We start from the raw sequence: 56,619 nt of genomic DNA, 5'->3' as shown, positions 1-56,619 counted from the left end.
GACTATTTACTTATTTATATTATTTTTAATTAAATATTTAAAAGTATTTTAAGATTATTTTTCATTTTTTAATGATGAACTTCTATAAAGAAAATTATTTTTGCTTAAACTTCTTTTTTTTTAGAATGAGTTTTATAAAATTTGAATTTTTTAATCAGCTAATTTATTTTTTTTTTAAAAAGAATTTGAATTTTTTTCTTTTGAATTTCTTAATTTTTTTTATTTTTTTTCAATTGATCTCTCTTCATCAATATATTTTCTTGATAAAATTGTAATATCATCTTCATCTTGTAAACTTTAATTATATAAATTATTTTTTTAAATCTAGATTTTTTTCTAATTAATGAAAACACCTTTGTCGAAATCTTTATTATTAATACTTTCTATAGTTTTCTCCAAATTAATTATTTTATTTTATAATTCTTACAGATCAGAACTTATTCGTATATTGGAATTTAAATCTATATATTAAATTAAATTATATATATATACACTTAAATAGATATATATATATATATATAATATATATATATATATAATATAAATATATAATATATAATATAAATATATAATATAAATATATAATATTTATAATATAAAATCTAATTTATTTATACATTTTATACAAATATATTTACATTTTTATATATTTATAAAATTTATACATTTTTTATTTACTTGTATATATTTTTTCATTTTACTAATTTTAATTTTATTTTTATGATTTTTAATCTGTTTTATCAATTTCTGTGTTAGACAATTAATCTTTTTAATTTTAAAGAACATTATTTTTATTATATTGATTTTATGAATTAAATAGATTTTAATCGTTTTCATTTTAATTAGAAATAAAGTTATTTGATTATAATGAACTTTATTGTAATACGCTTAGCTCTTTATCTAATAATTAATGAAGAAAATTAAGTTTTTCAAAATTAAAATTTTATTCCATTATTTTAAATAAATATTTTTTTATATAATTTAATTTTTTTTTTTTAATTTTTTTTTTTTAGTTATATATAATTTTTTTTTTATTTCTATATAATTTTTATTAAATTTATAAATAATATTTTTTTGTTATATATCAAGATTTTTATTTTTCAATAATTAAAAAAACATTATAAATTTATTCTTATAAAAATTGTCAGAAATAATAAAGTTATATATATATTTATATAAATATTATAAAAAAATTAAATCAATAAAAATTTTATATAAAAAAAATCAAAAATATATATATTTTTATGAATTTAACAATCTGAAAAAACTCCTTCAAATAAAAAATAAAAAAATTAATTTTAAATATTTTAAATTTCAAAAATTAAAATAAAAACAAAAATGTAAAAATTATTTACAATTCCTTCCGAAAATGAAAAAGAAAACGAAATCCCTTAATTTTTTAGCAACTAAAAAAAATATGACGACCTCCTTTAGTCATATAATAAAAAACTAGCCTAAATACGTACCACTCCATTAGAAGAAAGACCATAGAATGGTTTGTACACCCCATCAAATAGTAAATTATTCACTCCAAACAATAATGTACTTAATAATGATTAATTTTCTAACGAATCCTTCGGAATAACCCCAAAAAAGATTGATTTTTTAGAATAAGAATAATAAATACCAAATACCACTTCTCATTAAAAAATATAAAATTCAACATGCATATAAATATCTAAAAAGTACGAAAACATGCCTTCATTATCAAGTTTAAACAATAGTGTATTTGAAATAGATGAAGAAAAAAAGCAAGAATAAAAAACTAAATAATAAAATTATAATAATATAGAAGAAATGGAAAAAACAATATTAACAGAAGACTTATAAATAAAAAAATTAAGTAAAAACCAAAAATTAATAATAGAATAATTCTATTTAAACTAAAATAATATAATAAGCTATATGCCAAATTAAAGCGGAAAAACAACTCTTTATTAAATCATGGCTTTAATTTCTTAAAAAAATACATAATTTTCATTACTAATGGTAATAACAAATAATACTTATTCCCATAAAAATATAAATTCTAATGTAAAATATTATATATATATATATATATATAATATAATATATATATTATATATTTATATATATTAAGGTAAGCTGGGCATATCTAAATAAATAAATTGATGATGAAAATATGAAAACAATACTTGAATATTTAAATGAATTTAAAATTAGACTTTTATTAATTAATTGGGATTTTGTTTATGATGAAAAGCTTTATTTTTTAAAAAATATTGTTGATAAAATTATCATTGAAGATCCAAAAAATGAAAGATAATATTAACAATTAAAAAAAGCCTTCCCAAAAGTCACAAAATGGGCAATATTGTATACTCAAACAGTAAAAACTTAAAAAGAAATGTCAGAATTAGCCTAAAAATGTGCATTAAAATAAATTGAGAGCCCCTAAAAAAGCCTCAAAGCAATCGATTTTGGAAAAATATACTGGATATAGACCTAAAAATAGGAAAAAGAGAAAAACCTATTTAACTTTTTACATAAAAACCAACTAAAAAAAGTCATCCTTTTCCTCCCTTAAACAGAGAAAAAACAATTGGAAAACACTCATTCTTATTTTGCACAAAAAGGGTTGAAATTCTAGTATTTTTAGCCAAAAAACATCCTATAATAGACCTAATAATTTTAAAAAGAAAACTTCGATATTTTAACAGTTTTCTCAGGAACAACTTTGCCTTCTAAAATAAAAGAAATTTGTCAATATTATATTCATTTTTCACTCCCTTTAAATATAAAAGACTATCTTTCAGATTTGAATGGATTCTAGAGATTTTTTTTTTAAGAAAATTAGGTTTTTTATCAAAAACTAGCATGTGGTTTTTTAGTTGAAAACGAGTTTTTTTTATAAAGGAGAAATTTAATTTCATCTTTTATAACCGAAAACGAATTCTTAATATTCCAAAAGGCCTCTGAAATTCAAAAAAAAAAAGAAAAAAATGTCTATTTTAATATAGTTTAGACCCAAAAAGAACAAGAAATTGAAGATTTTTATAAAGAAAAAACCAATTTTCAAAAACAGATTTAACTATAAAAATTCTGTAAAGATAATAAAATCTCAAAGGAAAATTTATTAAAAATCCTCAATTTTTTCTATACTTAAGAAGAATTCGAAATACTTCCTTTTTTAGGAAAAATTAACCTTTTATAAAAACCTTCCTCTAATATTTTCTAATAAATTAAAACCTAAACTTTTTCTTTTTTTGATTTATCTTAAAAAACTAATCTTCCGATTTCCCATTTAAATGCTTTATTTAAAAAAGAAGCATCTAAAAATACTATTAAATATGTAGTTTTGGAAGAAATTCTTCTTTTTAAAGTTTAGAAAAAGATTCTGTTTTCCTAAATTAAAGAATTTGAGCTTTTAAATGTCAAAAATTTAGATTTTATGTACTTTTTGGCAAAAAATTCCTCTTTTTCTTCCTTAGAGTAGATTTTTAAATTGCATAATGACAATTCATAAATGTCCTAAAATTTAGAAGACTACATAAATAATGAATGGGAAAATATTCAATATTAAAAATAATTACCATTCACATCTTTAAAAACCTAAAGAGAGAAAAGTAATCTATTAAAAGATATAGAAAGTATTGTTTTAAAATACAAAAATATATTTAATGAAAAAACTGAAATTTAAATAGAGAAAAGGGAACTTTGTTTAGCATTATAAGGCTTTTCTATATAAAAATATAATACAATTAACTCTTTTGGAAAATATTTTACATATGACTTTTTCGAAATGGAATTGATAATATGTGAATATTTAGAAAATTTTTTATATTAATAATAATAATAATAATTAAAAAAAAAAATTAAAATATGAAAAAAAGCTATAAAAAATAATAATTTATATACATATATATATAACAAACAAATAGAAATTAATTTTTTTATAAATTATATATCATTAAATTTTTTTATTTAAGCTAAGAATCGTCCTAATTTGTTAAAGTATAAAATTATTTAATAACTCCTCTTTATAAATCAATATTTATTCACTTTTTGTCCTCTGTTCAATGAATATACAATGAAATTCGAATTTTCCAAACTAAAAATTTTAAAAATTATTAGTATTATACATTATTTAACATTTCATAATCGAATTCTTTAATAATTTAAATTTTTTTCTATATATATTAAATAAGCATTTTTTACATGATTTAATGATTTAACCGATTATTATTCAACCCGTACCACATTTAATATTATAAACTACAGCTCAAACAGTCCACCCTATAATGTTCATATAAAATAATAATAATAGTTAGCTTTAGAAAATATACGAAAACAAAGCAGCTATTTAGTAGTTTAAATATAAATTTAGAATTAAATTTGTGATATTTAAATTTGAAAAATCACAACACCATTTAAAATACATTTAAAATATGAGCTAAAGAACAGATATCTAAATAACTACCGTAAAATATAAAAATAAAATGAAAAAAAATTATATGAGAAAAAAAAATTCTATTATTTTATAAGCTAATTGTTAAAAAGAAAAAAAATTTTAAGTATATATATATTTTAAGAAAATCCATTAAATAATAAATAAAAGTTAAACAAAAAAAATAAAATATTATTTGATTTACGCAATAATAATATAAGATATTTTAAAAATAACAAATAGAAAAATTTTTAGAAAAATATATAGTTTTTTATATTTAATTTTATTATAAATAAAATTTTGATAAGATTCAAACTTTTTTTATTTTATAATATTAAAAAAAAAAAATATAAAAATATAATAAATAAATAAAATAATTAAAAGATACATTATTAAAATTATTATTATAATTATTATTATAATTATTATTATTATTATTATTATTATTATTATTATTTTTATTAATATTATTATTATAATTAGACTTAGTTTTATCATTAACAGATATATTTATAATCAAATAAATTTTATAAAATTTTCATACTTACTATTTAAATGTAATTAATTAATTTATTTTTTTATTATATTCATTTTAATTATATAATACAAAATCATTTATATTCTTATTATTAAATATATTAAATTTTTTTTTTTTTATATAAAATAATTTTATATTTATACAATTTTTTTTTTTTCAAAAAATTAACATTTTTTTTATTTACAATATATTTTTATTTTTTATAATTATTATCTTAAACTATATTATAATAATTAAAAATTTCAAGTTTTTTTTTTTTATTTTAAAAGATAATTTTTTTTTACTATTATTTATCTTTTAAATAAGAAAATTTATTTTATTTTTTATTTTCAAATAAATTTTTAGAAACAATATAAATTTTAAATTTATTGCTTTTTATAAAATATTATATATATTAATATATTTGTTAATATTTATTATTAGTATAGAAATATCATAATAAAGCTATTTTTTTAACTTATAATAATTTTGTAAATTTGATTTTTAAATTTTTTTACTCTATTTTTTAAAGCAAAATTCTATCATATTTTAAAAAAGAAGCTTTTATTAATTTTTAAGTTATTTTATTATACATATATAAAGTATATGCATCAGAATTAAATTTATAAAAATAAAACAAATAAGCATTTGCTTTTATTTAAAAATTATATGGGATTCATTAATAATATTTTTAATCTTATAATTAAATTATTCATGTTATGTTTTAAATATGCTTTCAATATTAAAAAATTTGTATTAAATACAAAAATTAAAAAAATCTTATAATTTATATTATACTTTTTTGAAACAACTAAATAAAAATAATGTAATTTCATAATAATATAATATAAAATGAAAAACAATAAAGATAATAAAATTAATAATATATTGATTATTAAAATCGTTTAGCATTAGAAAATTAAGTCTTAAGAAAAGATATAGAAATACTAGATTAAAACTTCAATTAAATAATATCTGAAAATAAAATATTGTATTTACAAGTAAAAGAATTAGAACAATTAATAGAAAAAAACAACATAGATTTTTAAAGAAATTTTGATGCAATAATAGATGAAAACCGAGAACTTTAGATATAAAATAATTAATTAAAAGATAGGGTATCTTCCCAATTAAGAACTATTGATGTGATGTAAAAATCCCAATATTTAAATCCTTATCCTGCAGTATAAAATCTTGTATCATATCCTTAAATAAGAGATATAAATTAATCTATAATTAGATCTAATGAAGAACATAATAAATAAATATTAAATAGATGTAGATCAATTGTAGATTATCATACTTATTAATGATTTTTATATATAAGAAAAAAAAAAAAAAGCATAATATATATATTTATAACAATATTTTTTTTTAAAAAAAAATATAATAACTAAAACTAATTAAAATATGTTTTATTTAATTTAAATTACAGGTAATGTTCTTTCTATATTTTTTTGTTTTATAAATGTATTGAATTATTTGCTTTTTTCTAAAAATAAGAATTTAAATAATTTTCCGATAATAATAATTTAGTTTTTTTTAATAATACAGCATTCTTGCAATTTTTTTATTTCTTAAAAAGACTTAATAAATATTATTCCTTCAAATTTTTTATTATTTGGCCATTTAATTTCTTTATATACAATATAAATTTCCTAATTTTTTACTGCTTTTTTCTACTAATAATCCTTTAAAGTTATTCTTGACAATATACTTTTATTTTAACTATAAGAAAATATAAAATAAACCTATTATTTTGCATTTTTAGCCATTAATATATTATGTTTATAGTAAATATAAAAAAAAAAAAAAAATAAAAAAAAAATAGTCCTTTATATATGAATGAAGAAACATACATATAATAATTTTTTGATTATAAAGAGAATATTTAGATATTATTTTTATGTATCTTTCCATTTTTATTATGGTTTTTTGCCATATATTAAATAATAATATGCCATATATTAAGATGTAAAAACAATACAGATATAAAAATTCATTTATTAAATAACAATACTTTATCTTTTGGTTTAAAAATAATCTAAATCTTGACTTTTGGTTATTTATTTAGAAACTATTATATATACTTGAAGAAATAAGAATCATTAATAATTGAAATTATTAATACTTTATATTGTTTTACTGGTTCTTTATAAGCAATTTATTATATATTTTTTAGTGGATAATATAGATAATTACGAATAGAAAGATTTTTCAAATAAAAACATGAAAAAGCAAAGAAATAAATAAATATATATAATAATTTATAGATATAATTATAAAAGTGAAAATAAATAAATATAAAAAAATTATAAAAAAAAATAATGGAAAAAAAATTTAAATAAAAAATAAGATCTTATCATTAAAAACTTTAAAACTAAACTTAAAAAACATTCAATTTTTTTAAAGAACATAATATTCCTTTAAATTGGGCATTAATTTTGACATTTTCTATTTCTACAAAACTTTTATATGCCCCTTTTATTCATTTGAATCGATTAAACTTTCGCAAACTAAAATTAATATAGCCCCAAATAGAAAATTTAGATGCTTAATTGATCAAAGCTTCTGAAAGCAGGGACTATAATTTATGCAATAAGCTTCATTATCAAAAAAAAGATTTAAAAAAATAAAATGGTATAAGTTCTTATATTTTCGCTATTAATTTAACTTATATACCTATTTCTTTAATTTGGCTCACTTAATTAAACGAAGCTCTTTGTAATCCTATAATATATCCTGAATTTACAACTTCAGGCGTTTTATGGTTCAAAAACTTATCTTAATTAGATTCTTTTTTGATTCTTCCATTTGCTTGCTTAAGTTTATCTTGTTTGAATTTGTCAAAATTTATAAGTGAAGAAAATAATGACCCTGGCTTTAAATATTCGTTTCTTTTACCTTTAACCACTTTTCCTTTTATAATTACTGCACCAAGTGGAATTTTATTACACTGGTTTTCGGCTTCTTTATTTAGATTATTGATTGGAATTTATTCTAAAAGAACTGAAAATAAATGAAAAAATAAAAACAAAAAATCCATTTTTTATTAATATTATTTTATATAATTAAATATATGTTTATAATAATTAAATAAAAATAATCATTTTGGTTTTAATAATTTTTTTTCTTTTTATCATTTTCTATTAAATTTGCTTAATTTTAGTCATACAATTTGATTACTTCTGAATTTGGCATAGTAATTACATTTTCTAATTCCCTTTGAACTGAAAGTTATATATTTTAAGAATTTTATAACTTTTTCAAAAGTAATTTTTCTTAATTTTCTAGTTATTCAAGTAAAGTTTCTTTGTTTTTTTTTCCATAATAGATTAATCCCTTCTAATCTTAGATTATTATTATAAATACTCTATATGATTATTCCAATAATTAACAATTTTTTATCTCGATTCTTCCTTTAAACTTTTAATTTTATTATGTTAAAGTTATTTTTCTAAATGAATTTTTGCCTTAAAATTATGCACTCTATCATGTATTTAATCTTTTTAAATTTCAATCCCATTATAATCACCTTTTTTAAGTTAATTAATTAATTATCTCATTTCTTTCTATTATAATTTCTACTACTAATGTTATTCATAATTTCTTTTTATAATAATTTCAAAAAAGCTTCTTCATTTTTAATAGAAGCAGATTTATAAAGACTAATTTCTTAATTTCTTTTCTTCATTTCTAATATTTTCATTGTCTTTACTTTGGTATAACCAATTCTTTTAGCAGCTCTTTCTTCTTCAATTTTTAATAGATTAATTCGATTAACTAAAAGGTTTATTTATTTTTAAGCATGCAATTTGGAACGATTAGCTGACCATTCAGATTCTTAATTAATTATGGAATCTAATAAATTATCATCTTATTATTGAAATTTAGTTATTGTTTATTTTTATTAATACATTTAATTATATTAAAAAATGTTTTATAAATAATAATAAAAAAAAAAATGAAAAATTTATATAATAAATTATTATAGTTATAAATTTTATAATATTAAATTTTTATAATAATAATATAAATAAAAAATAAAAAATAAATAAAAAATAAAAAATAAAAAAAATAAATATATAAATAAATAAATATATTTATTTATAATTTATAAATATAATTTATTTACCATAATTATTTATTTTGAGATTTTTACTTTTCTTTTTGAAATTAAAATACATTGTTTCAGTTTTTTCATTATATTTAATTTATTTTATTATCTAAATATTAATTTATTCAATTTATTCAATTTTTTTTTTTTTTTCATTTTACAAAATTTTATAATTTTTTTTTTTCATTTAATTTTAGTATCTATTTTATATCAATTTAAATTGAGATATTTTCAATAATTTTTATATTTACATTTAATAATTTCTTATTAATTCATATATTATATTTTAGATTATATTTTTACCATCATATAAAATAATTTTTAAATTTCAATATTTACATTTTTTAATAGTTTTTTAAATTAATTTTTATATTTATTTAGAATAAAGTAATATAATATTTATAGTAAATGAATTTAATTTTATATTCAAAATATTAATTTTTTTAGTCATTATTATTATTTTTATTTTGAAAAATAAATAAATTATAATGTTTAAAGAATATAAATTCTATATTAAATTTTAAATATTTCTTAGACTTAAATATTTTAGATTTAAACTTGTAATAAAAAACAGTATTAAAAAATAAAAAAATAAATAATAAATATATTATTAAAGGAAAACTATTAAACCAAAAAGAATATTCAGAAATGTATTATTTATATATTTTTAAAAATTAAAAATTTTAAAAATTATTAAAAAAAAATATATAAAATATTATATTTAATTTATAAAAATTAAAATAACTTTTAAATATAAATAAATATATAAATATTTATAAACAAATATATATATATATAAATATATATATATATATATATTTAACATATTTTTATTTCACTTCTTTATTAATTCTTTTATGTATTTTTTTTTTATTTCTTTTTTTTTATTTTCTTTTTGTTTAAAATTATATATATTTTTATAATAAATTCTAATTATTAAAATTTTTTTAAATCCACTGAAAGATGTTTATTAATATGCTATTTAAAAGTATTTTATAGAGTTTACAAAATAATTTTTTACTGTATCTATTTTTGATATTTTTTATTATATATATATTTTCTTTATTAGTTAATATTCTTCCTTAATTTATTTTATACCTATCTATTTTTTTAACTACTCACACATTTTTTCTATAGGATTTAATTTTGTAGTGTTTTTTTTCTGTACAAATGCACGATATTTTATTATTTTACTACTTAAAAACTTTTTTGTATATATGGAGCTTAATCAAAAATAAATATTTTTTTTTATAGTTTTTTAAACTAAAATAATGTTTTAATACTTCTGAAATAAACCTCATCAAGGCAAATTAGCAAGTCCAATCTTTCAATAGCATTTAACCAGTTTCACCTTCATTTGTCATAAATCCAATAATAGTGAAATGTTTAGAAGTTTTATTTTTTTTTCATTATAAGCTACTAACCTTTCGGAATCCATGCATAATTATTTTTATTTTTTATTCAAATTCCACATTCGTCAATATATATAGCTTTATAATCATTAATTAATACAGGAATAATTTCCATAATAAAAGAAGATCATTGTTATTTAGTAATATAATCATCAATTTTAGGCTTACAATATCCTATTCTTTTGTAGCTTAGTCTACATTTTTTATTTAAATTAACTGTAAACTAGCTTAGTGTTTAAAAGTTTTTACAAATTATTAGTTGTTAAGAAACTTTATTCATTATTTGCTAAGCTGTGCAATTTATTGCCTACTCTTTATATTTATTTTCATCAATCCATTATTTAATTTCTTCAGAAAATTTTAAATTATTGTTTTTTGTACCTTTTATTTCTATATCCTCATTTAATTTCAATTTTTTATTTATTGAATTAATTTAGTTTCTAGTGAGTAAGGTTTTATGAAGAATAAATTCTGTTTTACAGCCCTGCCTTATCATTTTTGCTGCAATTAATCTTTTTTTATTTTTAGTTTCAATTTTTTATTACTTTTTCGTAATATTTGGATTTTCTTTTTATTTTTTAGTTATATCATAAAATTAATGAATTATACTTAAGTATTTTAAGACTGAACCTTTATTTAATTTTTTAAAATCTGGATAGCAAGCATTATATATAAATTTTTAATCAAATTAATAATGTTATTATATGCTTAAGTTGATTTCTTCATAACTATATTATTATGCACTCATAATAAGCTTACTAATTTATTTCTGTACATCCCATTCTATTTTTTAGTTGTTGTTTAGTTATTGCAATTATTTTATAATACCTTAATTTATGTATTTTTTCATTTTATTTTTTCCCTATATTTTAATTTAATTTTAAATTTAACCTATTAAAAATTAAATTTGTCCACTGAAAAAAAAAATCTTTAATAAAAAATAAAAAACTTTGTTTGAGATTCTATTTTTTTAATTTATATTTTAGTTTTTAATGGTTAAATTCAATTTTTTTTTATTTTAAAAATTGATGCATTTTAGCATTTATTTTATTTAATTAAAAAAAAAAAATTGCCTAAAACTTTTATTTTGTATTTGTCAAAAGAAAAAATATTTTAATTATATTAGTTAATTTCATTTTTTAATTATTATTAATTTATATTAATTTTTTATATTAATACTAATTATAAATAAAAAATAAAAAATTAATTAAGAAAAGCCTTTGCTTAAGTAAATATCTATTAATGAAATTAATAAATTATTTGGAACCTTATAAAACTTTTATCTGTCAGTATAATAATTAGGGTATTATTTACCAGATTTAGAAAACCCTTGTATAACCGCTGAATATCTACTTGGAGTAAGCAAGTAAACATATTGATGTCCTAAAAAATGTTAGTTATCACCAGGGGGAGCAAATATGATTAAAAAAAAATATATATATATAACTATACGAAACAATTGTGTAAATTAATTAAGAAAAAAATGGTGGAAATTTCGGATTCGGTATGACAAAGCTGCCTAATAAATAATATATTAGTAATATTATTCATTAATTAAATCCTGGTCATCATATTTTTTCATATTAAAATGTGATAGATGACGATTAGTAACTTATAGATTTTCCTACTGAGTACTATTTATTAAATATTTAATTATTAATTATTTTTTTAGTTTATTTAAGGAAATTAATACTCGCGTTATGCCAGCAAGAGCACAAGTTATTTTCAAAAGATTTAAATAAAAGATGAAATAATAAAGAAGGAAAAGAGGGATATTAAAACAGTTAGAAGAATAAATATGCTTAAGTATGAATAATGATCTGCAGAAAAAAAAATTGAAAAATTGAATGGTGAAATAAAAGAGCTTATTAAAAATAAAGATGATTGAATAAATAATCTAATTTAATTATATAAAAAGAAAATTATTATATATAATATTAATAATTATATATTTCTTTTATTTCTATTGTACTTTAAGTAAATATTTTTTTTGTTAATTAATATTTTAATGTATATATTTTTTATTATACACATATATACATATTAGATTTAAAAGTTTTAGTGTGTAAATTTGCTTATAAATAGATGTATTTATTATTATTTTTAATTATACTTATTTTTTTTGTAAATAATTTGTATAGGCATTAAAATTATTTATTAATTTATTTTATTTTTTTATTATATTTTAATATTTTAGTAAAATTTTATATTTATGATTATAACTTTAAATTTTTATAAATAAAAATTATTTATTTATAATATTAAAAAGCCATTTTTATTATTAAATATTTTATTTATGTTTTACATTTATATGATTAAAGTAATGTCTATTTTTTTATTTTTTTGAGCAATAGAAAAAAACAAAAATCTATATTTTACTAAAAAAAAATCATAAATATATTTTTAATATAATTAACAAAAACAAATAATTTATTTATATATATATTGTATATGTTTTTTATATTTTGATAAATTTTTCATTATTTTTATAAATTAAATATATTATAAAATTAAACTGAAAAATATTATATTTGACTTTTAAAATATAGAATTTAAATAAAGTTTATTTTTCTTTAAAAATTAAAGATATGTAAATGAATTTTATATCCCTTACTATAATAGTAAATATATTAAAATAAAAAAATAAAAAAAATGTAAGAAACAAAAGAAAAGGATAGTGTTATATTATGTACTTAATATTGTACAAATAGAAGACAATTAACATAAAAAGACAATAAATATAAATATATATATATATATATATATATATATATATATATATATATATATATTTTTTTCTTTTTCTAATTAGATATTTTTATTTTATAATTTTTTTTATAATGATGAAGAGTAATTTTTTATTATATAATTAAACACATTAATTAGTAAGCATTATATGGAAAATAAATCTATTTATTTTTATTTTTTAATTATTTTTGTTTCCTCTTTATTTAATATTTATTAATTTTTATTTTTATTTTTGTTTTTCTTATTTTTTTGTAATATTATTATTATTATAAAATTTAAAATTTCTACTAATAAATATTTTCTAACTTCTAAAATTACCTGAATTTTAAAAAAATCCTTTCATTTAAATGCTTATAAAAAATTTCTATCATAAGCATGAAAAATTTTATAAAAAACCACTTTTAGAAATTTACATACAATCAAATTCATTAAAATATGAAACACTTCAAAATCCTTCAAAAACTTTTAAAATAATTTAATTATAATTATTGTATTTTATATCTAAATTTTTCTTCATTTAAATATTAATTAGATTTTTTTACATCAAAACAATATAGATTAATATTTTTTAATTTTTGTTCAAATATCTATTAAAAAAATTCGAGTACTTTTTTTTGTTATTTTTTTTTAGAAATTATAAAAATATATTTTTTTTGATTTCTTCTTAATTTTTTGTTCAAAAGAATTTGCTAATTTTATAATTCATATAATAAAAAGTAAATTTTTCTTGTCTATTTTTGTTTTAAATTCTACTCCTATATTTTATTATGCATAGAAATCTAAGAATAAATTATAAAACATTTATTATGTAGTTTTTTAGGAATAGATATTGTTTGTAAAATATAAATAAAATTAAAAATCTAAAAAAGCTAATTTTTATAGAATATATTAAAATGTTTAATTAATTGTTTATAAATTTTATTTAGAATATTATGAATAATTTTTTTTATTTATTTAAACATTTCTACTTTTTTTTCAAATTTATTTATTTACTATTTTAAAAATATAATATTAATATAATTTTATTAATAAATTTTAATATTTTTTAAAAATTTCATTTTTTTTATTTAGATTTAATTTTTAAAATTATTTTAGATTCATTTCACTGCAAAATATAGTTATTTGAAATATATATTTAATAAAAAAGTAATAAATATAAATTTTAAATCTATTTGTTTTTTATAATATCTTATATATCAAATAAATAATAAAAAATATAATTAATAATTAAAAATTAATTGATAAATGAATATTAATAAAAATATAAAATTATTTTTTTATATATAAATAATAAATATGATGAATAATATAAATATTTTATTACATAAATTTATAAATAAAATATATTAATAATATTTTTAAAATCAATGAGGAGATAACTTATTTAAGTTAGATGTATCTTAAACTAGGCTTTTTCCCGAAAAACTCTTTTAATAATAATGCTCTTATTAGGAACTTTTATCTAAATTACTACAAGAATTATTTTTTGGCATACATTAAAATAGAAATTACCTTTAATCCATATTAGCTTCAATTAAATAATTTTTTAATAATTTCTGTTCTTTGGTATACGTTTTAAAACTCTAAAAGCAAGTATAAAGATAAGATTTTTCATATTTTTATTTATTTATAATTCTTTTTTAACAAATAAGTTTAAATTAAATAAAAGCTCTTTTCATATTTTAATAGTCCATAAGCTATTATATTAATAATTACTACTATAGTTTTTATTATCTTTATTTTATTATTAAAATTTAAGATAATAAAATTAATATGTAATTATTACCTTTAACTAATATATTTTTTCCAATATTAAAATACCTTATTTAATATTAAATATTATTTGCTTTATTATAATACATTAATCAAATCAAATTACTTCTAATTAATATTACCTTTTTTTTTTAAATATAATAAAAATGATTTATTTACTTATTGATAAATTATCAAAAGAATCTTAATTTAAAGCATCATAAAAAGTATCTGATTAACTTAATTATATATCTTTTATTAAAAATAATAAATAAAAAATATATTATAATACCTTAATGAATATTTAATTTATTATTGGATTAATTATTTGAATGAATTTATAAAGATTATTTGAACTCTACAATATTTTAATCTAAGTTCATTATAATTATTATTATTATTATTATTATTATTATTATTATTATTATTATTATTATTATTATCTTTAATATTATTATTATCTTTAATATTATTAAGTTTAGAATTTTGATTAGTTTTTACCTTATTTTTTAATGGGTTCTTAATATTTAAAAGACTAAAAGTTTGTAAAAACTAGATTTTAATAATTATCTTATAATTAATATTATTAATCAGCTATATCAGAAAAAAATTATGATTATTATTAATTTTAATTTATTTCTTGAATATCTTATTTATTATCATCTTAAATTATATCATTATAAATGTTCATTTAACTTTATTAGTAGCTATTTAGTTAATTTTGTGAAATATTAGATAAATTTTCTTTTTACATTTGATCATAAGAATTATTTATTATTTCCAATTAAGAATTATATATAAATTAATTTTAAGATATTTTTTCAAATTCATTTTATGAATAAATCTAGGATTTTTTTTACGAATTATTTTATAGTTGTTCATTTTGACTAAAATGTTAAAAAATATTCAATTATTCATTATTATTTAAGTTTTAATATTAATTTTAAGAGTCATTTTAATTTTGAAATTATTCATTTTAATCTTCTTAATTTTGATATAATATATTTTAATATTCTTAATTTTAATCTTCGTCTTTTTAATCTTCTTCATTTTAATATTATTCATTTTAATCTTCTTGCTGTAAATATTATTCATTATAATATTAGTTTTATGAATCGTTTTAAGGATTTTTTCATATTAATAATATTCTTTTTAGAAATTTTCTTCATTTAGTATATCTATATCTTAATATTTTTATTTATAATTTGTTTATTATTAATTTATTTATTATTGTTATTAATTCATAAACATTTATTATTATTAAGCTCTAATAATTTCTTATTGCTATTATTATTACTTTTATTATTAGTTATAATACTAATATTATTCCTCTTCTAATTACTTTCCTTTTGGTTTTAATAAAATAAATAAACAAAATATAATATTTACTTTAATTAAATATTCCAATCCATATATAAAGTATTTTCTACTTTTGTTTCATATTTCTTATTAGTTTTTTTTTAATGTATATTAAATAATTTTTTTTTTATAGAAAATTTACGTTATTTATTCTTTGTATTCTTGAGATTTTTAATTTCTATTTTTTTTAACTTTCCTTTATTCAGCTTTTAATTTTAAAACATATAGACTTAGATTTTTTTTAAAAAAAATAAACAAATGTTTAAAAAGAAATAATAAAAAATTACCATTTTCTTTTAATATTATTAATTTTTTAATTTAAAAAATTATTGAATTGTTATTAGAAATTTTAATTAATAAATTTTAATTTTTAAATAAATTAGTATTATTAAATTTTCAAGTAATCTTAATAAAAACTTTAAATAGTATTTTCAATAAAACCTACAAATTTTCTTTAAATATAGATCTATTTTAAAATGTTAAAGTTTTTTTTTTTAAGTTAAAACAATTTAATTTATTTTTAAAAATCCTTTATGAACTTTATTTTTCTATATTTTACATTTATTTATTTTATTTAAAAATAAAGCTTTTATTTATTTTGTTTAATTATTTTATATTTCATATAAAACATTTATTAATTTTTTAATTTTTAAATTAAAATCTTTCATTTAAAGCCATTAATGTAAATATTTTAAAACTATTTTTTACTTATAAAAATTTTAGCTATTTAAAAATTAACTTCTTTATTTTTAATATTCATTTTTTAAGATTTAAAAAGATTTTTTTAATAACTTTTAGTTATTTTTTTCCAAAACTAAACTTACAAAAATATTTTTTTATTACTTTTAACCAACTTTCTTAAATATTCTAATTATATTGTAATATATAAAATATATTTAAAATTATAAAAAGTTTACATAAAAATTTTCTATTTAATTTTTTATTATTAATAGGATTAAAATTATTAAACTTTTTATTACTAAATTAATTTTTATTCTTCAATTAAGCAATTATATTCCGATTTTTTCCATTAAACAAATTTTTTTTTGATGAAAATCTTTAAATGATAACAGAAAATATTTAAAAAAACACTTTTTAATTTTGATTATTATTTCCATTTTTTAAAAAATAATGTTTTAAAATTTTTAATTGATTAATTTTTTATTAATTGTATTTTATTTTCTTCTTAATAGATTTATTTTTTTATATTTCTCATTTAATTAAAATAAAATTTTATTTTGAAAATTCTCATTTTTTAGTAAATTCCTTCACATTTTTTTTTATTTTAATTTACTTATTATTTCCAAAAAGCCATCAATTTTTTTTATAATTTGTGTTGTTTTTCATCTTAAAATTCTTTAGAAATTCTTTTATTTTTCCATTGTTTTTTTAAAGTTATAAAACATTTATTCTTCAAATATTAAAAATATAGATTTTCACTTCTTAATTTTACCATCCTTTATTTTTTTAAATTTTAAATGCGAAAATACTTTTAGCTAAAATATTTATTTAATTAAACTTAATAGATTTTATCTTTTACTATTTTATTTTCAAATATGATTTCATTTTTTAGAAATAAATTCTCTTTTAATAATTTTTCACATGCTTTAAAATTTTCACAAAATTGTTAAAATAACCAAAGACCCTTTTTTAAATACAAAAATTGATTATTTTTGAATATATGGCTTCTTTTAATTTCCCAAATACTCTTTTCTTTTATTTATTTTATAATTTTTCAATAAGTAAATTTTATCTTATTTTAAAATAGCTTTTGTATTTCAAATACTAATATAATTTATTAAAAAAGAAGAGCATTTTTTCATTATTTTTTTTCTTTTTAAAAATTTAAATTAAGGTTTCATATATTTTCTAAATATTCTGAATTTTTCCAAAAGCTTATTTTAATTAAAAATTTTCAATTAAATTTACCAAAAACTAAATTTATTTATATTTTTGAATTTTCGAAAAAGATTTTTAAATCCATATTTTAACACAATTAAATAAAATTTTTCTCTTTTTTTCACAAAAATTATTTCTTAAATTTTATTCTCTTTTTATTTTTTAATAACGAATTCTTTTATTTTCCTAAAACATTTCTTTTAGATAATAAAGTTCTTTTATTCATAATAATTCTAAATATTTTTATTTTCTTCTCTTTTATTTTTTATAAGTATTTTATTAATATTTAACAAATTAAAATTATATATCCAAAAATCAAAAATTTCTTATTTTTTTCTTTTCAAATAACCTTAATTTAATATTATATATTTTTAAATCTAAACATGTTTATTCAACCAAATTTAAAAAATGATTTTTTTAAATTTTTTGTTCTTTTTTTATTAAAAAAGTATAATTTTATTCACATTTTTCTCTCTTTTTAACGAGGTTTTACAAAGCAAAAAAAATTTATTTTTTAAAATTATACTTATTACTTAAAATATACTGCTTTTCTCTTGAATGAAGTATCCATTTTTTTTATAAAACTAAAAAATATTTTTTCAAAAAATTATTTTTTATCATAATAATAGCTTTTGCACTTAAAAAAGTAATATTTTTAACGAAAATGTATTACCTTTTCCAATTTTAAAATTAATCTCTAATTTTATTTTATTATGCAATTATTTTTATATAGTTTAAGCATTTTTTCTCATATTTTCTTTACTTTTTAAATTTATTTAACGCATTAAAAATAATCTTTTTTAAAAAAAGTAAATGCTCACTTTTTATTATTTTCTCTTTTTGAAAATCTCTCTTTTTTATAAGCTTTAAAAGGACAAAAAGTTTCCTTTGTTAAATATTTTTAATCAATTCAATAAAATGTTTAAATGATTAATTTCTGTTTTCAAGCTTTCTCCATTTTTAGAAATATCTTTTAGCAAATATTTTTTAAACTTTTAAAGAATCTTTTGCATATTTTAATATTTTTGGCTATCTTATTTATTTGTAAGTAAATAATTTATATAAAAAATTTTGTTAAAGCTTCAATTAGTAAGACATTATAACTTTATGTTTTAGTTCGTTTTTTACTATTCTTATTTTTCTATAGGCTTTTAGTTTTTCATAATATTACTTTAAATACTTATTGTATAAATACAATCGTAATTTCTTTTTATTTCTATTATATATAAATATTTAAAATAAATTAAATTTGTATTTTATATATTTGATACCTTAATTATTATTAACTTTAACTCTTATATTATAATAATATTTAAAATATTTTGTAATAAATCTTCTATTTAGGTAATTATAAAATAAGGTTTTAAACTTATTTTTTCTTTTTTTTTCTTCTTGATATTTTTTCCAAAAACCAAAGAATATTTCAAAGCATTCTAATTTATGTTTAAACAAAGCTGCTTTTAAAATTTTTTGCTTTTGGTTTTGTATTAGCAATATTATTTAAGTAAATTAAAGACTTTATTTAGTTTCAAATTTTTATAAAAGCTTAAAGCAAGTTTATTTTTTTATTTTTTATTTTTAATAATTTCGAAAACGAAGATAATATATCAAAATATTTTTATTATAAATTTTTCTTTTTTTTATTGTTATTTAGATTATTAAATTATTAGTTCTTTTTTTTTGTTTATATATTTTTTTTAATCCAAAAAATATATTCTTTATTTATTTATTTTTTGAAAAAAAAATATTATTATAAAAAAATGAAATTAAAGATTACTTAATAAGTTCTTTTGTTTTATTTGTTTCTTATTTTTTAAATACAATATTTATCGCATAATTACTAATTTGCAAACATTTTCAAAACTGTAAAATATTTGCTAAGAACTTTATTAGTTATTTTTTTTTAAACATTTTTGCTTTACTAATTAAAATAAATATTTTATTATTATTTTAAAAGAAGTTATATATTTTATTAATAATACTTTATAGAATGTCTCCAATTTTTAAAAGCTTTTTAAATAATGTATTGATTTAATAAGATATGAGAATTAAATACTATTTTATTATTATTCTAAACATTATTAAACTTCAAATAACAAGGGAAGAAAAACTAAAGAATTATTCCTTACTTTTAGACAATAGAATTTTCTATTTGAATATAAGAAGGAGAAAAAGATCCAACAGTATTCAAATTCTAAATTTCTATTTATCTACTTTAATTAAACGAATTCATAGCCTAAGTACTTTTAGAACCATTATTTTTCTATATTATTTGAATATTTCCTTTATAATATTCAGATGTAATGTTTAAAATAAACTATTTGTATTCATTTTCATTTAAAAATAAAAGCATAAATTTATAAATAAAAAATATTGAAGAAGGTTATTAGTATTTCTAAATTTTTTACTTTTTTTAAATTAATACATTTTTCCAGAGACTAAAAATTTAAGAATTTAATTTTAATAAAGAATATTTCTATTTTTTTTTTAATATAAAATTATATATAAATTTTTAATTAAAAATATACATAAAACTCCACTTCAAAATTTAATTAATACTGTTTAAAATTTTTTAAATAATTAAAATGCTTTAATACTAAAACTTTTTAATAATGTATTGTTGCAAGTTTGCTTTTTTATTTTAAATATATTTTTAATTAAATTATTTAAATAAAATTCACAAAGCTATTTTATTTTCTTTAAATTTAGATAGCTTAGTATAGAATTTCTTATTTTTTTTTTAATTCTAAGTTTTCTCTCAAAATTATAAAAAGTTTTTTAAACATTATTTTTTTCTTTAATAAACTTTCCTTTTTTTCGATTTCTTATTTAATAATTTTTAATTAATTTTAATTATTTTTATTCAGTTTTAATAATTCGAAAAATTATTTTATTTTCTTTCCTTAATTCTGATAAGAAATAATATTGCATTTATTTTTTATAACTTTCTATTTTTTTTAACAAAAAATTATTTTAATTTTATTAATTAAAAATACTTCACTTTTTGTAAATTAATTTAATATTTCAAAATATTTTTATTTTAAATATTTTTCTAATTTAAATTAAGCTGCATATTAAATGTATTTTTAATTTTTATTTTCGATAAATTAAACAAAACATTTTTATAATATTTTAACTCTTTTATTTATAATAAATAAATTTTTGCTATTCTTCCATACTGTCTTTTTTAAACTATATTTTTTCTATTTTTTTCAAATAAAATAAGTAAATAATTATATTATTCTAAATAAAAAAAATACCCAATTAATAAATATCTTTTTTAGAATTCTCTAATGATTTCTTTTCTTAAACTAATCTTCTTCATTAATTAGTTAAACAGCATTTTTCCAAATATTAACATATTTTTTCCAACTTTTGAAATGATAATAAAGAAGCCATTTTCTCTAATAAAAAAATATTTTAATTTTTTTTTAATAATTACTTAAAGTCCTTAAGCTAACTCTTCTTTTAAATAAACTATTTTGTCAAGTAGTTAGTTAAGGTTTTAATTATTTTGATTATTCTTCTAATTATTTTAATTGTTAGTTTAATTATAATTTTATTTATTATTTTATATACAAATTTAATTATTATCATAATTATTATTTTTATTATTATTTTAATTGTTTTTTTATTAAGTATAATTAATGTTTTCTTTATCCTCTTAAAACTTTAACATATTTTCATTAATTTCTCTTTATTGATTCAAATTTTTCAAATTGTTACTAGAATTAGATTTATTTAATTGCATATTTTGAGTCGAATATATGTTATCAAAAGATCTATTATTTAAAGAATTATCAGACCCAAAAGCATTTTTTTAATTAGAAAAAATACCAACTTAATTTTTTCCTACGGAAGATTATATTGGACTTTATAATTACTTTTTCTCATTGTATTATTAATTATTAAAATTATTAATTTGCGCATAATCCATTTGTTATTAAAAAGTATTACTTGAATTACTATTACAGGAAGTGTAATTAATGTTTAAATTATTATTTAGATTATCATTTATATTATTATTTTAATTTAATGGATTATCATTTATATTATTATATTATTTACTTTGTGCTTATTTTTCTTTTTAATTATATTTAAGTAAATTATTTTCTTAACTTATTAAAGGAGAATATGATTCTATAAATAAAACACCATTATTTCTTTCTTTTACTGTCATATAATTTTCATCTTTTACCTCTTCTTCTTAACTTTCTAAACTATCATCATCAAACTCTATATTAAAACATTGTTTTGTTGAGTATTTATTTATATTCCACTTTTTTTGTTAATTTTGGATGTTTTGTAGTTTTTTAGAATTTGTTAATAAATCAGTAAAATTATCTTATAACCTAGAAGCATGAATAATTATTTCATATAACTATAATGCAAAAGGATCATTATAATTTATTTTTTTAATTTCTTTTTATAATGTAAATAATTAATATATATATAATGTGTTTTTTACTGATATATTTATCATATGCTGTCAATATTTTGAAAACTGTTAAATTTGAATCTTTATTTTATACTAAATTGATTATTTCATGAAGTGCAAATTAAATATTGTTTTAAAAATTCATATTTAATTTTTTATTTAAAATTATAAAGAATATATAAAAAATATGATTAATAAAAATCAAATAAATTAATTTAAATTTTTTTAAAAATAAAAAAATAAATAATAAATAAAATTATTTATTAATTTTAAATATAGATTATTAATATAAAATAAATTAGCAAACTAATAGATTTTTATTTGTTAATATAAAAAACAATAATTTATTAAAAAAAATAAAAACAACAACAATAAATATGAACATTCAAAAAGTGAATTAAAATAAATAACTTAATACAAACAAAACCTTATTAGAAATAATATAAATATACCAATCTGACCCATTAGAGTAATAATTATTAGAATATTTAAAATAATAAACTTTGAAAGAAATAGAATTTAAATATAGTTAATCATAAATAAACAAAGGATATGTTTTTCCAATAACTATAAAATAAAAAAATAAGAAAACTTAACAATTAAATTTAAACAATGAATCAGATTAAGAAGAGGAATATAGTTTCTAATTTCATGAAAATTAATTTTATGATCTTAATGAATAAAATAAAGTTGGGAAATAATAAAGAGAATATTTAACAGAAAAATAATTAAAATAAAATAATAATGATATAGAAAAACAATAAAAACTTATAATATAAAACATTTAATAATAATCGAAAACAATTTAAAAAAGTAATATATAAAAATAAAGTTTATAATAGAAAGTATTTTATGAAAATTTAAATTTAATTTAACAAAAATAAAACAACTAGAATTACTATAATAATCTTTCTTTATATTAAAATAGTTATTAATAATAGAAAAATAATTCAGCTCCGAAATAAAACAAATAATTAAACTATTCCTAATAAAATATGAAAACACTTAATTATAAATAAAAAGTAAATATTTTAAATAAAAACTAACTTTCTTATTAAAATAATTTATAAAATTAATAAATTCAATAGTCTAATATTCTTATTGAAAATAAAGCTAAATTAAATACAAATTCTAAAAAAAATGAAAAATACCTAAACTTATAATAAAAAAATATTTAAATAGAACTTAAATTAAGTAATAGTAAAAAAACAAATTAAAAAAACTCTGAATAATCGCTTAATTAATAATATATCATAAAATAAAATAAAAAATATTAAGATTTATTACAAACATAATCAACTAAAAATTAATTACCCGAATCTGAATATGTAAATACCTAAAAAATAATAAGAATTAACAGGTAAATTTCAAAGAATTCATTTTATTAATTAAATTAAAAAAAGAGCTTTAACAGAATAAATTGAAGATTTATAATACAAAAAATAAAATATGAGCACAAAAAATGAAAGTTCAATGATTTATTAAAATAGAAATAAATTAAAAACCGGTTTTCTTTAAAAAACTAATACTACTACTTCTAAGAAAAAAGAATAATAACTTAAATTATCTGATAATATTAAAGTAATTTAAAAAAATTCTAATAATTTATTATTAATGTAAAATTAATTAAATAAAAATAATATACAAAATTTATAAATTAATTCGATAAAATCAATTAATGACTTAAAGTATCATAATTTTTAGTAATAAGTATAAAATACTTACATTTTAATAAATAATTTGTAAAAATAAGAAAACTTTAAATAAAATAACGATTTAAGTTGTGAAAAATATATAAAAACTGGTGAAAGTGAAAATTTGTATTGTAACTTATATGAAAAGGGCAAGTATAAAAACAAGGCAATATAATAATGTTTAATATTAGATAATTCAGCTACAAATTATCAAAACAACTCTTTAAATAATTATAAAAAAAAAAAAAAAATATAATGTTAAAATAATTAAAATAATTCTAATATTGATTTTATAAAATTCGACAACTTTTATAGTGTTAATTCAAAAAAGTAAAATCTATAAAAGAATAAAATTAACTCTTAATATCAAATTAATATGGAAGATAATACGTAAAAATCATTTTAAAAAACTAATTATTAATAAAAAAAAGTTAAAAAAATTTTTTAAAATAAAATATCTTTAATTAATTCATTTTAATATTGAAAATAAATAAAAAAAATAATATTTATCAAATAAAAATTAAAAATATTATATGTGCCTTTATTATTATATTTTATATTCTTATAAATTAATTATATTTATTATATATTAATTTAATCTCTCTTTTTATATATATATTTAAATAATCTATACTTTTTTTATTTTTATATTAAAATATATCATTTTAATTTTCAATATATTTTATATGAAATAAATATTTATTATTATAATTGATATCAACAATTTTTTGATTTTAATATTCTTTTTTTTCTTTGAATTTTCAAAATAAATTATATATTTAATTTATGTTAATATATATTATATTTTAATATCTTATTAAATAATTTGTTAATTTTAATAAAATTATATTTGAAATAAAAAAATATTTATTTTTTATTTTATTATTCAATGATATAATAGATTTCTATTAATATGGAATAAGATTAAACTTATTAACATTAGCAAAGTGATTTATAGTTAAGTTATGATTATAATCATTAAGGAGCTCGTATGAGATAATAACTATTTAAAAAAGCTAATATAATAAACATTAATGATAAATATATAGATTTTTAAATAGATTAATTATCATTTGACGAAATATCAGTTAGAAGGCAAAACGAAATAAAAAAGTAATTTAAAAAAGATGCAAATTTCATTTAAAATTGTGACAAAGATAGCAAATTACATATATAAAAAAAAAAATCATCAATGGATATAAATAATAAATTACTTTAACCTATTTAATCTTAGTAATTGTAATACAAAGTATCTTTATAATAACCTCAACAATCTATTTTAAATAAAAATATTTTAAAACCAAATTAATAAAAAATACTTAATTAGTTTAATGTAGGCTTTTTAATTTCTAAATTTATTCGAAAAATAATTGCTAAATCAAGAATATTTATGTTTAGAAATATGAAATCACAAAGACTAAAATGCTTTAATGATTTAACATTTAATTTTTAAGATTATATTTAATAATAAAAAGAATTTTAAAATTCATCTGTATTATAATTATTATTCTATTATTTATTTAAAATTTTTTATTTTAAAATAGGAAAAAAGCACTATGTTTAAAAGGTTAAAAGAATTCATTCAAAGTATTTTTTTTTATATTTATTATATATTTTTTACAATATATATAATAAGATAACACTACAAAACATGGAATATTAGATTCAGTTAATATATATAAATATAAATATAAAAAAAAAAAATATATAAAAATATTGACATATATATATATATATAATAATATAAATATATATATATATTATATTTTATATATATATTATATAATTTAATAATATTTATATTTTATAAATAAAGGAATCAAATATTAAACTTATTTTTAGTTTAGTCGAATTTATTGTTATTTTATTTAATATCGTTATTTTGCCTTTAAGATTTTCCTTTGGGGATATATTAAAATCTAATTATTTATAAATTTTTGATTCTTTTACAATGTCAAACATTTTATTACAAATATATATAAAACTTAACACATCTTATTTTTCAAAAGGCGAAATTGTAAATATAAGATATTAAATATTTAAAAAATATTTAAAAACAACTATGATGTAATATATATTTAAATAAATAAAAAATAATACAATAAAAAAAGATTTGATATAATAATATTAGTATTTTATTTAGTTAGTATATTTTCATATAATTTAAATTATTTAAGCATAATATATTTATTAAAAATCTGTAAATTTTATGAAATTTACAGTTTTATTGAAAATAAATTTTAATTAAGAGATTAATTAAGTACTCTCTCAGATTCTCTTCAACTAATTTTTCTTGTTTTCTTTGTAGCACATTTATCTGGTTGTGCTTTTTACAAAATAGGGATTCTTGAAATGCAAAAAGGAAACATATCCTATTTGACTGATATTCATGCCTAAAATGATCCTTGGTAAGAAATCTATGTAACTTCCATATATTGGAGTATAGTAACAATGACTACATTGGGATATGGAGATATTATTCCTAAAAATACAAGTATTTTATATAAAATACATTATTTAAATAAAACTAAAAAAAGATGAAAAAATATTCGCTACTATGATGGCTTTAGTTAGTTGTGTAATATTTGCATTTACATTGAATTAAATAGGGACTATAATGTCAAATATTTATTAAAATTCAGCTTCTTTGAGAAAAAAGTTAGTTTTAATAAATAAATTCATGAAAAAAAGGTGTGTTAATAACCATTTGTAAAGATAAATTAGAAAATATATTGAATATCTACATAAAGAAAATAAAGAAGAATATAATATTGCATAATAACTTGTTGATAATCTTACTACTACTTTGAAAACTTCATTAAAAGAAGATGTTTATGGGAAAATATTAACTTCTTGTAATTTTTTTAATCTGAATTATTCAAAAAATTTTTTGAAAGAATTAGCTAATTTATTCAAAGAAGTTTAAATTAATCAAGAAGAATATGTTTTCTTAGAAAATGATCAATCGGAAAAACTTTATTATATCCTTTAAGGAAATATTGAAATTTCTATAAATATGTTTAATTAGTTACGGAAACCTTTAAAATACTTAAATGTAATTTAAAAATTAATTTTTTGTTATTAAAAAAAAAGAAAGGCAAAATTTTAGGAGAAAAAGAATTCTTTACTCAAAAAGGAAGAGAATTAGCCGCAAAAGCAATGATTATGTCAACTTTAGCATATATAGATTATTAAGATTTTATAGATCTATTAAAAAAATATCCACTAGATTACGAAACGTATATAATGATAAAAGATAGTTAGAATATATATAATAATTATGGAAGAGTAGATACTTAGTGCTTAAATTGTTAAGAATATTCTCATAGTTTAATAGATTGTCCTTATGTTTTTTATAAAAACGATAAAAATTTTATTATAAGAAAATAAATCTTTGAAAATAATAAAATATAAGAGTAGAGAGCAGATTATTAAAAAAATAGGAAAGAAAAATAAAATACTTATTTATTATAGAAAAGTTGTTGGATTGGAATTATTAAAATACATATGTATTTTGAACATTTAGAAAAATATTTTAATACAACTTCTTCAAATGAAAGTAGTAGGGATGAGTAAAGTTATTATGATGAAATTTTATCAGAAACTAATACCTCTTAAAGAATTAAGAAATAATAAATGTAAAGAGAATCAATAAATAAAGAAGATTTAGAAAAAATAATCCAAAATTAAAATCCTGCATTAAAATAATTATTTGGTGGATATAAAAAATCAGAAGAAGAGACATAAAAGCAAACTTCAAGTTCCAATTAAACAAATAAAAATAAACAATATGTAAATTAAAAAAGTAAATCTAAAAAAATAATAATAATAATTCAGATATTCATAATTTTTAAAAAGATAATAATAATTCAGATATTCGAAATTCCAAAAATAATAATAATAATTTAGATAATTAAAATTAGTTACCAGTCATTAACTAATAAATGTAAATAGATAATGGTAATATTATTTATCCTTTAATAATATTTAAACAAAACAAAAAATCACTTATTTATTTTTTAAAAATATATATATGTATATATATTTATATAAAAGCTACTTCAAATAATTAATAAAATACCTCAAATATACTCGGCATTCAAACATTTACTGCAATATAATAAGAATTTTCATAAGACCATTAAGAAGTTATTAATTAATAATTGACTAATTAGCAATAATAATAAGAATAAAGTAAAAAATCTACTTTAAAATAGTTATAATTTTTAAAATATAAAAAATAAAAAATAGTAAGAAATAAATCTGCTTCTATAGAAACATCAATAAAATTGCAAATAAGTAATTTAACTTTAGAAAATTAGATGTAAGCATAATCTTAAAAAAATCAATTGTCAAAAAGAATTACTTCAAAATAAAAAACTGATTTAGTATAATTATGTGAGGAATATATATAATCACATCCATCAGATTCTCTAAAACAACGCGTATAGAAATTTATTAATAGATAACAAAAACATGGAACTATAAAATTGCTACCAAAAAAATATAATCCTTAATCTTAAAAATATGTTAAATCTTAAAATTGTATTTCTCCTTAAAGCATACAAACAAAAAAATAAAATACTTAGAAAAATAATGATTAATAAGATATTTTGTCTTCGTTAAAATAAATTAAACTCTCTAACTAAGTAGCTTTTCCAGAATTTCTAAATTTTTAAAATAATTTTAATTGCGAAAAAAGTCTTAAAAAATTAACTTTTTAAGACAATAACACCACATAAGAGTTATAAAAAGTTAGAAATTAAACAAACAAAAAATTTTCTTAAAAAGAGATTAATCAATAAATGGAAATAATTTATTAATTAAGTAATAATTTGAGAGGTGTTATTACTAATAATATTGACTTTTTGACAGAAGAAAATATTAATTAAAATTAAGATGGAGATTATGATAATATAAATTAAAATAATGAATTTTTTATTTTGAAAGAATTTGATATAATGAAGAATTTCTAAAAATACTTTCCCTATAATAATTTTAAAATTATTTTTTTAAAAAAAATAAAGCCTTTATAAAATATGCATACAAAAAAATATAAATAAAGCAAATAAGGCATTATATGAAATTTTTAATAAATATTTTATGAAATATAATATAATTTTTTAATAGATATTTTATAATAACATATAAATTATGCTTTTTAATTTAATTCTGATTTTATATATAAAAAAAATATCTAAAAATATAAAAAAGAAAAATATCTAAAAATAAATAATAAAAAAAAAAAAATAAAAAAAAAAATCTTAAAAAATGTTTAAATTATTTAATTAAATATAAATATTGAATATAAAATAATATAGTAATTATAATTAGATATGTTATCTTTTGTATTTTAATTATAAATAAAAAAAAAAAATTCTATTAAAAATAACAAATGTTAAAAAATATATGTAATAAAATAAAATTTTAAAAATATTTAAAATAATTAAAAAATATAAGATTAAAATTTAATATATAAATAAAAATTAATAATAATTTAATATATAATAAAATTAATAATAATATATATATATAATAAAATATAAAATATATATATATATATATTTATTTATTTATTTATTTATTTATTTATATTTATCTTTTTATTATATTAATATTTTTTTTATTTAATACATAAACTATATATAATTTTAACAAATATTAAAAAAAAAAAATTATAACATTATATTTTTTATAATGTAGTTTTTTTTTATTTTATTTTTTCTTTTCATTATAAATATAAAAAAAATATAACATATATCACCATCCAGCTGGAAAGTTTGAAACTTGTGTCTAATTAGTATTCTTTTTATTTATAAATAAATAATTAATATATTTTATTTTATCTATTTAATTATTACATTAATTCCTTTAATATTATATCCAATTTTAATTTTAAGTGCAATTCCTTTTTATCCTTAAACCGTATTTTCAATTGTCATACTCTTGTATAATTTATTATAACATAATTATAATAAAAAAATATTAAACCTAAGTAGTTTATCCTTAAGAATAAGGAGGAACAATAGTATTATTAATAGCTTACATATTAAGATTTAAATGTTTAAGAACAGCAACTAAAAATACAATATCAGTAAGATTTTCTCCAGTTTTATTATTGAAGAAGCTTTAAATAGTTATAACGTTCCCATTCTAAAATAATTATAATATATAAATTCTAGTAATATATAATTTACCTTAGTACACTTAAATAATAATTCTAAATTATTATCAGAATAAGCAGTAAACTAATGAACTGCTTAATTATTAACAGTTGGCTGTTAGGTTACTTGAGCAGGAACTGCAGGTTGTTAGAAAAAGTTATTTTATCCAAATCCTTAACTTTATTATAAAGCATTTCCATTATTAGTTGTATCTCCGCCGTATAAATCAAGTAAATCAAGAGGATTAATAGAATTTTATTATTATTATTATTACTATTACTATTACTTTTACTATTATTATTATTATTATTAAGGTTATGTAGTACTATCCATTAAATCCATCAAATCTAAAGGATTATTATTATTAGCTGCGTTTAATTACGATTAGCCTCCTTATTTATCAATAGTAATTAATTGAGTATTTCCTTAAACAACCGAGGCAGGGAATTCTTCTTAATCAATATCTCCAATAGGCTTTCTTAATTTATTTATAAAAACATATTTTCAAAAAAAAAAAAATTATTACTTTTAATATTAATCAATAGCCTATTAGAATCCAGGAATAGGTTCTAAAATAAGCTTTCTGTTTTCATCCCATATGCATTCTATAAGTTTAAGATATTCACATGACCTTTTTTACACTTCTAAAGATGTAGATGTTGAAAAAGATTCAATTAAATCAACAATTCTACCTTAAGAAGAAGGAAATTTAGTATAAAGTTTAATTAAAGCATTAAGACCATATTCTTTTATATAATCAGGAAGTTTCATTCTTTCAAACAATTTCTAAAATAAATCTAAAACTTCATCTTCTGTTAAAATAATTTTCTTATCTTCATTTGCCACAGGAGTTCCTCTAATTAATAAATGTCCGAATTCTCCTAAACAATAAACAGCAGCTTTTGCAAGTCCATTTTAATTTATATTCTCACCAAGGGAAAAGTATAATTTGTGTACTGCGTAACTTTATAATTCAGGAGAAATAGAAATTAAATGAATCATATTGTTTGTCGATTCTTCTTTTATGTAGTTTCCTGCTAATGTTAATATTTTAATTATAGTATCAATATGCCATCTTCTATTAGGTGAATGCTTATCTACAATAGCGCAAATCTACAAAAAAAATATTATATTAATAAAAATAAATATTATTTTACTTTATAAGTCATTTCTCTTAGGAAATTTTCATCTGTAGCAGCTAATAAATAATTAAAAAGTTCTTTAATAATACTAGTAACATTAACTTCATTAGTAATAACATAAATCAAATCCAAAGCCAATTATTTAACTGAAATATCACTTTCTTTCATGCAATCCAAGATTGTTTATTTATGTTTTTAAACAGCATTAATGTCAAAATTGACTACTTATTTTAGCAAATATAAAGCACAATATTTACTATTATAATCTTTTTATGATAAAAATTTTCCAAGAATGTTAATTCCTAAAGTCTTTAAATGACTACTACTCTCAGTTTCCATTATAGTCTATACACATTCATATAAAACTGCATTTCCTGTATTTTTGTTATTAGTAATACTTCCTGCTACATTTGCTAGAATGTCTGATATTTCTTCTGATACTTAAGTATCCCCTTTTCCCATTATACGGAAAAACTTCAATATTTTCATTTATAAAAAAGGATCAATTACACCAGATATATCAAAATCTGAATCATGATTTGTCAATAGACCTTTTAATACTTTTACAAATATGGGCACGTATTTCTTAAATTTATCCTTATATTAAATATCATGGTTAATTATTTCTTCAATTAAACCCAATGTTGCTAATAATACACCTTTTAATTTTATTTATTTAAATATTTATATATTATATTTTATTTAAAAAAATAATATTCATATTAATATTTTTTAAAAAAATATTACCATGATGACGATCTTCCATTAAATTATTTATTTTTTCAACTATATCAGGAATATGGTCAGGTAGCTTTTTAATTACTTTAGCAGCTGCCAAAGGTACTTTTTTACGGACAAAAGAGTTTCCATTTTACATTATTTTTAATATATTTCCTATTAGTTCTCTGCACATGTCTGTTGTACATATTTCGCTTACTGCAATGATAGCTAAGCTTATTACATAATTGTTCTATTTTTTTATTAATATATATATATAAATATATATATAAATATATATATATATATATATATATTTTATAAGAATATAATTTTTTTATTATTTATAAAAATAAATTTTTAAATTAATTATATTTTTTTTTAAATAATATATAAAATATTTATTTATTTTAAATATATAACTATATCATTCATATTTATCATTATAAATAAAAAAATAAATTAAAAATAAAATTGGATTTTTTTTAAAAGAAATATTTATTTTAATATATATTTATATCTAAAATAAATATATTAATATTTACTGAACTATTTAAATCTTATAAAAGTCTCGATGTTGCCATTAAAAGTACATCAGATTATTCATGAAAAAGCTAAGTAAGTCCTAAATATCCTATTCTTTTTTCAGTAAAAGATGAAGCAGAAATTAATTTCAAACATTCCATTTATCCGAAATCAGTATTATGCCCAAGCATATTAATAAATAATAATTTGGCAACGTTTCTAGGTCTATATTCTTCTTCGTTATTCTTTTATTTTAATTATTTTATTATAAATTTAAAAAATAAATATTTATTATACTTTAAATGATTCACGAATTAAGGCTTTTTCTTTTTATACTACAGAACGTTCTTCTGCTGCTGTCTTGCATTCTCTAATTGATTTTATAAAATCTCTAAGTTTTTACGGGTGATCCTTTGTTGTCATTTTTTATTGTTTTTATTTTTTATTTATTTATTTTTATTTATTAATTTTTTTTTTTTATTTATTATTTTTTTCTTTTTTTTATATTTTTTTAGTTGATTTAATTATTATATATTTTATTTTATTTTTCTCTATTTGAATATTTATTAAATAGGATTTACTATATGTTATATTTATTGATTTTTTTTACAATAAATTTTTTATATTACTTTACATTAATTTTTTATATATTATTTTTTTAAATATTACAAATCTTTTTTAAAAAAATTATATAATATATTAAAAATATAAATATAGATTAAAACTTTATACAAGTATTATTTTAATTTTATTTGTATAAACACAAGTAAATTAATATGAAAAAATAAATATGTTATAATTATAAATAATATTTTATTTTATTTTTAAATAATTAAAAATACCCTTACAAAAATATATAATATTAAAAAAATATATTATCAAATAATCAAATTTATTTTTTTAAAAAAATTATTTTAAAATTATTAAATTAGAAACATTATTATTTAAATCAATATATTTTTTTATTGTTAGTATTTTTTAAATTTAATAATTTACAAATTTTTTTATTAATTTAAATAAATATAATATTTACTATATAAACTAACTTTTCTAAATAGTTTCAATTTTATAATATAAATATTTTTTAATATATTAAATTTACTATGTCCTTTATCAATTAAAATAAATAAATAATATGAATTTATATAATTAACAAAATTAATTTATTTTGCTCATTTAAATTAAAAATTAACTTTTTTTTGAAACTTTTTCTCTTAATTAAGATAACTATTATTTTTTAAAATAGGTCTTATTTCAAATATACTTTTATTGTAAGAAAGATTTACTTAGTCTTATAAAGAATTAGAACTTTAAAAATTTTCATTATATTATTACTTATTAAATTATTTTTATTTAAAAATATTTCTTTTGTCAATAGAATAAATATCATCTTCATTATTAAAAATAATTTTTTTGTCTTGTGTTTTTTTATTATTTTAAAATTAATTAATTAAAATTTAATCAATTTAATCAATTTCATCAAATTTAATTTAATTTATTCGTATTTATGATTTATTTTCTTATTTTATATTACCATATTTTATTGTTTAACTGAGTTCTCAATTTTATTTAACATTTCTTATATTTTATCATTCTTTTTTCCACATAACCAATCAGTAATACATTCAAAATCATAAGATTAATTAATTTATTATTTTTTTACTAAATCAATATCTTAAAATTTTTTATATTAAATTAAAGAATCTGAATTTATTTAATATTTTTAAGGATATAAAACACTTTCAGAGGCTTATAAAAAAGTATTTTTTTGCATATTTTTAATACTATTTATTTATTGATTTAAAAATATTATTTTATTGGTTTTTTTATTTAAATATTATCAAATTATACTAACTTTTTATAGTATTAAAAACTAATAAATACTTTTCAAATATATTATTACTAATATACTGTATTAATAATAATTAATTTATATATTATAGTTAATAATTAATATAAAAACTTAATCTCAATTACATAAAAAACATTTGTTAAATTTCATAATTTAATTAATAAATTTATAATGAAAGCGATGAACAAAAATATAAAATTAAATCAATGTTATAACAATTTTGAATTAGGAATAAATTAATTTTTAATTTAGTTAATTTTCATAAAAAATAAAAAAATATTATTAGATTCTTGATTAAATAAAATAATTATTTTAGTTAAGAGAACTTATATAATTGTTATTATCTTAATTATAATTTTTTTCGTTAAAGTTAATAAATAAATTATAAATTAAATTATTAAAATAAATTTCAAGATTAGATATTAATGTATTTAAAACAACATATATTTAATCAAATTTAATTTATGATTATTTATAAAATTAATTAAGTTTGATTAATTTGAAGTTTTTATAATTAAAGTTTAATTATTACACACTAAATATATGAATTTTTTAATTTTTTTAATAAATATATTTATATTATATTAGAATAAAATTTAAATATATTAATTTATTATAATATTTACATTTTTTTTTTTTAAATTATAAAAAATTATAAAATTTCTAAAAAATTAAATACTTTCATTAATAACAAATTATAAATATTTTTTTTAAAAAAAAATATATATAATTATAATATAAATTACTCAAATATTATGTTTTTTTTTAATATATTTTTAAATTCATTTTTAATAAAATAATAAAAACATATTTCATATATAAAAATTTATATTTGCATTTTCATATTATGAATTATATTTTTTTTAATTATTTAGATTATGAATAACTATAGCGTCTTAAAAAATTAAAATTAAATTTTTAATAATAACATTAATTAAATAAAATTAATATATTTTATAATATTATCTAAAATTTATATACTTTAAATATATTTTTATAATTTATTATCTAAAATTTAATATCTATAAATATTACATTTTTTTGATTATAACTTAAAATAAAAAAATATTACTTTTTATTTAATTTTAAAATCAATTTTTAATTTATTTTAAAAATATCATATTTTTTTTTATTAAATAAGTCTTATTGCATACGAAAAATATAAATGTAATGTTTATATTATTTATTATTTTTAAAATTCGTTTATAATATTTATTATTTTTAAAATTCGTATATATTTTAATAATAATTATACCTTTAAAACTTTTACACATTAGTTTTTTAATAAATAATTTTATTTAAGCTTAATATTATAAATCATAATGGTAAATAAATAATAAATGATATTAATTTTTTATTAAAAAAAAATATTATTCATTTTTTTATATAAATTGATATAAATATAAACTAAACAAATTTTTTTTTTTTAAGCTATTATTAAATAATAATATTAAAAAAACTTTAATTTTTTGATTTAAATTATAATATCAATTATATAATTTAAAAAAATATATTTATATTTAAAAAAAAAAAAATGGCTAAAATAATTGATAATTTTATACTTCTAGAAACAATCGCTCAAGGAACATTTGGTGAAATACATAAAGGTAGAAATTTAATATCAAAAGATGCTGTCGCAGTAAAAACAATATAACTAGAGTAATTTTTGAATGATTCATATTTACGTGAAATGATAATAAATGAAATCTAAACATTAAAAAAGTTGGATGACTAAAAAATTATTCGAATGATAAAGATGTTAAAATCATCTAATAATATATATTTAGTGTACGAATTTTTACAAGGTGAAAGTTTAAAAAAGATAATTCTAAAAAGACAACAATTAAATGAAAAAGAAGCATTTTAAATATTCAAATAATTAGTCCAAACCTTTAAAACACTCCAAAAAGAGAAAATAATAAAATAAAATTTAAATTCATTTAATATAAACATAAATGAGAATCTCGAAATAAAATTAAAGAATTTCTTCGTATGCAAAACACTAAACCAAAACGCAGTTTTTAATAAAAAATTTGATTCTTTTTTACATCAAAATTTCCATTACATTGCCCCTGAATTACTCATTCCTTCTACAAATAATAATAACGATTTTTCTAATGATGTTTTTAGTTTAGGAGTAGTACTCTATGAAATGCTTTTTGGCACACTTCCTTTCGAAAAATATGCTAATTCTAAAGAAGATTTAATCTCATTTTACTAAAACAATAACATTTTAAATATTTTGTAATAAGATGTTAAACTTTTGAGTGAAAAAATGTCTTTTTTAATTACTAAAATGATCACTTTGGAACCTGAGCTTAGGATTTAATGGTAAAATATAAATGAAATTATACAAGAACAGCCTTAGTAATTATAATCTCCTCCTCCACACCCTACTCCTCCTTAATAGCATTAATAAATATAGGAAGAGGAGTAAATACAAAGAAAAACTTAAACAAAAGTATAATAATAAAATAATTCCAATTCAAAAGCAGAGAAAAAATCTGATAATCTAAAATAATTACTTTTGGATAATATAATTGAAAAACGTTCTAAAATTTAGATACTTTTAGGGGCTTTAGACTTTTTAATGGATTAGGACGAATGGGAAATTTCTATTTGCAATATCTATGTTTGTGGATTTATTTTGTTAAAAAAAGCTTTTGCTTTTAGTTAAGTTTTAGTAAATTTAGTTGATGAAAAATCTCTCAAAATCAAATAAAGCATACTAAAGGAAAATCAAGAAATTAAAAATTCATTCTTTAAATTTAAAGAAGATTTCTAAGAATTTTTAAATGCATTTAATGATGTTGATAATGATAGTGTACTTTTTGATGTTTCTAAAGAGCTTTCTGCTTAAACTAAAAGTAGAAAATAGTTGATTTTGGCTCATTTTTTAGCTGATATTGCTTGTATAGACATTATGTATACCAAATTTTTGGGAAAAAAAAGATTAGATACACTCAATCATCCTTATTTTAAAAAACTCAATGAAATTTCCCTTGATAAGCTCCTAGAAAACTTAGAAAATAAATTTAAATTATATGAATATCACAGAAATGAATGAGAATTAAAATAACTATTTTATATAAAAAACTTTTAAAATTAAAAAATATTTTTGTTTTTATGTATTAAAAATAATATTTAAAATATACAAAGGGAAATATATTAATATAAATTTTATTTTTATAAAATAATGATATTCAATGAATATTTTTAATTAAAAAATTTAAAAAACCAACTTAATTATTAGTTTACCATTTTTAAAAATTATGAATGTAAGTAAATAATTAATAAAGAAATTAATATATTATATTTAAATAATATTTTTAGAAAAAAACAATTTTATATTATAAATATATATGAATATAAAAAATAATTAGAAAGTACACACATATAAATAAAAAAATATATTACTTATATTACTCAAAATCCAAACTTTTTTGCAATAATAGCACTTGGAAGATTATCTGCCATTTCTTGAAAATCAAATTCTACCAAAATTAAAGACCCATCTTAATTTTTTTAAGCACAAATAACAGGTTTGTTAAATTGTTTAACAATAAAAGAATCAACACGCTCTTCATTTTCCTTCAAAAAAAAACAGTATTTAGGTGATTATTTTTTCAAATCAACTGAACAAACAGAATCAAAAGAAAAAAGAAGAAGTCTTTTTTTAATATTAGGATGTTCTAAACACCCAAAAAGTACATTTTATCTAGAAAGGAAGCTTTTAGGAATTTAATTAAGTTAAGTTTTTGTCCATTTACTTAATTATTTTTTCTCAATATTAAATAACCCAAATGTCCTATTAGAATAAGTTACACAAAGGAATTTTTAAAAAACAACATTAAAAGAAATAAAAGAAAAATCATTTTAGAAAAGCATTTAAATTTCATAAAGTATGTTACCAGTTTTTGTGCAAATTTAAACTATTTTATTATTCATTTTTGAGCCCAAAAATACACTTTTATCCTAAGGTCCAACCAAAAGATGCTCGCAGTTACCAAAATAAGCTTAATCTAATTGACATAACCTTTTTTTTTTTTAACTTTCTGTAAATAAAATATTCAAAGTGTTCCCTTTTTAGACGAAAAATAGTTTTTTAGAGTCCTATTTAGTAAATTCCATCAAGAATGCAGTGTCGAAAGTGCAAATTTATTTCAATTTTTCATTTTTACTTCCAAATTCGAACAAATAGCTTTCACTTGAAGTCGAATAAGCTAAAAGTTTTTCCTAAAAACTAGCTGAAAGCATACATTTTTATGTTTAAATTTAGTAAAGAAGCTAATAATTATTATTAAAAATATCGAATTCCCACAATTCGATTGTAAAAGCTTTCAAAAGAAGGCAATAATTTTGTTAAAAGAGAATATATTTGGTCAAATTTTGATTTAAACTTACAATATGTTTAGTTTTTCCTTAAAAATATCCATCTTCATCTAAATTATAAATAGCAAAGTCGGTTGTTATTCCTACCGAAATTAACTTATTTTCATTTAATAATTCCAAACCTTTAATATCATGGGATTATCCTCTTTATTCACTTATAAATGTCCATTCATTTTATTAATTTTTTTTAAAAGCTGCTATTTTGGAGTCAGCACCAGTAACATAAAATACATTTTTTTCGAAATTATATAAAATACAATTAATATCTTCTTCATGCTTTTAAAAAGATCTGAATAAAGTGCCGAATTAAGTTTCAAAAATTAAAACACGACCATCACTACATCCTGCAATTAATTAATTTTGTGAAATGCTTTTTATTTTCCAGGCTATTGTTTTCATTTTCTTTTAATTTTACTCACTTACACTCATTGTATTTATGACATTTTTCTACGCATTAAATTTTCGGATTTATCCAGATTCATATGAAGCATAAAACTCTTCAGAATTCATAAAATCATATGTTACACTTAAAGCTCTATATTTTTTATTTTTATTTTTATTATTTTTTTATTTCTATACCTTTCATCAAAGTTACGTATTTATTAAGTCTATGTAATTCGAGTGTTTATTTCTTCGTTTATTTGAAAAGCTCGCAAATATCCGTCTTCATTTGCTGTTAAAACTTCTCCTGTTTTTAGGTTTTCTTCTATTCCCCAAATGTAACCTCCAGGAGTATTCAAAGTATGTTTGGGAAAAAAAGAGTTTAATGTAAGCAGTATAACAGAACCATTTTAAGTAAATACTAATAAATAAGGAAATTCTTGATCGGAAGATTTTTAAAAAAGAATATGGGTGGGATTTTCGTTTTTGTTTAGTTAATATTTTTATATTTATGTCCATGTTTGAATTTCCCAAATTTCTACTGAACTGTCAGATCTAGATATTGCTATGTAGGATTTTTGGGAAAAAGTAGATTTAGTTATGCTTGTGATTTATTATGGGCATATATTTAAAAACTTTATTACATGAATGTTAATTTTATGCTTTTTGATTGGGACTGTAGATTTTTTGGGAGAATTTTTGGATCTTTTTTAGATTTGTTTTTTATTTTTGGAACGTTCATCTTTATTTTAATATTATATTTTTGGTTTTTTATTTTTTTAGCTCTTTTAACTTATATATAATATATCTTTTATTAATTAAAATTTTTTATATAAATTATTTAGGGACAATAACTTATTAATTTTTAAAATTTATAAAATAAAATTACATATTGATATTAATTTAAAAAATTATATATAATATAAAAATTATATATATTTATTTAGTAAAAATAAAAATAACAACTTAAGAAAATTATATTTATGTAATAATCAAATAAAAATTCATCTATTAATAAACATTATAGTTTAATTTTAGTTTTAAATTTGATTAAATAATTAATAAATATATATAATTTAAATTCTTCTTAAATAAAAATATTTTGTAAATATTTAACAATATTTTTTATTTTACATAATTAAAAATATCTTTTGGTATAAAATAAATTTGTCTCATTTTAAAGTATTAAACATTAATTTTTATAAAACTTTATAAAAAGCACAAATAAAAATGATTGTTGAAAAATATAAAAATACAAAAACATATAATAAATATTATTAATAAAAAGAATAACATTTAAATTAATTAAAAAAAACAATTAAAAATAAAAAAAATAAAAAAAGTTTTAAAAAAATAAGAAAAAACAAAAGAAAATATAATGAATTTGTAATTGAATTCTAGTGTTTCTTCATCTGAATATGTTTCTTTTGATTCGCCTATTTAATCACCTAAAACATCGTATTTTTTCCCATGCTCTCATAAAAAGAAAATAAAACATAATTCTAGAACTAATTGTTTCGATTGCGGAATATGCGTTTATACAAATCATCAAGCATACAAGACAAATAAGATGAAATATGGATTATATTTTGATCCTAATAAAATATATTAATCATTATCAAAATAAAGAACAAAATAAATAAATATAGATTAAGAATCAGAATATGCAAAAGTAAAAATTGATAAAAAAAAAATATTTATTTTTCTAAAATAAAAAAAGTGCAGAAATCAACTAATAAATTTAATATAATTAATTAGTGATAAATTAGATCTATCAATAAATACAATACATTTAGCAATTTTTTATTTAGATTTTACTTTAAGTAGTTTAGAAAATATTAATTTAAACATAAATATGTATTAAATATATGCAGCAGTATGTGTAATGTTAGCAGGTATTTATAGATTTTTATAAATAATATATATATAGTTAAAAATAAATATATATAAAAGCCAAAGCAATTGAATTAGATAAAAAAATACCTTTCATTACAAAACTAAAAAAATATAGTGCTATTTCTGAAGGAAAAGTATAAGATTTTAAAACTGTAGAATTTAATATATTAAGATTATTTGATTGGAATTTATAATGTGTTACTTATGTTGATTTTATTTAATTTTATTATTCTTAAGGAATTGTATTTTCTGATGATTTTATTTACGTTGATGATGAAAATGTGTTAAAAGAAAAAATAAATTAGGATGATGATATTAAATGTAGAGGAAAAAATATTTATTTTCCTAAAAAAAAATAAAAAATAAAAGACGTTAGTCATGATAAAATTTTTAATTTAATTTAAAAAATTGAAAATGATTAAAATTCTCTCTCTAATCTGTTAATAAAAGGCATTAAAAATATTTTTTTTTATATATACAAAATATATTGTTTAAAAAGATTATAAATTTTATAAATTTGATTTAAAAATTGTTGCAGCTTCAAGTATTGCTTTTTTGAGAAAAATTAATGGAATTTCTCCTGTTTGGAATAGAAAATTAACTAAAATAAGTAACTTCCAAATAAATGAAGATTCAATAAAAGATTGCTTAACTTTTATTGAAAATAAACTTCAGATAAGTCATTAATAGAATTAAGAAAGAAATAATAGTATTAATCATAAATTAAAGCAAATTAATTATTTATAAAATAAAAATAATATCATTAATTTCAATCCTCATTATTATTCGTCAAAATGTAAATAATCAATCAATAACATTACTATTAAAAATAATGTGGAGTTTTCATATAATAATATGAAAACTTAAATCATAATAACAAATAATTATAATAATAATAATTAAATTACTTTTAATCCAATTTATAATTCTAATTTATAAAGTAATTTTATTCTATAATAAAAAACTTTAAAATGAGTGAGTTAAATTAAACTTTGACCTAATTTATTATATTATAAATGTATAATTAATATAAAATAAAATTTATTTTTATTTAAAAAATATGCAATTTGTAATATTAAAAAATTTCTCAATTTTTTATATAATTATTTAATAAAAAATATATTAATAAAATAAATAAGATTTTTTTTTTTTTCTAAAAATAAAAATAAATTGTAAATGAAAATTTTGTATATTTATTAAATACTAATTAATTATTTTTTATAATATATTTTTTAATTACGAAAAAAAAAAAAATATTAAAAATATTAAAAATATGGATTAACTCATCAATTTTTCATCATAATTCCCTCCAATAAAATAAATATTTAAATTAGTATAAGCAGCAACATTATTAAAAACTCCATTAAATTCTTAAATTTTTGACAAAGCATTTGAACTTGCAGAGAAAAACAATATAAAAGAATATATAGATATATAGAGAGCACAGCATAAGATTTTAAGGCTTTAAATAGGAATTTCAATTCTGCTGATTTTGAAAAAGATTTTATCTATCAATAATAAATCGATAAAATTTAAAAAGATATTAATCTATATAAAAACTAATAAAATAAGCTTCTTCTGGCTTATCTTATATTGAATTAGGTACTTTTATTTTTAAAATATTAATTTTCATAAAAATAGGAAATATTTATTTGAAAGCCGGAGATTTAACTAATGCAAACAGAAGTTATGAAAAAACACATAACTATTATGAAAGTGGGTAAAAAAAAATTATATATTATTTATTAAAATAAAAAAAAGTGAAAAACTTAGTTATACGCCTTAATGGAGTGCATGCATGTTAATAGAGAGAAGATATGACTAATTAAAAAAAATATACCGAAAGAATAAATGCCAACAGAAAGAAGTAAAGAGAATAATACACACAAGTTTTATTATTTTAGGCTTTACGTTGTTTATATCAAGGAGATATAGGATCTTTTATGGATATATTATTGAAAGAAATAGAAAACGAATATATTGTAGAAAATGAAATATTATTAATAGCAACATCATTAAATGAAATAGGTAAATTATATTTTTATGAAAAAAAATCTAAAAAAAAATAGGATTGTATACTACTATGTGTTTATTAATGAAAAACGATAAAAGATAAATATAAGAAATTCTGAAAAACGAGACTATTAGATTTTTTTTGACTTAAGATAATATATATTTAGACACAATAGAATGTTTTGTTAATCTAGATTACACAGGATTGATGTAAAGATTCAAAAATATGTGTATTTAATATGAATCTGATTTTATCTTTAAAAGATATAATTTTTATAATATTATTCTTGATAAAATTTTCAAACAATATTTACTTCCTTATAATAAAATTAGTGTAAAAAAAGTTCTCTAAACTCTTCTTTTAATGAGGATGTTGGAATAGAATTTATTAAAAAACTTATTAAAAGTAAGTCTATTAACTTCCTTTATGATCCTATTGAGGATATACTTATACAAAGGATTACAGAATAAACTAAAAAATATGACACATATGTTAAGGCTGTTAATACTATAAAGAAGTATTTATTAAAAAAGCAAATTGCAATGCTAAAGTATTAATTAGGATTTATTATTTAACAAAACTAAAATAAGAACGATAAAAATTTCGATTTTAATTCTAATATAGGAAGTATGATGGAAGAAATTTAATATAATTTGTTAGGAAAATGAGAAAAAAAAATACATTTAATATTAAAATAAATAAATGAAATAAAAAGAGTTTATTTTATTTTTTTGCGTTTTTTCTTTTTATATTTTAATTTTTATAACAGAGAAAAATATTATGTTGTTTATTTATATTCTAATTAAATAAATATTAATTAAGAAAATATACAGAATAATAATATATATATATATATATAATATATATATATATATATTTATACTTATAAATCCATAAATATATATTATAATATTTATTAAAATATATATTTAATTATACTTTAAAATATATATTTAAATATTTATATCTAATTAGTTAACAATTTTTTTAATAAAAGTTTCATTTTATATCAAAATTCTTATGAATATTCATTATTTTTTTAATATTTTTGATTATTTATTAATTTTTTTTTATCAATTTCAAGTAATATGTTTTTAGTTTTATTTAGAAATTTATTATTTTATATTTATATTCATATTTATTTTTAAAAATGATTATTTCATAACATTCTTTATTTTACGTACAAACCATATTTTTTTTTCTTTAAATTTGTTTTTTTTTAAACTTTATAAACATATTTTAATATTATACATAAATCTATTTATTATATATTTTTAATTATAATATATTTAACTATTTATAATAATATAATTTTGAATTTTTTAATCTGTTATTAATACACTATCTAGTTAATTTAAATAAGCTCTTATTTTATCTATTTTATTAATTAATTTGTTTTATTTTTTTTTATTTATTTTTATTTTATATTATTTGATTAAAATTTTTCATTTTACTATTTTTTTTTTTTAAGTGATAAGTTGCTCGAGGACATAATTGTAAAGAAAAATAAATAAAAATAAAACCTGTATTTATTTATTTTTTATATACAATATTTTTCTGATATCTCCTGGTTTATTAAAATATTTAAATAATAATTTTTATTGATTAAATTTTATTCATAAAAATCATATATTTTAAAAAATAAATTTAATATTTGTAATTTAATGATAAATGTATGAAAAATATATATAACAAATAATAAAAAGAATACATTTTTCTATAAATAAATAATATTTTCGTTTGATAAAAAAGAAATCAAATCAAATTAATTTCTTAATTTTAATCTTAATAAATTTTTTAATTAGAACTTTCTATTTTAAAATTATCTAAATCATAGCTTTTCTTGTAAAAGGGAGAACAATTAGTAATTTCTTCAGAATATTTTTTTATAATCTAATCTTAATTAGTTTCATTTCTTTACTAAAAAAAAGGTGATTTTTTAGTCTAAATCTCATCATATTAAATAATTTTGCTTTCTTATTAAGGTTTTATCATCGAATGAAGTCGTTCTTCTTTTTTTAAATGAACGAAATTCGAATATATACTAAAATATATTTTAAACCAATTTTAATTTAAATACTCACTCTTTATAGCATAAGGACCTAACGTTTTTACTGTTTCTTCAATTACTTTATTACTTATCTCATCAAAAAATAATTTTTTTATATTTTTGGCATTTTCTTATTAATTAGAAGCATTTTCTAATTCAATAATTTAAACATCAATTTCAAATTTTATACTAGGATGTGCTTACTATTAGCTGCATTTAGTTGAAGTTGAATTAATCGGAGATAACTAATTATTACTTTCTAAACTTATAATGAAGCTTATTTTTCCTTACTTAATTGAATTAATTACATTTGAAAATATAATAATAAGTAATTATTTAAGTCTCCTTTCATCGGAGTTTGCTTTATTAAATTTTCTAAGTTCATTTTTATGAGCGAATTGAATATCTTTTAACTTGCATTAGGTCTAAAACATAGAAACTAAGTCCCAAATAGTTTTTTTAAATGAAAACATGTTTTCTTTAATTTATATACCTTTTTTTTCCTATAAGGCAAAAAAATCAAATATTGTATATATATGATTCATTAGCAAATAAGTATTATATTTTACTTTTTCCACACTTTCATCAATTCTTTATTAACAATTTTCTTCTTATACTTATAGGCTTAAATTTTCTATATTTTCTATTATAGGAACTAAGTTTACCCTTAAATGATTTAATGTTGATAATAAAAGACAATCTGAACTCTTTTTTTGCCTATAACTTTGTTTTATTTCATCTTTATAAGATATGTCTTCAATACAAATTACTGTTACAATGTCATTTAGTTAAAAATTATTGATTTTTATTCTAAAAATTTTACTATATTAAGAAGTTTCAAGTATATTGTGATAATATCCAACAATAATTTCACTTTCGAAACCTTTTTCATTAGTTGATTTACATCTTTTTCTTTTTGGTTAATTATTATTAGTGTTAATTGTACTTAAAGTTTCCATTGTTTTCTTTTTTTTAAGTCGAATTTCATCGAAATAAAGACATCTTCGGATCAAATAATCTTTTAGAGTTAAATCTTTGTTATGGATAAGCAAATTATACTATTAAATATAAACTTAACAACTAGATATATCAATTTTAATTTTATTATAAAATTCTTTCATTTATTCACTTGTTTAAATTTTAAATTTACTTTATAAACTTCCTATTTTTTAATAAATAAAATAATATATATTAATTATTTAACCGCTCGTTTTAACAAACTCAAGTGTACATAATCGAGAATTCCATTTAGACATAATCAAAGAACTTGTAAACATATTGTCTATAATATTTGCCCATTCACTATTTTTGTTATTTTCTAAAAATTTAATTCGTTCAATTCTTTCACGGAAATATCTATTTATTGTTACAGAAATTGGAAAAAAAACAAAGATAAGAATTGATTTAGTATCTAAAATTATGTATTAAGCAAAAAAACTACCAAGTATAGTTCTATTTAATGTTATTATCAATATATCTAATATAAAATTACAAGAATCGATAGAAAATGTTTACACATAAAATAAAACTTCATGGCTTAATAATATTTTTATTAAGTTTTCGTTATTTAATAGGTTTTTTTAATTATCCGCTTATATACTCTTATTAAAATATTAATAGTTCAAACCTATTTATCCTATTTATAATAATATATTCCAGAATAAATGAAAAAATAATAAATATCTTCCAAATATGAAAAATGAACATATGAATCCAATAACTAATATACCGTATATTGATGCTGAAATTAAAACTGTTTAATTCATTTCTATAAAAGTAGAGTAATTAACGAATATTAAAATACTTTGTATTAAAAAAAACGATATTGTGTATATATAAAGTATTTGTAATTATGGAATTCTGTGATTCTAATATTTAATTTCTAACTCATTTGTTTTGAATTTTAACGTAAAATAATTTATATATTTCTAATACATTTAATGCTATAGTACTTTTTTATTTTTTGGTATTTTAACTTTATTTAATAATTAAAAAATAATAAATATTTTTAAAATTAATTTAAAAATGTGTATGATTGTTTTTTAATTAATGGTTATATATTAATAATATTTTAAAATAATATGTTTATAAACAAACTAATTTTAATAAAATTTTAAAATGCTAATTTTATAACATATTTTTTTTTTTAATATTTTGATTATCTTATAAATAAAAACAAAAACATCTATATTAAAAAATAAATAGTATTAAAACAATAGGTTTTATAGGTTTTATTTTAAAAATTAAAATTCTAATTATTATAAACTAATATATAAAGTTGTATTGGACATAATAATAAGAATAATAAAAAATTTATATAAAAAAACATTTTATTGTTATTTATTAATTAAAACAATGCAAGTATTTTTATTGATAAAAATAATTTAATTAAAAAAAAAGATCTCGAAATCATATATATACACTGAGCATAATATAAAAACTCTTTTATTTATTTTTTAAAAGAGATATTATATTTAAATCCGGAAAGAAAACTTGATTATATATGATTAATTTAAATAATCTTTTTTTTATAAAAAAATAAAATACATTTATATATACAAACAAAATAAAAAATTGAATAAAAATAATAATAATAAAAAATAAGTATATTTATGATTCAAACCATCTATTAATTTTATATTTGCTTTTTCTTTTCTATTTGATTAAAAGCATATCCTGTATTACCATATTTGCTTCCTTTTCCTTTTCTTGAATTTAAAATAAAGCCTTATTTATTATTAGCTTTTACATTAATGCAAGCTTGTGCTTTAAGAAGATATTATTTGGCTTAAATATTAGTTTCATATTTTAAAGGTAAGCTTTTTTCAATTTCTGTAACACTATTATAATTCCATTCTTTACTCATTATTTATAATAATTTAAAAAAAAAAAAAATACTTTAATATAAAGACAAAGCCCAATCAAAAAACGATGTAGCAGTAATAGCTAGAATATTTCCTAGATGAAAATTTACTGTAAGGAACATTTACCCTATAGTTCTATAAATTTCAGTAGTATTAATATTACTTATAACTACCCAAGTAATTAAATAAGAAAACATAGATCCGAAATTAATAACAAGTGAACCTAAAGAATGCTCATTAGACATAATAAGAATTTTAATATTAGAAATAACTACAATTAATCCGAAAATCATAGTTCCACTAGCCCAAAACCATTATGAATGTCCATCAGGAGTAACAAAAGTTTATTCTAAAGAATACAAAGATATGGTAACAACAACTCCTCCTTAAATAAATGCTGAAGCAAACCAAACCCAAAATACTTTTGGATTAAAAAGTTAATCTTTTAAATATTTATTTATATTAATTTCTTATTTTTTTTATTTACTTTTCAATCCTTATTCATAGTAATTTTTTTTCTTGTTCTTAGTTAAAACATGATCGGGATATTCTTAATCATAAATTGCATATACCATAACAGGTAAAGAAGAAAAAAAAATATTAAATAATTAATAAATAAACGAATTATATAATGTTTAACCACTAAACCAATTAGTAAATCCATACCTTTATTTAAAAAAATATATAATTTATATAATTTAAATTTAAAAATACCAAAACTAAGGTAAAACCAATAAAATATTTTTAAAAAAATTATAACAAACTAATTAAGAATTTCTTCTATAGCACTCTCTTCCATGATAAAAAAGTAGTCTTCTTAAATCTTTAAATTAATTAATCGAATAATCACTTGCTCTAGCAGCCTAATTACCCTCAACTCCTTTAATTCCAATTCCAACATGTGAAGCAGTTATCATATTAACATCGTTTGCTCCATCTCCAATAGCTAAAGTTATAGCTGATTTATCATTTTCTCTTATAGTGGTAACTACTTCTTATTTTTATTTAGGTGAAACTCTACAACAAAGTACACATTTGCAATATTTGGTAATATTAAGTATCTTTTTTTTGATTTATTTAAAAATAAAAAAAATATGTTTACTAATATTTTAATGTGAGGTTTTGTTATATGTATTAAAGAATGTCCTGAAATAACAAGTGCACAATTTAAAGTTTTTTAAAAAGAGTTTTTGTTTCCATAATTATTATTATAATTTTTTTCAATATTTTTGAAATTCTCTAATGTTTCCTCCAAGAACTTTACAACTTCGTTTTCATGCTCTGAATCAATTATTGCTTTTTCTAAAGAATCATCTAATAAATTACATGCATAGGCTATATTTATTGCAGTTTCAATTTTATCTCCAGTTAATACCCAAATCTTTATTCCACTATTTTTCAAGGCTTCTATTGTTTCTGGAACTTCATATTATAATTTATCCTCTATAGCTGTAGCTCCTAAAATATTTAAATTCATCTCTAATTCATTTTATAACATTTCTATTTCTATTTCTTTATTTTCTAATGTATTTTATGCATTATTATATTTCTAAACCCATTCTAAATACTAATTTTCTTCGATTTCTCTATCTGCAAGCATTAATGTTCGTAATCCTTATGCTCCAAAATTTCTTAATCTTTCATGCAAACAATTTATCAAAGTATCGTCTGTGTCATTTCTTCTAAGATTTGATATTACTGAATCTGCTCCTTTACAAAATAAGAAATACTAAAAAAAAAAATTTTTTATTAAATTTTTTTTTTTTTTATTAAAAAAAATAAACTTTTCCATTGAAATCTTTAATAATTATAGATTGTCTTTTTCGTGTAGAATCAAACTCAAAATTATGCAAAAGCTTTGATTTATATTCTTTTTAATTAAATTTTACACAAATATTCTATTCATTATCAATTCCCATAAACTCCACTCCTGAAAACTTTGCAAAATTTATAATAGCGTATTCATCTGGAGAAGAAGCTGTATAAAAAATATTCCCAGAAGAAAAATTTGTCTATACACTATGGCAAGAAGCAAGTAAAAATAAAATATGTCTATATTTATAAATTTCTTATATATTTTTTTATATTAAAATAACTATTACATAACTTTTTCATATTCAGGTGAGTCTTCACTTTTTATAATATTCATAAATAGTCTATCTCTAAAGTCCACATTATTAACTTTAGGATAATATTTATTTATTTCTTCATCGCTTAAAGGAGAACAAAACTCATAATTTTGTTCCCCATAAATAGTATAGCCAACAGCAATCTATTTAAATTGCATTATATTTTAAGTTAATGTACCGGTTTTATCACAAAAAATATGATTTATTTATCCTAACTATTCATTTAAATTTGAAGATTAAACAGATGTATATTAAATTTTTTCATCTTAAGACATCGTAATTCCTTATATAAATTTTACCATTTCAAGAGTTACAAGTAAACTTATAGGAACAAAATTTCTTTTTAGAGGTTATATATGTTGTTATATATATAAAAATTATTTACGTAAATATTAATACCCAATTTCCAAATCTTATTAAAAAATTGTAAACAGGTTAATCTTCATAATTATCATCTGAAACCAAAATTTATAAGTATTTGAGAGAATTTCTATTGTTATGATACCAAATTAAATAAGAGCTTGAACACAATAGACATAATAAGCATTATATATAAAATATTTTAGTAATAAATTTTTCCATAAGATTTTCAACTGCTGTTTTCTTCTTTTTTACAGTTAAAATGTTGTACATAATTTTTGATTAATGACTTTTATTTTATAAAAAAAAATATAATAATAAAAAGAAATAAAATACCCTGTGTAAACGACAACTCCAATAATAAATTCCGTATTTTTTAAAGAACAACCTCTAAGAATTATATTATCAGGTCCTAGGGGTATTTTATCATTATTTTTAGCGGTAAGATATCCATTAAAAATATAAATTAAAGGCGAAGGTTTTTCATAATTAATAATTAAGCAATCTTAATGCAAATTCTCTTCACTTCTAATATGTTTATGAATTCTTTAATCAGCAAATTTTAAATCTAAATTTGTTTCACCATCTAAATTTTTCGTTTCAATATAACAAACACCTTTTTATTCAGAAGAAAATAATAAAACTGTATCTGCTGGTAAATATTTGTCTCTTCTAACCTTAATAATATGCCCGGGATGAAGTTCTTACCATGACATAAATTCAAAAGTTTTTTTTTCTTTATTATAAACTTCAATTTTCATATTATTTTCTGTTTTATCTGATTACATTCTTTTATAATCTTCGAAAAAATCTTTCATTGCTGATATTACTACTATTACAATTAAAGGTACAAATATTACTGGTAAAGCATTTGAAATCGATATTTATGGTACTGTTTACATAATTCCAATAAATAAAAAATATAAATTAGCTCTTTTCGAAAATTATTCGAAAAAATTCTTTGGAAGGAAATTTAATAATGTATATTTGTTCGTATAAATTTTGTTGTTTGGTAAATTATAATCAGGTAAACCTGTTGTTATTTTACGATCCTTTAATAAATATTTTGATATGTTTTTAGCGAATGGATTACATGATTTGCTATTGTTAGCTGTATTTTCATATTTATAATCTATTTTTTTAAAAAAGCTTATTTTTTTCTTATTTAATTATATTAATTTTACCATAACCAAATAAAGTATTACTCTATTAGTCAATATTAAGTTACTGAATTTATAATTGCATTTTTTTTATATAATTTTTGTTATTAAATTAAAAATAAGCACTTGGCTAAATTAAATAATTATAATTATTTTAATTTATTAAATATATTAGTTTTTTTAAAGTTTTAAAATATATTCATAATATAAAAAATAATTAAATTCGTGATTAAACTAAAAATATTAGAAGAATCAAAATTCATTATATTTTAACTAAAGATTATTTTTATATACTTAGTTAAATTAGTTAATAAAAATTAACTATTTCATATATTTGAAAATGAAAATAAAATACTTAATATTTATTATGTCATTTTAAAAAAATTATTCTTATAAATAATAAAAATTGCAAAAAATTCAAAAATTCAAAAAATTATTATATTATATATAAAAAGATATAATAAATAAAAATGGAATTCGAATAGTTTAATATAAAATAAAGTACAAGTTAATTAAAAAAATAAGAAATAATATTCTAAAAAAACATAAATGTAACTACATTCGGTCAAAGGCTGAACCAAATCCTGGAAGAGAATCACATTATAAGTTCAGTATTAGATATTTTGAATTCATTGTTTTCAATAATAGTAGTATTATAATGTATATTAGCAACATACGAACCTGAATAATTTGATTCGAATATATGGCAATCATTCAACTTATTTTTTACAATTTTTTTTTTATGCGAGTGGATTTTAAGAATATTTAGTTCTAAAGATAGAAAAAAATATTTTTTTAGTGGTGAGAGTTTAATTGATTTAATGTGCATAGTTCCTTTTTTTATATATAAATTATATTATATAAATAAATCAATATATTCAGATTATTTAGATAATAATTACAAACTTGTAAAAGTATTCAATTATTTAAGAATTATGCGTTTATAAAGATGTTTAATTTATATAGAAAGTGATATTGTTCGCTAATTAGCCAATATAGTCTTATCTGCAATCACTTTAATTATCCTATCTGCAGGAACAATAGAATACACCTAACATATAACAAATTTAGGTGAAAATTCAACTTATAAATAAACAAATGTTTATAATTTAAAATTTCATTATCATATATATTTCGTTATGACAACAATAAGTACACTAGGATATGAAAATGTCTTCGAAAAAAGTGAAATAAGAATTCTCATTATAGTACTTCTTATGATTGCAATTATATTAGTACCAAGCTAAGGTTCCAAATTTATAACTCTTCTCAGTAAAAAAAGTTATTATGCACGAAGAAACTACAAAGTAAAAAAAATATATATACTTGCATAAATATTTAATTTATTCAAATATAGGTCGTAGAGTCAGTTTAGCATATAGTAGTTACAGGAGTAGTTTCAGCAACTGCTGCAGAGAATTTTTTCACAGAATTATTTCATTAAGATCATGGTACTTAAGTAAAACATGCTTTATTATTAATTCCAAATCCTCCTGATAATTAATTAGAAAATATGTTAAACAATCCTAATATTATTTATATAGAAGGCCATCCTTAAAATGATTAAGATTTAAAAAGATGTCAACTAGAAAAAGCCAAAGCAGTAGTTCTTTTATGTAATAAATAAAGCTCAGATCCACATTGGGAAGATTCTCAAACAATTCTGTGGGCTATGGTGATGAAAAAATATTTAAAAACTAATATTAGATTTTGTATGTAATTTTTAAGACAATAAGGAAAAACCCATTATTATTTATCCCTTTAAGATACTTAAACTGATTAAGTTATTTGTATTGAAGAACTTAAAATGAGTTTATTAGCCAAAAGTTGTCTTTGTCCTGGACTCATTGCAGTAATTAATAATTTAATAACTTCTTCAGGATAACCATTGAAAGATTTAGAATATTAATGGCTTGATGATTATTGGAAAGGATAAGGTTTTGAAATTTACAAAGTGCCTTTAAGTAAATAATATGAAAATAGATATTTCACTTCTATAGCTTTAAGTATTTACAAATAATATAGGGCGATTATGTTTGGAGTCGAAATTGCAACTGAAGAAGGGAATCTTATATTTCTTAATCCTGGAAATTAAATTTTACCTAAAGGTTATGAAATGTTTGGGTAATTTATTTATTTTTTTAGTAAAATAGTAAAAAAAAAAAAAAATTAAAAGATATATGATTGTCGAAGACAAGGAAACTGCAGATAAAACTTATTAAACCTAGGTAAATTAGGAAGAAAATAACCATATTAACCATCAAATTGACTTAGAATAAAATTATTTATAAAAAAGCAAAAATCAATTCAATACCAATGACGAAAAAGGAAATTGCTTTTCTCCAAATATTTATAGCAACAATATAGTTCGTACTGAAGTTCCTTTAATAATATGTTAATAATTATTTTTTATTGATTTTAATATATTATTTATATAATTAAAAAAGGTAATGAATAAGAAGAAATCAACGGTTAAACAGAAAGTGAAGAATCTCAAGATGAAAAAGACGATTTAACAATAAATTTTAGACAAGAACATTTTAAAAATATAATATTTTAAGGCGAATGGAATAAAAACAGTGAAAAATGTTATGTAAATAAATCAAAAATAAATTTGAAAGGTATATAATTTAAATAAATATTATACAATTAAAAAATAAAAAGATGTGACTTTTTAATCATTAGAAAATAATATATTAGCAATCGATCATATAATAATTTGTGGTTTAATTGATAATTTTTCAAATTTTATAACTCCACTAAGGGCTAAATATTTACAGAAATACCCTACAATAGTTATATTGAACGAAATCGAGCCTAAAGAGAAAGCTTGGACATAAATATCTTTTTTTTCCGAAATATATTTTGTAAAAGGCTCTGCATTATCAGAAAAAGACCTTTACAGAGCTAATATATTAAAAGCAGCAACAATTGTGATATTATCGAGTGAATCTATATAATCAGAAAGTAATAGAATTAACCTTTCAGATGAAGAGCAAAAGAAAAAAAGCATGGAGTTGACAAAAGAATAAGAAGACATGTTAGATGCTAAAACAATTTTTAAATATAAAGCAGTGCAACGTATTCGTAAAGATATTTAAATTGTAACCGAATTTATAAATCCTTAAAATCTGGCTTTTCTTTTAAGTGAACCTAATGATTATGCTTTAATGAAAGACATGGATTTTCTCATGTAAATTGATATGATTGTTTTTAATTTTTTTTTATATAAAAATAGACTCCTATTTTTGCTTCAGGAGAAATATATATATCTTCTATGATGGATAGTTTGTCTTGTTAAGCATTTTATAACCCGGCTTTAATTAAAGTATTAAATTTACTTCTATTAGGTGATAGTAATAATAATTATTTAGTTAAAAAAAATGGTAAAAAAAATAATTTACATGAGATCTTCTATACAAAAAATAGTAATTTATTTCATATGAAAGTTCCTTAGGCTTTTATTGTAAAAACTAAATATTTTATATTTATATAGCAACAAAAAAAAGGGAAAAACTTTCGAATCTTTATTGCAATATTTAGTTAGAAAATAAGAAATTGTTATTATAGGATTATATAGGCTACCAGGTTGTAAAGATAATAAATTACCTTATGTGCATACTAATCCAGAACCTGAAACTATTTTGACATCAAAAGATTGTTGCTTTATTTTAGCTTAAAATGCTCCTGATAATAATTGTATTATTTTTTTAAAAAGTTAAAATTATTTTTAAAAACTAAGATATGGAATGGGGAGGACCTTTAGAAAAATTTGAATTTTAGAAAAATAAAAAAGAAGGAATAACTTAAAATTAAAAAAACTAAACTAAAATAATAAGTTCAAATTCCTAATTTGAAAGCAATTTCGTATTCGAAGATTTAGAAATGAATAATATAAATAATAGACAAACTGTAAAAGATAAAGAAAGAAATGCGGTCGTATAATAAGTAGCTAATATTCATGATAAACTGCAATAAATTAAGGAATAAAATAAATAATTATATGATTAAATAAATAAAAGATAAGAATTAATTTCTGTATAAATAAAAAGTGTTTTTAATGAAGAATTAAATAATTTTGCTAAAAAAAAATATTAATAAATTCATTAAAATAATGAGGATAATAATTCTGATAAATCTTCTCATAAATTAGATTTCGATTAATAAATATAAATTGATTAAAATTTACTAAGTTTAAAAACAAAATAATAATGATATTTGTTTTATTTAATATTTAAATTTTCAATAATTTATTTTGTAAAAATATATAATAATGCAAGAAATACTAAAACAATATAAAAAAAATAATTAATAAAATCCAAAGTTTGATATTAAAAAAAAATAATAAAAAAATAAAATAAAAAACTAAAATCTAAGATAAAAAAATTAATCTTAATTAAAAATGATATATATATAAATATACATAATTATATTATAATATATATATAAATAAAAATATAATGGATATCATTTAAATAATATTAAGAAAACTTAGATAATAAATTATGTATAAATAAAAGTAAAAATCAAATTAAAATAGTATAAAATATAAAAATGTAAATAAAATTAAAAGATATTTAATATATATATATATAAATATATATAATATATATATATATATATATATAA

The 56,619-nt window shown here is 16.6% G+C and overlaps 8 protein-coding genes across 8 annotated transcripts, besides 95 other annotated features; 4 read left to right on the top strand and 4 right to left on the bottom strand. All coding sequences in view use genetic code 6, as the record gives it.

Moving 5' to 3' along the window:
• Positions 1-455: 455 nt before the first annotated feature.
• Positions 456-571: a microsatellite.
• Positions 480-598: a microsatellite.
• Positions 503-588: a microsatellite.
• Positions 599-967: 369 nt separating the features above from the next.
• Positions 968-1,081: a microsatellite.
• Positions 981-1,012: a microsatellite.
• Positions 1,082-1,403: 322 nt separating the features above from the next.
• On the top strand, positions 1,404-2,940 carry IMG5_188950 (hypothetical protein; the record flags this gene model as incomplete). Its single annotated transcript, XM_004027089.1, has 2 exons — positions 1,404-2,034; positions 2,102-2,940. Coding segments are annotated over 2 exons (1,469 nt in total), but the record flags the coding sequence as incomplete, so codon positions are not given.
• Positions 2,040-2,097: a microsatellite.
• Positions 2,941-4,796: 1,856 nt separating the features above from the next.
• Positions 4,797-4,884: a microsatellite.
• Positions 4,806-4,890: a microsatellite.
• A 1,836-nt stretch (positions 4,891-6,726) lies between these two features.
• Positions 6,727-6,755: a microsatellite.
• A 475-nt stretch (positions 6,756-7,230) lies between these two features.
• Positions 7,231-7,278: a microsatellite.
• Positions 7,279-7,979: 701 nt separating this feature from the next.
• Positions 7,980-8,024: a microsatellite.
• Positions 8,025-8,122: 98 nt separating this feature from the next.
• Positions 8,123-8,791, bottom strand: IMG5_188940 (hypothetical protein; the record flags this gene model as incomplete). Its single annotated transcript, XM_004027088.1, has 1 exon — positions 8,123-8,791. A coding segment is annotated over one exon (303 nt), but the record flags the coding sequence as incomplete, so codon positions are not given.
• Positions 8,792-8,897: 106 nt separating this feature from the next.
• Positions 8,898-8,956: a microsatellite.
• Positions 8,949-9,025: a microsatellite.
• Positions 8,952-9,025: a microsatellite.
• Positions 8,958-9,025: a microsatellite.
• Positions 8,960-9,025: a microsatellite.
• A 536-nt stretch (positions 9,026-9,561) lies between these two features.
• Positions 9,562-9,599: a microsatellite.
• A 191-nt stretch (positions 9,600-9,790) lies between these two features.
• Positions 9,791-9,860: a microsatellite.
• Positions 9,794-9,861: a microsatellite.
• A 43-nt stretch (positions 9,862-9,904) lies between these two features.
• Positions 9,905-9,939: a microsatellite.
• Positions 9,906-9,944: a microsatellite.
• Positions 9,945-11,565: 1,621 nt separating this feature from the next.
• Positions 11,566-11,629: a microsatellite.
• Positions 11,630-13,192: 1,563 nt separating this feature from the next.
• Positions 13,193-13,246: a microsatellite.
• A 965-nt stretch (positions 13,247-14,211) lies between these two features.
• Positions 14,212-14,240: a microsatellite.
• A 165-nt stretch (positions 14,241-14,405) lies between these two features.
• Positions 14,406-14,447: a microsatellite.
• An 888-nt stretch (positions 14,448-15,335) lies between these two features.
• Positions 15,336-15,429: a microsatellite.
• Positions 15,430-15,912: 483 nt separating this feature from the next.
• Positions 15,913-16,055: a microsatellite.
• Positions 15,913-16,059: a microsatellite.
• Positions 15,921-16,059: a microsatellite.
• Positions 16,060-16,155: 96 nt separating this feature from the next.
• Positions 16,156-16,186: a microsatellite.
• Positions 16,187-17,185: 999 nt separating this feature from the next.
• Positions 17,186-17,223: a microsatellite.
• A 235-nt stretch (positions 17,224-17,458) lies between these two features.
• Positions 17,459-17,517: a microsatellite.
• A 1,281-nt stretch (positions 17,518-18,798) lies between these two features.
• Positions 18,799-18,828: a microsatellite.
• A 341-nt stretch (positions 18,829-19,169) lies between these two features.
• Positions 19,170-19,202: a microsatellite.
• Positions 19,203-20,696: 1,494 nt separating this feature from the next.
• Positions 20,697-20,745: a microsatellite.
• Positions 20,746-21,040: 295 nt separating this feature from the next.
• Positions 21,041-21,074: a microsatellite.
• Positions 21,041-21,086: a microsatellite.
• A 630-nt stretch (positions 21,087-21,716) lies between these two features.
• Positions 21,717-21,767: a microsatellite.
• Positions 21,742-21,786: a microsatellite.
• Positions 21,742-21,848: a microsatellite.
• Positions 21,745-21,837: a microsatellite.
• Positions 21,799-21,849: a microsatellite.
• Positions 21,811-21,849: a microsatellite.
• Positions 21,850-22,201: 352 nt separating this feature from the next.
• Positions 22,202-22,240: a microsatellite.
• Positions 22,241-23,420: 1,180 nt separating this feature from the next.
• Positions 23,421-23,459: a microsatellite.
• Positions 23,460-24,884: 1,425 nt separating this feature from the next.
• Positions 24,885-24,939: a microsatellite.
• A 949-nt stretch (positions 24,940-25,888) lies between these two features.
• IMG5_188930 (k+-channel protein, putative) lies at positions 25,889-27,862 on the top strand (the record flags this gene model as incomplete). Its single annotated transcript, XM_004027087.1, has 6 exons — positions 25,889-25,931; positions 25,981-26,012; positions 26,161-26,411; positions 26,456-26,838; positions 27,095-27,199; positions 27,819-27,862. Coding segments are annotated over 6 exons (858 nt in total), but the record flags the coding sequence as incomplete, so codon positions are not given.
• Positions 26,066-26,129: a microsatellite.
• Positions 26,066-26,147: a microsatellite.
• Positions 26,066-26,153: a microsatellite.
• Positions 26,093-26,153: a microsatellite.
• Positions 26,095-26,153: a microsatellite.
• Positions 27,863-28,159: 297 nt separating the features above from the next.
• Positions 28,160-28,256: a microsatellite.
• A 316-nt stretch (positions 28,257-28,572) lies between these two features.
• Positions 28,573-28,606: a microsatellite.
• Positions 28,607-29,523: 917 nt separating this feature from the next.
• Positions 29,524-29,589: a microsatellite.
• Positions 29,569-29,606: a microsatellite.
• A 188-nt stretch (positions 29,607-29,794) lies between these two features.
• Positions 29,795-29,891: a microsatellite.
• Positions 29,807-29,840: a microsatellite.
• Positions 29,810-29,863: a microsatellite.
• Positions 29,814-29,900: a microsatellite.
• Positions 29,816-29,908: a microsatellite.
• Positions 29,907-29,974: a microsatellite.
• Positions 29,929-29,977: a microsatellite.
• Positions 29,978-30,104: 127 nt separating this feature from the next.
• IMG5_188920 (hypothetical protein) lies at positions 30,105-33,315 on the bottom strand (the record flags this gene model as incomplete). Its single annotated transcript, XM_004027086.1, has 8 exons — positions 30,105-30,149; positions 30,336-30,497; positions 30,542-30,986; positions 31,035-31,621; positions 31,666-32,309; positions 32,398-32,620; positions 32,913-33,137; positions 33,190-33,315. 8 exons carry the CDS (start codon positions 33,313-33,315, stop codon positions 30,105-30,107), a joined length of 2,457 nt encoding a protein of 818 aa, XP_004027135.1.
• Positions 30,764-30,820: a microsatellite.
• Positions 32,339-32,396: a microsatellite.
• Positions 32,635-32,684: a microsatellite.
• Positions 33,314-33,404: a microsatellite.
• Positions 33,315-33,405: a microsatellite.
• Positions 33,406-33,497: 92 nt separating this feature from the next.
• Positions 33,498-33,545: a microsatellite.
• Positions 33,527-33,560: a microsatellite.
• A 786-nt stretch (positions 33,561-34,346) lies between these two features.
• Positions 34,347-34,382: a microsatellite.
• Positions 34,383-35,389: 1,007 nt separating this feature from the next.
• Positions 35,390-35,427: a microsatellite.
• A 263-nt stretch (positions 35,428-35,690) lies between these two features.
• Positions 35,691-35,776: a microsatellite.
• Positions 35,705-35,774: a microsatellite.
• A 140-nt stretch (positions 35,777-35,916) lies between the features above and the next one.
• Positions 35,917-35,983: a microsatellite.
• A 295-nt stretch (positions 35,984-36,278) lies between these two features.
• On the top strand, positions 36,279-37,811 carry IMG5_188910 (protein kinase domain protein; the record flags this gene model as incomplete). The annotated part of the gene is made up of 3 exons (XM_004027085.1): positions 36,279-36,383; positions 36,726-37,177; positions 37,568-37,811. The coding sequence occupies 3 exons, from the start codon at positions 36,279-36,281 to the stop codon at positions 37,809-37,811; spliced, it is 801 nt and encodes a 266-aa protein (XP_004027134.1).
• A 1,315-nt stretch (positions 37,812-39,126) lies between these two features.
• IMG5_188900 (hypothetical protein) lies at positions 39,127-39,471 on the bottom strand (the record flags this gene model as incomplete). The annotated part of the gene is made up of 1 exon (XM_004027084.1): positions 39,127-39,471. One exon carries the CDS (start codon positions 39,469-39,471, stop codon positions 39,127-39,129), a length of 345 nt encoding a protein of 114 aa, XP_004027133.1.
• A 941-nt stretch (positions 39,472-40,412) lies between these two features.
• Positions 40,413-40,459: a microsatellite.
• Positions 40,460-40,793: 334 nt separating this feature from the next.
• Positions 40,794-40,850: a microsatellite.
• Positions 40,824-40,893: a microsatellite.
• A 1,564-nt stretch (positions 40,894-42,457) lies between these two features.
• Positions 42,458-42,514: a microsatellite.
• A 148-nt stretch (positions 42,515-42,662) lies between these two features.
• Positions 42,663-42,688: a microsatellite.
• A 690-nt stretch (positions 42,689-43,378) lies between these two features.
• Positions 43,379-43,412: a microsatellite.
• Positions 43,413-44,264: 852 nt separating this feature from the next.
• Positions 44,265-44,304: a microsatellite.
• Positions 44,268-44,309: a microsatellite.
• Positions 44,269-44,388: a microsatellite.
• Positions 44,270-44,303: a microsatellite.
• Positions 44,322-44,388: a microsatellite.
• Positions 44,323-44,392: a microsatellite.
• A 226-nt stretch (positions 44,393-44,618) lies between these two features.
• Positions 44,619-44,651: a microsatellite.
• Positions 44,652-44,683: 32 nt separating this feature from the next.
• Positions 44,684-44,732: a microsatellite.
• Positions 44,733-47,119: 2,387 nt separating this feature from the next.
• Positions 47,120-47,178: a microsatellite.
• A 916-nt stretch (positions 47,179-48,094) lies between these two features.
• Positions 48,095-51,919, bottom strand: IMG5_188890 (phospholipid-translocating p-type flippase family protein, putative; the record flags this gene model as incomplete). Its single annotated transcript, XM_004027083.1, has 9 exons — positions 51,167-51,919; positions 50,856-51,119; positions 50,444-50,809; positions 50,126-50,393; positions 49,444-50,070; positions 49,056-49,402; positions 48,829-49,007; positions 48,376-48,783; positions 48,095-48,333 (listed from the first exon to the last, which is right to left on the bottom strand). Exons 1-9 carry the CDS (start codon positions 51,730-51,732, stop codon positions 48,095-48,097), a joined length of 3,264 nt encoding a protein of 1,087 aa, XP_004027132.1. The 5' UTR covers positions 51,733-51,919.
• Positions 51,130-51,165: a microsatellite.
• A 472-nt stretch (positions 51,920-52,391) lies between the features above and the next one.
• Positions 52,392-52,425: a microsatellite.
• A 704-nt stretch (positions 52,426-53,129) lies between these two features.
• On the top strand, positions 53,130-55,766 carry IMG5_188880 (hypothetical protein; the record flags this gene model as incomplete). The annotated part of the gene is made up of 6 exons (XM_004027081.1): positions 53,130-53,297; positions 53,348-54,218; positions 54,471-54,611; positions 54,655-55,199; positions 55,229-55,456; positions 55,500-55,766. The coding sequence occupies 6 exons, from the start codon at positions 53,130-53,132 to the stop codon at positions 55,764-55,766; spliced, it is 2,220 nt and encodes a 739-aa protein (XP_004027129.1).
• Positions 55,767-56,322: 556 nt separating this feature from the next.
• Positions 56,323-56,362: a microsatellite.
• Positions 56,363-56,395: 33 nt separating this feature from the next.
• Positions 56,396-56,439: a microsatellite.
• A 124-nt stretch (positions 56,440-56,563) lies between these two features.
• Positions 56,564-56,618: a microsatellite.
• Positions 56,571-56,618: a microsatellite.
• Position 56,619: the final 1 nt, after the last annotated feature.

This window comes from Ichthyophthirius multifiliis, assembly GCF_000220395.1.
Source record: "Ichthyophthirius multifiliis unplaced genomic scaffold scaff_1120509251359, whole genome shotgun sequence".
NCBI lineage: Eukaryota > Ciliophora > Oligohymenophorea > Hymenostomatida > Ichthyophthirius > Ichthyophthirius multifiliis.
Note: the sequence above shows the minus strand (reverse complement) of the source record. Positions and strands in the feature narration are given on the sequence as shown.